The 72,089-nt window shown below is 41.6% G+C and overlaps 1 protein-coding gene across 2 annotated transcripts; it reads left to right on the forward strand.

Moving 5' to 3' along the window:
* Nucleotides 1-16,175: 16,175 nt before the first annotated feature.
* SNAP25 (synaptosome associated protein 25) lies at nt 16,176-52,862 on the forward strand. 2 transcript variants are annotated; one of them, XM_004697832.2, is made up of 7 exons: nt 16,176-16,313; nt 18,160-18,201; nt 27,770-27,818; nt 36,205-36,322; nt 40,331-40,456; nt 44,113-44,257; nt 51,467-52,862. In XM_004697832.2, the coding sequence occupies exons 1-7, from the start codon at nt 16,242-16,244 to the stop codon at nt 51,533-51,535; spliced, it is 621 nt and encodes a 206-aa protein (XP_004697889.1). In that variant the 5' UTR covers nt 16,176-16,241; the 3' UTR covers nt 51,536-52,862. The 2 variants fall into 2 exon arrangements, with proteins under 2 accessions (XP_004697889.1, XP_004697888.1); XM_004697831.2 differs by lacking the exon at nt 36,205-36,322 and adding an exon at nt 36,506-36,623.
* Nucleotides 52,863-72,089: the final 19,227 nt, after the last annotated feature.

The raw sequence follows: 72,089 nt of genomic DNA on the forward strand, positions 1-72,089 counted from the left end.
AGAGATACCCACATTTGTTGAGGCAATGTGCCATCATACGTGAGTCTCCTGGACTGGGTGTCACCAGTCAGCCTGCCTTTCCTTGAAGATTCTAGGTAGAGAGCTCACGTCTTCTAGGCTTTCAACCAGCCATTGGACAGATCTCTTAGAATATTCACCATTGGGTCAAACTATGGTTTTCTGGAACATCCCCTCAGGTACAGGAGTTCTTCAGTTTATCCCAAATTGCCTCTGCCAGCTTGGTAATTCTAAATCATCATCTTAAGATCTCCTAAGCTTTTGACAGAGCAGCCAATGCACACAGAGGACCGTAGGGCCGACCCCAGCTCAAGACATGTCATCCTCTCACTGGCTCACAGCGCTACAGAGGGCAACACCAGAGACACAGTGTGCGGGAAGTGTCCCCCACAGTGGGGTGAATCACCAAAGGGACCATAGCAGAGCAGCAATGGAAGCCAAGTCACAGCAGTACTTGGTACCTTACCTGACCTGGTTGGGGGACATTTACAAAGGTCAGCAGATAGATCTGGAACTATGTATAAGTTTTTCCTTTTTATTTATTTTTTAATCATATGTTTATCTATATAAGATAGGCAGGATAAATAATTCCGAGAAGAAAACAATGGGACCTACAGTTGGTGACGGGGTGGTGGTGGTGGTGGTGGTGTGTTGTGGTCTGGGAGAAGTGGGGGCAGGGGAAAGGGAACATTGAGCCAACAAACTCAGGGACAGGGGCACATCAAAGGATCTAAAATTGAAGGTGAGGAGTGTGTAGAGTGCCTGGTGGTGTTTGATGGATTGTAATGTAGCTGAGAAGAATTACTGAGAGCCGAATGATGGGTAACATGATGGTGGGGCAGGAGGAAAGAAAAAAGAAATAGAGGAAAGAACTAGGAGGTAATAGCTATCTAGAGAGGTATAAATATAAACATGTATATATGTATATATTAATATATAAAAATAGGGGTATTGGTCTATGTATATATTTATATGTTAAAGCACTAAGGTAGCAGATGGACTTTGGGCCTTTACTAAGTCTTCCCTCAGCACAAGAACACCTTGTTCTAATAATGTGACACCCTGTGATACTCACCTTCCCTACACGATCACTAAAGACAAATTGGGCGCATAAACAACTGTGGTGATATTAGTGGCCATCTAGCAGGGAAGCAACAAAGTCCTCATGGAAGAAGCACACCAGCCTGTGTGATCATGAGGTGTTAATGGGATCGCGCATCATGAGATAAAAAACAAATAATCATATCACTGTGGAGGAGAGGGGACAGAGTGGCGACCCAAAGCCCATCTGTTGATAATTGGATATTCCCTCACAGAAGGGACACATGGAAGGGACGACTCATCCAGGGTGCAGCATAGCACTGATGAAACACACAGGGTGCCCTATAGCACTGACAAAACACACAACCTTCCTCTAGTTCTTTAATGCTTCCTCCCCACCACTACCATGGTCCCAGTTCAACCCCACAAATCCTGCTAGGCTGGCATATGTACATTGTTACAGATAAGAGCTTTTGACACGTAGAATCCAGGACAGATAAACCCCTCAGCAACAGTATTGGGAATAATGATACTGTTAGGAGGGTACGGGAAGGGAGGTGGGAGAAGGGGGAACTGATAGCAATGATGGATGTATAACCCCCTTTAAGGGAGATGAATAACAGAACTGTGGGTGAAGGGATACATCAGATGATGTTAAGATATGAAAAAATAATACTACGGATTCACGAGGGTGGTAGAGTGGGTGAGGGAGGGAATAAAGAGGAACTGATATCAAAGGACTCAAGTAGAAAGGAAATGTTTCGAAAATGATGGTGGCAACATCTGTACAAGTTCATTTGATGTAATTGATTCATGGATTGTTATAACATCTGTAAGAGCCCCCAATAATATGATCAATAAAATGAAAAAAGAAAAGCAAGCCCTACAATGTAGAGTTTCCCCCTACATTCAAACATCTAGGGAAAATAGACAATAGGAGTTGGACAATCTGTTCTATGAATACAACAGAGTCCCAATTTTCAGTTCTTTTGAGCATTCCAGCAATCGTCTTGTAAAGAAGGTTTACTTAAGGAAGATGTGGCGGTCTTCCAGTGACAGATGAGGCAAGAGCAGTGATCCCAAAGCTGACCTGTGAGCCAGCAGCAGCAGCTGAGAGTTTCTCACAAATAAATACTTTGGGACCCACCCAAAATCACTTACTCCATCAGCAATTTATGTGAACCCCTAGATGACAATCAATAGGCAAGAGAATCCCTCAACCAAGGCTCAAGAAAGGATTAAACTTAAGCCTTAGGGGGAACAGTGTTCTCCATGTGGTTTTCAATGATGGATTTTTTAGAAGTAGACCCCTCCGGGTCCAGATGTTAGTGCCTGTACCTTATTTCTATCCAATTCACAGATTTTTAACACTCATTTCACCAATGAATAAACATTCCTCATATCAATATGCTAATTAGCAAACTTTCTAGTGTCACCTACAGTTGCCTCAGCAATATGGGCTTTTCCTCAGCACCTTCCAATGTTAACTAGTCAGCCCAAATGTGTGTATTTATACATTTTTTTAAAAAATCAAGTTGAGTCCAACTCATGGCAACTTCACGGTGTGTCAGAGTACATTGTGCTACCTGTTTTTTCAAAAGCAAGCCACCGGGCCTTCTGTTCTGTGGCGCTTCTAAGTGGGTTTGAACTACCAACCTTTTGGCTAATAGTCAAGTACTTACCCATTTGTGCCACCCATAATCCCTAGTCACTATTTACTATGATGGATTGTTAATCTACAGCAAACAATTTAATATCTTTCCCCCAAGGTTTCAGCTTCTATGTATGGCTTGCATTGACCCCTCTTCCCCACCCCACAGCGCCATCGTACAGAACAAAAGCCTCTCTTCAGTTTTACAGCCCCTGACGGGGGATGGCGACCCCATAACCAAGTAAGCACAGGATTACGTGTGCTCCCTTAATAAGCTTACTGAACAGTTTCACATGCTTTTTTAAACCACATCACAAATATGGTGAAACCTTATCAGTATTGTTTGCTACAAATTAATAAGTAAGCACACGTAATCCTGGGCTCACCTTGCCTTTTGCGTCATCCACCCCTGGTTGTGTGGTCTCAAACATCTCACCTCATGTTCCTCAACTTCCCTTTCACCTTTGAAGATGGCCTGTGATCTGTTTGGAAGTGGGGCCTTCAAATCCAAGTCAGTCTGGCAGGCCTGGCCATGTTCTTTGGGCTACACATGGATGCACGAACAGAGAGTTTTTGTTTAATCTTTTCCCCCTCTCCCTGACCTAGTAATCTGTTGTTCCCCTGTTGTTAGGTGCCTTCAAGTAAGTTCCAACAAAACGCAGCACTACCTGGTCGTGTCCCCACTCACAGTTGTTATTTTTGAGCCCGTTGTTGCAGTTGGTGTGTCAATTCATCTCCCTGGTTGTCTTCCTCTTGTTCACTGACCCTCCACTTTGCTAAGCATGATGTCCAGTTCCAGAGACGGTCCCTTCTGATAATATGTCCAAAGTATGTGAGATGAAGTCTCGCCATGCTTGCTTCTAAGGAGCATTTTGACTGTCCTTCTTCAAGACAGAGTTTTTTGTTCTTCTGGAAGTCCACAGTACTTTCAGTATTCCTTGCCAATACTATAATTCAAATGCATGAATCTTTCTCTATCTTCCAGATTTATTGCCCAGCTTTCACATATATATGACACAATTGAAAATACAATAGTTTGGATCAGATGTACCTTAGTCCTCAAAGTAGCATTTTCACTCTTTAACACTTCAAAGAAGTCTTTCACAGTAGATTGAAAATGCAAGACATCATTTGATTTCTTGACTGCTGCTTCCATGAGCATATATAGGAAATGTAGGCTCCTCTAGTTTTTAGAAAGAATTCTACTTTGCCAGCACTAGTATTCTTTGTTAGTTTTTGGTGAGTACAAGAGGCTTTGCCAGTGTAAGTCACACTGCCAGGCACCGTACAGACACTGGTGAATGTTACAAAGAGAACAGACCCCATAAAGCACAGTTTTCCTCTGCAGCTGTGGAGTTGCCATGAATCAGGATCCCCTCCATGTCGACTGGTTTGATTTCACCTCCCGGTGAACATACAGTCCTAGACACTTGAAACTATCTGTGACCCAGGCATGGCAGCCCTAAGGTGCTCTTATCAGGAAGGTATGCAAACATTAATTGATGAGCCCATTCAGCAGTAAGGGAGACTCCACAGAACTGAGTACAGACGCCATCTGCTACTGAAGCCTAACCTATTTATGAGCCTGAATCCTCAGCATCTTACCTCTAACTTCCTGTTTGTTCTTGTGAACACAGAAATAATTTGGCTTGGATATAAATGGGAGTCTTTCTGCTTGGCCACAGTATTCTGTCTGTTCACAATCTCCTGCGTAAAATTATTTTATTTAAGATTTAATGCAACTGGTTTTTTTAGTATGGTCAAGTGTTAGTCCTACAAACAGAGATGGATTCCCAATAAGCCAGGTAAGCAGAGACTTACATATACTTCCAAGACAGACGTGAAAAACCCGAGACTATTCACTACAAATTAGTAAACAAGCACAGGTAAACCCATGCTTATCTTGCTTATTGCACACGTTTTTTTGTCTCTTAGGAACTATATTCCTTGGAATACAACATTTTTATCAGTTTTTCTCTTAGGCAAGATGCGACAAGAGATTCAAAAACAAATGGCTTTGTGCTAGAGCTTTAAGAATTCTCAAAAAGTCCCTGAGAGGCAGCCATTCCACCCCAGCTACCTCTTGGCAACTCAACTATTGGTGAAAAGGATGAACCAATTCTGTCATCTGCTTCGACTCTCATCAGGGTAACTGAGAGGAGATTTGGTTCTATCATTTCCTCTCTCCCGGTCAGCAAGTCCGCCACTCTTCAGCTCCCCAGTAAACAACCAGGAACTGTTCCATAACACAAACGCACAGCTAAGTACCCATTTGGCCTTGTTTGCAAAACAGCATTGGCATTTTTGAAAGGGGGAGATTTAGGCATAATCATCATTCGTGGTGGCTGGCGGCCCCATGGCAATTAAGAGATGCCCAAGCAGGCTGCATCTAAATGCCAAACCACCCCAAACCAGGCCCCTCTGAAGCAAATCCAAGCTGAAAAGACGTCACTAATCCTGAGAGAGCTCGGGAAGGGGACTTGTCAATAAGGCCAGACTTTCCTTCTCTGAAGAAAGCAGATCAGGGTCTTAGCAGTTTATATCGAGGTGTGCAGCTGTAGGGTGTTGTTGTGATTAGCTTAGAGACAGCCCTCAATTCCTGGTGTTCCTATACACAGTGGAACAAAAAGCTGCCCGGTTCTGCAGCATCCCCATGATTGGTTTTGGACTGGACTCTGTGAACAATTGGGTTTTCATTGGCTGACTTTCAGCATGTGGAAGCTCCACGCTGCTCAGCATTCACAGCCACACACAAGCCGACACTAGCAGATGTCATTGGGTAGGGATCTGGAAAACAAATAGCTTCCATTAGAGCTCTGAGAGTTATTGAGGGACTGGGCAAAACTACTCAGAAATTCTTGAAATATGGCCCGGTGAATATTTCTAAGTCAAATGTACCTATAAGGAATGCATTCGGGGGTTCTATCCACCACATGCGAGGCCTACCAAGACGGACAAGAACATGGTGGGGGAGATAGAGCCCATGACTCAGGTCAGATGGATCTGACAATATATATGCGGAGAGAATGAGTTTTGAAAAGAACTGGCTAAAGTAGCAGTTTAGCTGGCACATCTGAAATCTACCAGACTTACCAGTAGAGTGAAAAATTGGGAGAAATTGGTGTTTCCATCTTGAGAATTAAATTGTAGGGTAAGCTGGCAGTCTCCTTCGGGCCACATTTCTATGTTACAACCCCAAGACAGAATCCCTTCTCCTCTATCAACTTCAGTTTTTGCTCCTAATACCATACAACTGATTGGATAAAGCTCTCCACATTATCAAATTACTTTAAGTTGACTGTATGCATTAATCACATCCTCTAAATATTTTCTCAGCAATAGCTAAACATGTGTTTGATGACACAACTGAGTACCCTAGCCTGGTCAAGTTGACATGTAAACAACCCATCACACCCCTAAATGCTTTGCAGATGATGTAATCATGGGTTACTAGAGTTTTTCATTAGACACTTCCAAAGTCATTTAGCCCGAAGAAATGCTACACTTGGATCCTTCACAACAACTTAAGGTGGTTGTTGAAAATGCAAATTCCAACCCAACCTCTGTAGCTCTTTCTGTAAATGATATCATCTGAAATTTATATTTTAACAAGCTAGTAAAAAGGTGTGTTGCATGGAGACCTCAAATCTTGCCACAGAGAAGCCCTCTTGTAAACACATTTAACTTGGCTGTTAACCAGAAAATGAGCATCAAATGGATATAAAATGGCAAGTTAATCCATCATGAATCATTCCCCTTCCCATTTGAAATGGAATCTTTTCATTCAAGTAGGAAATGTATTAAAACCAGCAGTATTCACCAGAGAAGAAGAGGTTGAGTTTTGTGTGCAAGAAGCTTAGAAATGAAACAACAGTGAGCTAGGTATACCCCACACTTAAATAAAACTACAACCAAGGAATTCTTCATTAAACTAAGAAATGGCTATTTTAATGCCAGATGTATAAACAGAATTTTAATGTTCTAGTGCTTGGTTTAGATTGTAGATGTATACTTTAATAATAATCCTTCATGAGGAGGGGTAGACAGTGGAAGAAGAATTTATCATGATCATCAGCAAGTCTTCAATCTTAAAGAGCTTCAATATTTTCTCTCTTCCAATTATTTAAGATAGCACTTAGCCTTCAAACACTCTGTTATTTGGGAAAGATTAAATGCCTCCTATGTGCTATTTATAGAACCATATTCTCTCTGTTTTCTGAATGAAAACCAATGTCAGCCCATTTTTCCACCTGCTACGTGAGACCCTGACAACACACAATTCCAAGGAGGTTTCATCTGCCTGAGAAGCCAATGACTGGGGGAAGGAAATAACGGAGGCCACAGGTACTGAGTTAAGCAAGCTGGGGTGAAAATTCAGCCTCTTGTGCTCACCAGCTCCATGACCTTGGCCTTGGAATCAATCTATATTTTGTTCTTTTCTTGCTTAGTGGAAGAATAGCGCGGTGGGGCTCTCTGAGCCCCTCTAACTCCATGAGAAGGGAAAGAAAAGATTAATCATCAACTTCAACCCCAAGCTGCTATTTCTATGAGGGGGAATTCAAACATCCTGCTACCCTCCATCATTTTTTTTAACCATTTTTGACACCCGCTGTCCCTCTGTAGCACTCTGGACTTGTAGCACTTCCTTGCAGTTGCCACAAAGAGCTCACACACAGTTCTAGTCATGAGGCTTATTAAGGAAGTAGCAGTTACCATTCAGAATACTGTTCTTTGATCAGGACAGTTGCTTTTCTCTCCCTATCAAAAACTTGGCTCCTTTTAGATCCCTGAAGGCAGGTTCCTTTGGCCCCCTGAGGACAGGTTCTTCAGAACATTCTCCCCTTAGCTCATCAGGACAGACATTTCTCAGCGTGGCCTCTGTGTGGCCTCTGCCCTGCTCAGGTAAGTATGATGAATTTGTTAGCTATACCAATAAGTATCTAGAGGCACCCCATTCCCCCAGGAAGCCTCCTGCCTGGAGGTACCTGACTCCCTCATTCTCTTGGCCAGCACGCTACTGTGACCATCTTCCTCCAAGGCTGGGAAGTGTACTGTACTGGGCTGGTCTCCTGCTTCCGCTGTTGCTGTTAGCTCCTTCGCTGGTATTATAATGCTTTTTTGGGGGGTATTATAATTCTTGCTGTCTCCTGAGTTCTTGATAATTTGTCAGCTAAGGTTTTATGGGAACTTGGTTGGGCTGGGATTCTCAGGAGTTTTCAGTTAAAATATAGTAATCCCCATGTTGAGATCTAATATAATTAAATTACTTTCCTGATGAAATCTGCTATGAGCAGCTAATTGAAATAAGTTTACTTGGGAAGGTGACCTCATTGCAATAGATGTGGATGCTGTGGAAAAGCTTGCTTGCTCTTTGCTGAGTCTGGATCCTGCATCTGGCTTGTCATTTCACTTCTAGTTCTTTGGTCTTAGGCTAGTAGCCTGTCATATTGCCACTGATACTGGGCATCAGCAGCCTGACATCTTACTGGTCAACCTTGGGTGCGTTCACCTCTGCAGCCGGAAACTTGCCATCTGACTCGCCACTCCTGGGTTTAACAGCTTATGAAACTCTGTGATCAGGGAAAGCCTCCAGCCTGACATCATGGACTGGAAATTGCTTGCCTCTACAACTACACGAGCCGTTTCCTTGATATAAACTTCTCTGTATATACACAGAAATAAGGTTCACTGGTTTTGCTTCTCTAGAGGAAACAACGTAAGACAAGTCCACATACATTATTTGATTGGACCAATAAACAACATGGTAGATGGAGAAAAATTAAAGTTGTGGAGGATTTCATTTTACTTGGTTCCATAATAAATGTTCATGTTAGCAGCACTCAAGAAACCAAATGATGCATTGTATTGCACTGGGCAAATGTGGTATAAACTATCTCTTTAAAGTACTAAAAACCAGTGGTATCACTTAGGGACTAAGGCCTGACCCGAACCCTGGTATTTTCAATTGCTTTAGATGCACATGAAAGCTGGACAATGAATAATGAAAACTGAAGAAATGTTTACATATTTGAATTGTTGGCAAAGAATATTGACTATACTATGGGCTGCCTGAAAAATGAACAAATCTTTCATGAGAGAAGTAGGCTCAGAATGCTCCTTAGAAGCAAAGATAGGAAGTCTTGGTCTCAGATACTTGGCATGTGCTATCAGGAAGGACCATTCCCAGGAGAAGGATATCGTGCTTGGTAAAGTAGAAGGTCAAAGAAAAAGAGGAAGCCCTTCAGTGAGATTGACTGCCAGAGAGGCAACAATGGGCTCAAACCCTGAAACAATTGTGAGAATGGTGCAGGACAGAGCAATGTTTTGTTTGTGTTCTACAGTCAATTGCAATGAGTTAGAATAGAGTAGAGGACACCCAATAACAACAATCCCTGTAGCAGTCCCATGCACCTTACTTTCAACATTAGCACGCTGTCCAGTCCCCTTGGTGGACCACCAGTATCTTATTTACATAGTCCTACCCAATCATTATGTGAGCCTTCCATGGCTAAAAGGGCCATGAGTAAGTCCCTGTGCCATTCTTACTATGAAGAAAACGTAGCAGCATTTCTTAAACTTTCATTGCTTGGTGGTTTTGTTCAGTAGGTAATCTGTATCAGTAGCTCTTCGTCTCTAACAAGTCCCCAGGTAAGCCAAAACTGCAAGACTTGCAGCTTACCAAATGCAGAGCAGCAAATCTTTGGGAAAGCATATGAGCTAAAAAGCATAAAGTTCCCAGTTTGAATCGTATCGCACAGCGAGTTCTCATTAAATGACTACTCTAGCAGTACTTGGAGAATTAATAGTTATGTGGCATAGGATGTTGTGGTAAGTGCAGCGATTTTGCTTTCGGGAAAGGCAGCTTCAAACCAGGGGTGAAGTATAACTATTTAGGAAAAGTAAGGAAAGCATCTTTCACCTATGTTACTTGCCTGCTTTGATGCACTATTTTGCAGAGTCATTTCAGCAGCCGTCAATAGAATTGACTATTCTCTTGGAATAGGCATTTTGAGTCTTGCCTTAATGTCAAGGGGAAAACTCATCCAGTGAAAACAATAGCACTAGGCCCATTCGTAATCACATCCCCATGTCTTTGCAATTGGGAAAAGGAATGACGTGCTCCTGTCTCAAAACAAATTCAAATACTGATGCTGAGAAAACCAGCCCCACTCTCAGAGCCTGAGTCAGGAGTCGGATGAGAGTTATCAACAGTTAGATCCTTGATGAGGATTTGCTGTTGCTGCTTTGTTTTTAATAAACTTGACAGGGGTAAGGCAAATGAGTTTAACCAAAGTTATGCAACATAAATTCAAAGACCAAACCCGCAGCCGTCGAGTCAATTCTGACTCACAGAGACCCAGCTAAGGATTCCAAGGCTGTCAGGTGGTCCCGGAGCAGACAGCCATGTCGTTCTCCTGAGGGTCAGCTGTGGGGCTTACACTGCTGACCTTGCCATTAGCAGCCGGCACCTAATCCACGGGAACCATGGAGCTCTTTGCTCTAGATCTTGTTCGTTTGGAAGAAGTTATTCAAAGCAGATGACAGTGAAAAGGTGTACAGGTACAGCAACACCCAAATCCGCTGCTGCCAAGTCCACTGCACCTCATCAAGGCACTCACTGTGGGACTGACTAGGACTGGCCTCACAGAGTACGGTGACCAGACATCCCGCTTTTGGCGGGACAGGCCCGATATTTAACAATTTTTCTCGCGTCCCACGGCATTTTTTTAAAGTCCCAATTTTGGAAAGAATGCACAACAAGCTAGGGTATATGGTTTTCAGCTTCCAGGTGCTATTTCGCCAGGATATGAGTTTTATCCATGTTGTCCCGCTTTTGTCCCTCTTTACCAATGTTAAAATCTGGTCACCTTATCATAGAGGCACTATAAGACAGATGAAAACTGGCCGCATAGAGACACGATAGGGCAAACTAGAACTAGAACTAGGATTCCTAGGCTGTAATCTCTATGGAAGCACACGTCTTCTGACCAAAGAGTGACTCTTTGGTTGACATTTGATAACTTATTTAATATTGATCAAAGCTGCAATCAAGAAGAAGAGGGGTCAGTCTTGAATCTATAGACATATGATAGCATAGCTGTCAATGGTAAATAAAAAGCAAAAATGGTTTGAAATATAAGAAGAAATTAGTGAAATTTCAGTCACTGCAGGAGATATGAACATATTCCTTTCAAAATCCATAGATCAAGTTAAATAATGTTTTAAGGGTATTTGAATAGCATAAGCCTTCCTTTTCAACCTGATTTGAGATCAGGAGGTAGATGGAATCAAAGATAGAATGGACTTTGCTTCAAAAGCAAATTGAACATTGTACAGAAATTAGCCATATCTTAGCCTAATACAATCTCAACAATTTCCATAAAGCAAACACCATGCGAGCCACATGCCCCTGAACACAATGAAAATGAAATTAAAACAATAAAGCCTATTATGTAAAGTTTATGCTTTCTGGGGGTGTCGATCATTCAACAGGCCAGGCACTATGAATCGAGCACTTACTGGGGACCCTTTGCTAGACACTGGCTTAAAAATACCCGTGGCCCAATTGGACTTAATGGGCCAGGAGCTAATAAATGCTATTTCACTATTAACATCCTCTTAGCTAGTGAGGACCCTGGAGGTGTAGTGATTACGGGCTGGGCTGCAATCTGCTAGGTCAGCGGTTCAAAACCACTAGCTGCTCTGAGGGAGAAAGACCAGACATGATACTCCTTGGAAACTCACAAGGGTGGTTCTACCCTGTCCTATAGGGTCACTATGAGTCAGTATCGACTTGATGGCAGTGAGCTATTGAAATAACTGTTAACCTTCCACCATGGCTCCTTGGTCACTATCTCCTGTAATACTCACATGCATGAGTTTGAGGTGGTTGCCGGATTCTGGCTCAAAGCCTCTCTATGAGTGAGTGCAATTGTCCCATAGGGTTTCCTAGGCTGTACTCTTTACAGAAGCAGATCGGCAAGATTGTTCTCCCACAGAGCCATCCACTGATGGGTTTAAACTGCCTGCAGCCATGTGCTTACCTCTTGTACCATTGGCGGGAGGTGGGGTGGGGGTTGCAAGCGTTTGGGAGGGACGCCTTTTCAACCAAGTGTAACCGACATATCCAGATGTAACCTTCTCAGCTTTAAAACGCTATGCATTTGAGAACCATTAATTCATCATCGGTCCTCCCCAAACAAAGTCTCAGCATCTTATTGCTGAACAAAAGCCACCCGAAGGTGCAGAGCTCCAAGGGGTCTTGTGAGAGTGATGAGAACAAGGAGCGTATCACAGAGCTTCTCCAAGCTCATAGCGACTGCCCAGCAACCCGTTCGCTTGAAGTCAAGGCCCGACAGCTGTTTTTCAGGTGCTGAGAATAGCACCTTTGAGAGGAGACTGTCAAGGAAATCCATGGTCGCCTTGTGTGTGTGTTCATGAGGCTGTGAGAGGAAGCAAAACCAATTATCTATCAGCAAACTGACCTCAAAGAATGGGAAATATAACAGTTCTGCAGGTCTGAAAGTAAATAAAATCCTGTTTCTTACTAAACGGCTCTCTTAAAGGAAAGGACTAGTGCCTGCTTTAGCTTGGAGGATGAAATTCCCCTAGGAAACCAAGCATCAAAATCTACAGCTAGAGACCCTGGCGCGGAGGTGCTTTTGTTTGTCTCCCACGGTAATCCTGCGAGAGGTGCTGCTAAGAGACTGGAGACTCGTGTGCCAGCTGGGTTTCTGCTACCATGGGTACGCAGCTCCACTGCCACACGCCTCGGGCCCAACCCTCATCATAGGAAGGCTAATTGACATGTACTGCATTTGTTCCACTATCAGCCAAGGGCCAGGCCTCTCCTGAGTGAGCAAGGCTTTCTGCATATTAAACCTCCACATCTTAATGGTAGTGCTCAGAAGTTCCTATAATTTGAATACATTATATTATCCTCAATGAGGAATGAGATGGATATCATTTTCCCTGTTGAGAAATTAAGTCTCAGAAATAATGAGGAACTTACCCAGAGTCTCCAAGGTACTCAGTGTCAGAGCCGAGAGTCCAACCAGGTCATTCGGACATCAACGCTTTTATTTTATCCAGTCCACTGAGCTACTGGACTTCCCATGGGTCTCCTGTTTTACTGTGAAGGGCAGGTCTCCAGTCACTCAGGGGAATATTGGAGTTTTGTTTCTATACATCTCCATAGTCAAAGGTGGCTGGGTACAAATTCTTCTGATTTCTGTTGCCCAAATTTCAGATTTCTATAATGGAGACACTATTATTGACTATGGATGTGAATCTAATATAAACTCACTCCTTTTCTTTTTTTTATAATGACATTAGTAAGGTGTAGCCTTGAAGTTACCATCTTCTTTTCTAACTACAGTTTTGTGTTGGAAACATTGCCCAAGAATTGTTGGGTAGAAAAAGACTGTGAGAGCAATTGTCTCTAGGGAAGTTTCACTTTAGAAGCCCCAATTCTGAGAACTGTAAGCGTCGTGAGTTATTTCACAGAGTGACAACAAGCCTAATAATACATACTAAATTAAAACCCCAGAGAAGTTCAACCTCAGCTATCGAGAAGGCAGTAGAGTAGTAGGTCAGGGAGATGGGATTACAAAGCTCCTTTGTCTCGACTGAAATAGAGGGCCTGCCTCTGTGATCGTTTGTTCTTGTCTCCCAGGCAAGAGTCAAGATGATCCTGAGCTTTTTTTTTCTTTCAATTCTCAGACAAAAGCAAAACAAAAAAAAATAATAATCAAAATAAATGTGACATTGCCCCCAGAGAAACGCGAATTTCTCTTCCCAGCTTCAGTTTTCAAGGGAAAGATAAACACAAATGTTTCTCTGTTAGGAAATCATGCTCATATGTGATGTTTCCATTCCATTACAAATTGCATCAAGCTTTTATTAATGTAACACTAGCTACTATAACAAGCAAGCCTTGCGTTTCAATAGGGTAATGCCATAGAAGTGTATTTTTTCTTTCACATATAACCGTTCAGCATGAGTATTTCTAGCCAGCAGTGGATTCTCCTTCACGCATGGGTCTGGGAGCCCAAATTTCTGCCGCTTAATGACTCAGCTATGCTCTAGGGCCCTGTTTTTTACTGGCATTAGGGAGGGGGTGTAAAAGGAGTGTTTGCTTCTAAACTGCCTTGCTTTGCAGGGGACACACACCATTTCCATAACAATTCATCAGCATCTCCAGCCCCTTTGCCATGGGGCATTTCCCCAGGATGATGCATCCATGGAAAAGGGATGCGCTCTCCTGCACAGTTGGCCATCGAAACCACGAGACAGAACCTGCACCTTCTTCAATTGTGCTACTTATCGAATTTTCATCACATAAATACTTATTCCTCACCTTTCCTCTGGCCCTTTACCCACTTCCTTCAGATGGCCATTCCTGGAGATGACGGCTTCCCCCTGAACAACTGAGCCATTGGGCAGGGAGCCTAGACTATTTCCTATCACACTGAACAATCTCCGTATGTCACGCTCATCGTCCCAGGTAGCCTGCAGACCCTTCCCATCTTGTTCACCACTCGATTCCTAATGTCTACACTTTCTGGGCATAAGTGCTTCGCAAATACATGGGTCTGAAGGAAGAGAGGAAAGAAGGGGAGGAGGTGTAATCTGGTGGCTGGTATTGAAAGAAATTTACTTTTCACTAGACTTTAAAAGGGTATCCAAGAAATAGGCTGTCAGTTCCTGGCCCATCCATCTTTTAGAGAGATAGCGATTTACTCTACACAAGTCCTCTTGGCTATCTCTAATGACAATTAAAACATTAAGAATTTTCTACCTTTTGCCTCTAAACGCCCCCTTTTAAAATTGGCATATACTTCATATATCATATAATTCAATCTGTGCAGTCATCACCACAATCCAATTCAGAACATTTTCTTCTCATATTCATTGTTGGTAGCTCCCCATTTCCTGCTGCCCTCCCCTGCCATGCCCCTCAGTAATTACCAATCTAGCTGCTATCTCTATAGATCTGCCCATCCTGGATTTCATACCCGGAAAATCATACAAAGCACAAACATGAAGCCAGCAAACGAAACCTCCAACACCAATGCCAAGACAAAACACAGAAAAACCTCCATCAAAATGAAAGCAGAAAACATTAAAAACTGAAACAATTTTAAAATGGGTTAAAAGGGAGATTAAATGACAAGGTATCACATTTTAACCTACCTATGTCTGCATCATCAACTTTAAAATGTTCTCTGTCTGATAGGAAGGCTATTCAAATCCCTGTACTATGGTGGGAGGGGATTTACCAGAGCCTGAGTCCATGTGGGGATACCGCAAATGGATTATGGGCTCCTACTGTCATCCATAGCCTTCTACAAAACAGGCGTTCCTAATTTAAGCTCAGATAGCATTCCCTCCTTCACATTTGGATTCCATAATTTACAGTTCTTGGATGACCCAGGCTGGTGTGTTTCTTCCAGGTGAACGTAGCTGACACCTCATTTAGATGGCTGCTTGTTTTAAGACAAGCCTTTAAGACCCCATATGCTATTCTTTCTGATAGTGGACACCATCTGCTTTTTGCACCTCACCTTGCTATAGCACCTACATTTCCAATGAGCTCTTTATGAGGGTGAACATTGAGCAGGGCCACATCATAAGAACTAATTGTTCGTAGATCGGGGATAGAATGGTGAGCCCAAAATCCATTCACATAGCTAAGGTTTATATATGTCTCTGGGTCACTTTAGAGACATCATTATCATTTTATAATAAAGAACATCTAAATGCCTCTTAATGGGATCGAATACTACTCAGCAATAAAAATGAATAAATTATAACAGGCAACAATACACAGTGAATATCAAAATAATTACATTTAGTGAAAGAAGCCAGAAAATACGGGCATATATTATAATGTTCTGTTTACATAAAATTCTGGTAAATGCAAACTAATGTATGACAGAAAACAGATTGGCCGTTGCCTGAGTACTGGTAAGTGTGGGATGGAGTCAGGATTGGTGGGTACGTGTGAATACAAAGGCTATGAGGGCATTTTGGGGGATGATGGATGTGTTCTTTATCTTGATTTAGGTTAAGGTTTCATAGATGCATATCTTTATAAACTTATAAAATGGTACACTTCAAATATGTGTCGTTTATTATATGTCCACTACACCTCAATAAAGCTGTCAAAAAGAGCAAAGATGGATGTGTAGCTAAAGTATGCAAACCCAGAGACACATTTCCATCTCCTTATTTCCAGCCTCTGTGTGGTTTGTGTCTTACAAGATACCTGTCTTGATAGGCATCTATCTCCATGGTGTAAAGCTGGCCAGTGTGAATCCATCCCAGCCGTTAGAGAAATAGCATACTTCTAGGGACCCCTGTCCAAGAGATGCCCCGCCGGAGGAACAGCGAGCAGGCTGCGTAGCCTCCACGCACACATACTAGTATAACCTTTCATCTTTTCTTTCTCATCGGTATCTTTCCAGGTTCAGCAGTCAAGCCCTCCCGATTGCCCAGCCCAGGCTCCCGCCCACCCCCTACCACTACGATGGCTGAAGATGCGGACATGCGCAATGAGCTGGAGGAGATGCAGCGAAGGGCGGACCAGCTGGCTGATGAGGTGAGGCACTGAGATCTGAGAAGCAAGATGAACGATGGGGCGCTGGAATGATTTGTTTTTTAAGGTTCGAGTGGGGAAAGGGCTTCTATGGCCTCAAAAAGAAAAAAAGTATGACTTAGATTTTCAATATGCCTGAGACCCTGGGATAGAAATCGGTTGATTTCAAAACCTGCGTACATATTAGTGTCTTGGTCCAGACTCTCGGCTTCTAGAAATCTTCAGGCGTCAAGGGTCATGAAGGATTCCATTGTCCCTGAGTAACCAGAGGTGTGTTCGCACTGTGATAGCCAACTGCCACATTTTGACGGTACTATTAAAAATGAATTATGTAAACTGACAATTGGATACATTGTACTGAAATCAAAGGTATTACATTTTCAAGACCTCATTCCATAATTATTTTGCTCCATTCTTACTACCCTCTCTGCTCTGACATTTATTGTATCTGTACAGTGGGTATGGTCAGCACTCATTTACTCTATGCTTCGCTATTCAAATTCATGTTCAGTGACGCTATGTTGGTAATGGGAAATAAGACATGATGAAAGTCCTTCTCCCAGGGAAATTTGCAAACACTACATATCTAGGCTTGACTCACTGTTTTGTTGATAGTTTAGATTGTGAGAAATTAGAAAAGATCGTCTGCAGCTCTTACATTCAGAATTTCATAAAACAATTAAGGGAATATTCTTCCAGTATTTAAAAATGCTTATCCCATTTAGCAAAGAAGTCATTTGCATCACATAAATATGTAAAGTTGCGACTTAAGTCTTTATTTTTTCACTTTCACCTTACTCTGTAATACCAATGAAAATCCATCCAACATTCATGTCAAAACTATACTCGTTCATCAAATGTGTGGCTGCAGACACAAGTGTTTAACAAAACTCACCACAAGCATTCTGTGAGAATCAATGGGCTCTGCGGAATTTACAGCCAACATTACTGATGTTTTACCAGTATTGATAAGTCATTTGCTGTTCCCTTTTTATATCAGTGAAATAATACACACACACAGACACACATATTTTTCTGCAGAGACAATTGTGAAGCATTTGCAAGCACACCACTGCTTACAGCCATTCTATTTCAAACACCAGCCTGTGATGGCCCTTAGAGCAAACGGAGCAGTCTTCAGCTTCTTGCAGAGTCTTGTCCAAAATATATTTGTCACTTAAAAGCAATTTTCAGAAATCCCACTGGTTCTTGAATTCTAGTAATTTAAAATTTTTTTAAGTGCCAATATGGTGCCGAAGGGAAAAGCAGCAAGTTCAGACTTTCTGTCTCATTTTCCGCATCTCAGGAGGAAGATAATTATTATAGCTGGCTCCTATAGGCGAGTTATGACAAACATGCTAGCTTTTTTTCCCCCTCAGCCTAAAGCGACAGTTTACTTTTATTGATGAGAACTTCCTATTATGTCTCCAGTGGCTTTCTAAGACAATTGATGTTATATGTATGCTAATTTATGAAAAAGTTTATCTGTGTGTTTAAAACTCAGTGCTCCTATCAAATTAGTTCTCTAGGCTATATTGAATAATTGTCATGGATCCAACACTTGCAAAATTGTCTTTTCATGATTACTATGTCTCTGCTGTCAAGATCAGCTTCGTAGTATTTTGATCTTTATGAAGAAAAGCTGTGATCTAATTGCTTTAGGGAATCGGCCATGTAGAAAGCCTGAGAAGAAAGAGATTTAAATGGAAAGACTTCCTGTGTTTTAGTTGTAAACTTAAAAGGAAACATGTGCAGCCATCCTTTGAGTTTCTCAAGGGAAGAAAATATCCCTGTGGCTTTCCATGCTCCGGGATCCTGCGCTCATAACATTTATGTTCTTTCTTTTCAGTCGCTGGAAAGCACCCGTCGTATGCTGCAGCTGGTCGAAGAGGTAAGGAGCAGCCACATTTAGGGGGTAAAGAAACTAACCCTTTATGCTGACACGTCCTTATCCTAGACCCCACTTTCCCTCCCTGGGATATACTTCCATTCATTCGAATATTAATTTTGCCTGCCAACAAGCCACAAGATGAAGGAGATGCAGTGTTTATTTGAACTGTCAGGTAGCCATCCAATTGTATTCATTCCCTCTCCCTGCTTCAAGCCACCTTTCGCACTGGTATTTCCAAGTAAGTCCTTCTCAGAAATCATAAACACTGAATCACTAGGAAAATCAGGGTGATTCTTAATGTCAAAGAAATTATTTACATAAAACATCCTTGGAATGATTTTGATGCCAATAAGTCAAATCTAGTTCTGACGTTCTGATTTCAACCATAGTAAAAGACTTCAGAAGATCTATCCCCAAGAAGTATCCTATGTTCAGATATAGTTATAGTAAGAGTCAGACCCTGAAATGTATGAAATAATAGAAAGGTGCTTGAAGACTGGGAAATGTCAAGTTCACTGCTGTAAGTGTAGGTGCTGTTCTATGTTCTTGTATCTAGTTTTCTTGTATCTGGTTTGGATATCCATTTCTAACACCTGGTTAATGAATCCCAATCGTCAAATCGGGCAGAGAACAATAAGGAATCAAAAGGGCAGTTGCAATCAGCCTCACTCATTCCAGTTTAGCAGAGCAGCGGTCAACCAGGAAGAATAAATGAATGAATTGAACTTGCCCATTGGGAGAGGCGAGGTGGAAAAAGAATGGAACAGACTATATTTATCTTAGCCTCATGAAACAAGCCTAATCATTCTTTAATTGTGTGTGATGCTGTTTGCACTAGGCTCTGAAACCGGTGATTGATGTGTAAGTTCACGTGCCATGTTCACGTTTGGAGATCTCAGGCAGTCTTTAGCAAATGATGATAGGAGCCTGCCTATTTCATGCTACTGTCAACTGCTTGTGCCGTGCTAGGAAAGGGAAAATAGAAATAAATGTTACAAAAGCTGCTAGGAAAGGAAAAATGGCTCTCTCTCTCACTGAGGAAACCAATGGCTCCCCTTATTTCTGCAGCTTCAGCTTCTCACCTGAGAATGAAATATGACTCCATGTAAATGCATACAGAAGGGCTAGAGAGGATGAAGGGCCCTTGGTGCCCTGGGCAGTCAGGAAAATCTGTTGCCATAAAACACAAAAATGGCAATTTGAGCTTGCAATTTAGCACAAATTGGCCGCAACCCAGCTTGGGGCTGCGCTGCAACAGCAGCCTTCAGTCCCTAAATGGAGCAACTTTTTTCTGCACTCTGTCTTGGGAACACAGCTCATATGCAGAAATGTTAACGATGACTAGGAAAGAGGCAGGTATTCTAAATCAAGGCATGCTGGCAAGCTTTCAGAGTAGACTGTTTTGCCCCCAACTTGCCAAGAGGATATAGGGAAGGGAGGCACCTTGGTAGCATCCCTATTTTGGCTCTGATAGTCACCTGAAGCCTGAAATTCAACTGACTTTGGCAAGTCTTAATGACCTTCAACCATAGTCTCTCATGTCAACTTCCATTTTCTTTTGTGCATATGTAGGTGCAGTGGTTACGAGTTGGGCGCTAACCACAAGGTCATCAGTTTGAAACCACCATCCATTCCATGGAGAAAAATGAGGCTTCCTACTCCCAGAGTTACAGTCTCGGAAACCCACAAGGACAGTTAGTTCTACCCCATTCCGTAGGGCTGCTATGAGTAGGAATCCACTTGGTGGCAATGAGTTGAGACTCACTGTCTCAAAATACATTTCTGAAGTACCAAGAGTACTCTGTGTCTCAAAATAAATCTCTGAAGCATCAGAACGATCATCAATGTGCAATCTTGAAAAGATGCCTAGACTATGGTAGGACGAATGCATCAGGACACATCTTGTCGAGACCCCTCACCTATCCAGACTCTGGGCCTCAAACATTTCCTTTTTATGTGTGTCATCTTAACTGCTGTCAGTGTCAGCCAGTACTGAGAAATGAGTGTCCCTCTAATTTATTCCAGGTGGGGGGGGACATCTCAAAAATAGATTAAAGTGGGATTCTGGAATCCTATGTTCATTTCACCTAAAGTGTTTCTCGATCGAGCCTGAAGTCATATCTTAAAACAAAAAATAAAACAGATGTAAGCTATCTCCCATCTCTAATAAGTGAGGGGAGGCTATTAGACTTTACATCCACAAAAAATTATGAGCAAGGCCCTATTATAATAGATTGATTTGCTTTTCCTTCCTCCTGGGTTATTTTATATTTATGGTCAAACCTCTCTTATGTCTAGGGCATTGACTACTTAGAGGATGTGCTGCTCTTCAATCAAAAAAGGAATTATCTTTAAAAGAGAATCAACATTAAATATTTATCAAGGGAAGAAATCATTTTGAAACTCTGGGCACTGAAATAGCTTACCTATGATCCCCAAGAACCTCAGTGCTATATAATTTGAACTGAGTTGATTTTTTTATTGGAACGTATTCTCAAAGACAAGAAAGGTTGCTGAGTTTATGAAGTCGCTATAAGGCAAAAGAAAATGCTCTTTCACTGGAACAGATGACTTCTGAAACGAAGACTGTGTCTGTTTTATATTGCAGGGTGTAACTGGGTAGCAGGGATGGAGGTTGCTTTTAAGTGAAGGCATCATCACTATTTAAATTAGACAAAGGTCAATTAGAAAATGGTGTAGATTGAATTGTATAGCCTCAAACTAATGTAAATTTGACCTCTGTGCCTGTAGCCAGGGACCCTGCTAGTGTAGTGGGTTAAGCATTAGGCTGTTAAACACAAAGTATTCAACCTCGAGAGCTGCTCCCAGGAAGAAATACAAGGTTGTCTGCTCCCACGAAGATGTACTGCAGTCGCCAAAGGCCTAAGGAACAGTGAGAAGCACTATGAGTCAGAATCAACTCGGTGACATTGGGGTTGGCTTTTATGCCTGTGGCTATGATCCCATTTGGGAATGAGTTGTGCTACTGAGGCAGCACTAGAGGAGGGTAGATTTTCAAGCAATCTCTTTTGAAATATAGAAGAGATTAAATGCAAGTTACCAGGCAGAGATAGAAGAGAAACACCAAGTCACATGGAGATTGCCAAAGAACAGAAGTTCAGAAGAGACAAGAAGCTTCCCCAAGAGCCAGCAGGCAGAGAAAGCCATCCTCAAGGGCTGATGTCCTGAATTCAGACTTTCAACCTCCTAAGCTATGAGAAAATGCATTTCTACTGGTTAAAGCCATCACTTGTGGTATTTCTGCAATAGTACCACTAGATAACAAAGACAGGATTTGGTACCAGAATTCTAGGATTCTCTCCAGCTGATACCTAAAATGTGGAAGCCGTTTGGGAATTGAATAATATGTAAAGGCTGGTGGAGATGCTTAAATGGAAGAGTTAAGGTGCTTAATTGTAAAGCCTATATTGCTTTCAAGAAGTCATTGGTCGACATCAGAGGCAATTCTGGTGAGGGCGCAGCTGAAGTGAGGAGAGCTACAGAGAAAGTCTGTGTTGTCTTAGAGAATACAGATGGTTCCAGAAACAAAATGTGTTGCTAGAAATAGAGATGTTAATTATCCTTCTGGTGAGGCTTCAAAAGAAAGGGATGGACATGTGATTAGACAAAGGAGGAAGGGCAGTGTTTTTTGTGCAATGGCAAAGAACTTGCAGGATTATGTTCAAATAGTTGGTGGAGGGTAGACTTAAAAACAGTGAACTTGGACATCTGGTTAATGAGCTCTCTAAGTAAGATCTCAAAGAGAATACCATATATACTAGTGTATAAGCCGAGTTTTTCAGCAGACTTTAATGCAGTTTTTGTGGTAAAATTAGGTGCCTCTGCTGATATTCGGGTCGGTTTATAATCGAGTATATACAGTATGTGGATTCTCCTTGCTGCTTATAACAAAATGCTAGATGAAAGATAATGACTTAAGCATGAATTGTGCACACTGAAAAGTGAAAGATTTGGAAAACTCTGTTGGATAAACTGAGGACACAGGTCCTAGAATGTTCACCAAGAACTTGGTTACACACATCTTTGTTAAAGAGATTAAGCCTGTGACTGAAGGGTCTAATCAAGTATCACTATAAAAACCCATTAGCTTCCACTGAAGGGGACAGAGGAAGACAGGAATGCATGCTGTCTGCCTCTTGGCGCTAGGTATAAAGGAAGTAGGTATAAAGAGCTTCATCCGCTGTCCTCCAAGAGGGAAAAAAGGACCATTCCCGGAGCAACAGGCAGAGAAGCAGAACTGTTGGCAGGAGCACAGGATGCAGAACCTTCTTCCTTTTGAGAGTGGGAATGTGGTGTCCAGAATTACAGTGTCCTGGATATCAAGCGTGGGACCACAGCCTCTGAGGTGACAAGGAATCGATCTTTGCCGCCCAACCCTGAGGAGGCAAGGCTGTTGTGATCAAGGGTCACAAGGGACCTTGTGGGGTAGACACTCTGATTAGGAGAAAGAGGCTGTCCAATGCTGAGGGAACAAAATGGTCGTCCCAGTGAGGATAAAAAGCAGAGCTGAAGCCCAGGACCAAAGACTCTCCACCCAGAATCTAGAGGATGTGGCCAAAACTTGGCACCCTTGCCCAAGTGGTCTCAGAGAACAGAATTACTTTCAAGCCTTAAGAAAACAAAAAACCAAACTGGGTGCCCTCTCGTCTATTTCAACTCATGGGGACCCTGTAGAACAGGGTAGAAATGCCCCTGCGGGTTTCCAAGGCTGTAACTTTTTGTGGGAGTGGAAAGCCTCATGGTTCGGGGCTTGCTTGGTGATAGTTATCCCTTCTTGCCCTCCAATTTTTCTCATTTGTAATGGAAATATCTACTTGTACCTGGTCCACCATTGTCCTTTGGAAGCAGATAATGTTTAGTCTAGATTTCACAGATTCTCAGATGAAGAAAACAATCGCTCCAAAATGGAATGTGCCTAACATCTCACGCTTATTTGATTGACATGATCCGGAGGTGATATTTTGGACTTGGCGTTGATTTAAGACTTTGGGGTTGATGCGGTGAAGTGAAGGTGCTCTGCATGTGGCAAGGACATGCGTTTTGGGGGACTAAAGATTAGAATATTAAAGATTGTATCTCCCGTAGTACCCTCTGTACTTATGGTTATTATCTCACTTGGGAATGGGTTGTCTTTGTTGTGTTAATGAGGAAGCAGGGGTGTAGAGCTTATCTTGAGAAGTAGCCAACATCCAATAGAAACTAGCAAGCAGGGATGGGGAAGGGCTATGCCTACTCAATGAAGACTATCCAAGAACCGAAGCTCTGAAGAAAAAAGGACCATCCTCCAGAGCTGACAGAGAGAAAGTAGTTTCCTGATGTTGGCACCCTGAATTCAAATATCTAGACGTCCTTAACTACGAGAAATTTAATTTCTGTTTGCTAAAGGCACTCACTTGTATTATTTCTGTTATAGCAGCACTGGAGAACGGAACAGGAAAGTTCAGGAAAGCTGAACACCACAATTAAGAAGCTTAGGAACCATATAGCACCACTTCCTTGCTTCCCTCCCATCATTGGGAATTGTCTCTTTCAGGAGATCCATTTCAACAAGTATTTATGGAATGCCAACTCTGAATGTAGGTCAGGGGTGGTGGTATAAATTGATACGCAGAAACAGACATGTAACTAACTCTCCAAATTCAAGGTCATTGGCTACTGTAGGATCATAGAGGAGGGCACACTGGATTTGGGTAGGAGACTTAGCCCAGCGAGGTCGTCCTGTACTCCAGGAACATTGCTGATGCTAAATGCAGCAAATGAAGTCTGCACATTACTGCCATGGGAGGCCCAGGAAGAGCCCAGTGCTTCAGAGCAGACTGATTCCAAGGATCCAGACTCAGCTTTTAGCAAGTAGTTATTGAGGCCTCTAACATTTTACAGATGACTTAACGTTTTTATTTTAATGCCAGCTATGTTTAAGATACTTGACTATGCAGCTAGAATAAGCATTCGAAATCTATGCATGGACTGTGTGTGCCAGATTTTCAGCTTAAAATGATATGCAGATATGGGGGTCTTTTGGAATGCAAGCAGTTAGGAGATGGCCTGGATTCTTCTATTTTAAACCAGATTCTTCTATTTTAAATCTCCGGCTCGGAAAAGAAAGATCAAAAATGTTCTGTAAATATTGCCCTACTTCATCTGAAAAGTAAAAATAGAGAAAGAAAGAAAACCCCTATATTCCAACTTCTCTGCTTTTGGGTGGACTGCTTTCCCAGAAATCTCAAACAGAAACCATAAATGGAGCTAATCTAAAAGTAGAACCATCTCCTCTCCCTCCTAGCTATTATGACATAATACTCGTCAAAAATAGGAGACAGTACGGATTCTACTTCCACTGCAATGTCATCCCCATGCCTACCCTTCTTCCTTGAGCTTCTTAGTCCCCGCAACGAAGACTCTAGTTATTTTTATTAAAACTTTCAGCCAAACATAACAGGGGCACTTCTACTCTGTCCTGGAGGGTCAATCTGAGTTGGAATTTACTCTGTGGTAGTGAGTTTTATCCTTAGTGCGTGGGGCAGAGTAGACAATAAATATTGAATGCATCAGTCAACTCCTTGATTAATTCATTAATGGATTGCTGGATGAGAGAGAGAGAGAGAGAGAGAGAGAGAGAGACTGAGTGAATGAACCAACCTTATTTTACATATTGGAAAACATCATGAAAGATCAGGTGACTCATCTAAGACCTATAAGCACAGCACAGCATTCCTGCCTCCGAGATCAGTGCTTTCTGCTTCTGTTCTTTCACAATGAGGTAACCTAAACATTAAAAGTTAAATAAAATATTAATAAACCTCTGGCTCCTTCATATTAGGTCTGTAATCATTCCAGTGTTGAAATACCCAGCATCAAATGGAACCAAAGTGAAATTACTCGAGCAGGACTTCCTACCCATACAGGAAATTATGAAAGTGTCAACAGATGAGAGCTAGCCTAACCAGAAGGAAATCACAACCAGTTTTCCATCAGCTACCTCTAAGAGTATGCACCAGGAACCCTAGACTTGGTCTTGAAAGAAGAAATACCCTCTGAGATGCTTCAGGTCTCACTGGAAGTTGCATCCTCATATCCATGTACCTGAGCCAAGTCTGCTACCAAGAGTGGATTCTGACTCACGGCTACCCTATAGGACCGAGTAGAATCGCTTTGTAGGGTTTCTGAGGCTGGAAATCTTTACAAACGCAGGCTGGCTGTGTTTTTCCTGTAGGTTTAAACTCTTTGGTTATCAGTCCAACTACTTAACCCACTGTACCAGCTAGGCTCCTGGCATGTTCAAAATAGTGGCTACAAGATGCCCAAAAGCATAGACTTTATTAAAATAGATGCTAATACAGACGCTCATCCTTTTACATCCTGCTCAATAAAAATAACTTTAAATGGCCTTTGTGGTCTAGAATCCTGCTACGAGATGTGGGTTCCTGAACCAACAGCCTCCTTGGCATCCAGGCGCTTCTTAGAAATGCTGCAGGCCTCACACCAATCCTACTGAATCAGAGTCTGGATTTTAGCAAGACACCCCTGGGATTTTTTTGCATTCTAAAGTGTGAAAGTAGCAATCCAGATGTTTTTATGCCCCACTCCACTGTCATTGACTTGATTCCCATTCACAAAGGCCTGATATACGGTCTCCAAGATTGCAAATTTCTGTAGGAGCTGACAGCCTCATCTTTCTCCCGCACAGCAGCTTGTGGGTTTGAGCTGCCCACCTTATCATTAGCAGCTCAGTGTCTAACCCACAGCATCACCAGGGCTCCTTAAAAGCTTCTATCGTAATTGGTAATGATGGTGTTTTTAGTTTGTCATGATAACCTGCAACCAATTCACTTTCTGGATCTATTTACTTTGTAAGCAGAGTGTGATTACACATATACATTTACTTAATTCACCTAACAACCCACTACTATGAGCCCTTCACTACAAATGAGGTAACTAAGGCTCAGAGCAATTAGCTATGCTTGTCCCAGGTCAGTAAGATGGCAGCCCAGGTCATTTGATTCTGGGGTCCACGCTGACCAATGGCTACCATGGTCATCGGCAACCATCACCCTACAAACCGCATGCTTGATTTGCAACTAAGGCCTAACCAAGTGGGTTCAAAGGCAGATTGGCTTTTGTGTTCAGATGAACTAGCTGCACTATTTTCTGAAGAAGTCAGTTTGTAAAAGCTCACAGAACTCATTCTAATAGAAGTACTATTAGAGTTTAATTTTAAGATACAGTGGGGTTGTTGTTGAAGTGCTGTTGTTGACGTGCTGAAAATGAGAGGGCTAGGATTTTAATATGGTTTCTCTTTTAATTCAAAGTAAGTCCATGGAAAATAAATGGGGGTATGAAAGATATTTTAGAATTTATTGTGATGTCCATCATGAACGTTCCCTGAAAAAACAATCTGAACTATAAACAGTTCCATTTTATATTTAGTAACAAGCACCCTGTAAAATGGAAGGGCTTTCCTTAACCTTAATTTTAATCTGATTTGCATTTGAAGTTAAAAAATTCCTCTATTTGATTATTACAAATGTGCAAATCGAGACATGTGCGAAGACTGATATGCTTATGTCAAAGAAAGGTATGTGTGGAGCTGCTTCCAGCCGCAGGAGAGAGATGAGGCTGTTTCCACCCTTAGAGTTGTATAGCTTCAGAAACCCCATGGCACCGTTCTCTGATTCTTTAAGGCCTCTCTGAGTTGAAATTTACTTGACAGCAGTGAATTTTGACATAAATATAAGCAATGTAGAAATTTCTGCTCGTTCCCTATTGCCCTTTAACTTCTCCCCACCCCACCCCCAAATAAGTCTCTAAGTGTTTGATTGAGTCATAAGGGATGACGTAGGAAATGCCCTTTGAAGAGTTCCCTTACCCCAAACAACAGAAACACAGCTTGTGGAGAAATCATTTTCTTCACGTCCTATCATTTTGCAAAAATTTTAATTTCAGAATAAAGAGCCCCATTTCTCATCTGTCCATCTATTTATTTTCTAAATCTCACCGTCATTTCCATAGAGAGGGAAAATGGGACAATGGGGTAACTCTCAAGCTGTTTCTCTCAGCATTTGTGAAAAGCATGCTCCCTTGTGATAAATCTAAAAACCTTGCCCTCGAAGATCTTCACGTGGCTCCCAGCTCCGTGGGGGAGACTTTCTTGAGAGATTGCCAAGAGGGACGCTACCCTAGAAGACTGAAACAATTGCTTTCTCTGATTTTCGTTAGCAACAATATAGGTAAACCGTTTCCAGCCGTCATTTCACAGTGCCATTTTAAGTGGGTGTTTTCCAATCCCACGTCGGGCCCTGCCTCAGTTCTTCCCCAGGGAAAGCGTGCTCCATCAGCCTGCTTCCACCCACCTCTACGAGTCACCGTTTGAGCATGCGCACCCAGTCCTGAGTCCCGCCCCAGCTCCTCAATGCTCGCACCATATTTCTTCCCTTTGGCCCTTCTTCGGTTTCCATTTCTAGAGCTAAATGTTCTTTTTACTGATGTCTCTTTCTCTCTTTTCTCTCTCTAACTCCTTTTCCACTTTGCTACCATTATTGGGACGTAGAGTAAAGATGCTGGTATCAGGACTTTGGTTATGTTGGATGAACAAGGAGGTAAGTTCAGATTTCCTCAGTAAGAATCATGTCTTGTCTGAATAAAGTGAATTTTTAGAATTATTTTGACATGCGTTAAACATGCATTGGCGTAAAGCTTCCAGAATTCTGATTGTTTCGGTTCTTTCCCTGTTAAAAGATTGGTAAATATATGGAAAATTTGAGGCTTTCTTCATGGGTGAACAAAACCCTACTAGTCCTACTGTATCTATTGAGGTAACACAATATTGAAGGTAACACAATATTGAAGTACTTTTAAAAAATAATAGTACTTTTTATCTGGTTTGAGAATTTTGTTACTCTCCTTGCCCCCAAACTTTTCCATAAAAGTTTGATTTCTTACAAATAACTTCTAGACAGGAGAGTAGGATGCTACAGTGTCTATTTATTTTGACTGTCTTCACAGAGTATCTGGCAGGTAGATTTCCAATTTACTATGAACATACCTGAAGTAACAGAGAGCCATTTTAAGCAGGAAATGACCAGAGGGAGATTATATGGCAAATGGAAAATTGAAATAATTAAAATATGTTGCCAAAAGTATGGTTTATTATTATTCTTATGCCTAGAAGCATATTATTCTAGAAGCAATGAACATTAGAGGGCTAAGATTTTAGTATGGTTTCTCCACACCTAAAGTGGAACCTTAGAAGGGTGATAACACTCTTTTTCTTTGGTCACAATCTATCTATCTATGTGAGGATCTCCAGTGGCATAGTGGTTATGCACTGGGCTGTGATCCACAAGGTCAGGAGTTTGAAACCACCAGTGCTCCTCAGGAGAGAGAGGGGGCGGGGCGCTCTACTTCCATTAACAGTTACAGTCTCGGCAACTCAGGTCTACCCTGTCTTACGGGGTCACCATGAGGCTGCATCTCGTAGATGGCAGTGGGTTTGATTTTTTTTTTTCTATCCATGTGATAGAAAATTCTAGCCACAAAATTTCCCCTAATTCCATTCTGAAGTCTCATCATAATACATAGATTTTTTGATGAAATGCTTCTCTCTGTTCATTGCTCTGTGAAAGTATGAGAAGATTCTTAGAACTATGAGAGATTGTTATGTAAAATATAAAAACATAAAATACATTCACAGCCTGGGATACCATAAGCAAAGTCCAAACATAAACTTCAAACTGAGAGAAAAAATTGTCATATTAGGCACTTTATGACAAACATAAGGCACTTTTTTGAGAGAGAGAGAACTCTTATGTATCAAGGAAAAGGATAGTAGCCCAAAAGAAAAATGGACCTAGGATAAGAATTAATTCTCAGTTTGCAATTAAACATTTCATTAATAAACTGATTATTGTTATTACTATTGGTAAATGTATTATTTCTGAGACAGAAATCCTGATTCTGCCTCATTCAGAATCTAAGAAAGCTTCAAACAACTCTTTAGGTAGCAGGCTGGTAGAAATTTTAAAAACTGATAATAACCAGTGTTGCTGAGCATGTGGGTAAACACAGACTGTCATTCGACAGACGAGTAGTATAGACTAATACAAATAGTCTGAAGAGCAACTTTTTGAAGTGCATGCATCTTTGACCGAGACATCCCCCTTCTAGAATTTAACATTGCACATGTGCATTTCCGAGTACACAAAGAACCATGTCCGTGCCTTCTCTGGAATAGTGTCAAACTGGAAATGACCTAACTATCCATTAGTGAGGAAACTAACCAGATTAATTATGGGGTAGCCATAAAAAAGAATACAGGTGTCTTCAATTGACAATGTATTCAAATTGCAATGAAGAATTACATGTCTGTCCATCCATTTGTTTGGGGGATGGGATGGTTGCTGTACTTCCTATGGTTAGTAATATGGTCTACATGTGATGTTGCAGTGGGTGACTTGCTGATGTTTACATTTTCTTGCCAACCTCACAGACAAATAAAGATGGGATTTATTAAGATACTTATAATAAAAGCAATAATAATGAAAAAATTTAAAGGGAGATATTCTATGATAGAACTGATAGACAGTGGAATTATAGGACAGGAACTCCATCATAAATTGGGGACTACCTGTATTCTGCAACCATTACAATAAATGAGGTAACTTTTTTTAAATGACTTCTAGGGAGTTGGGGGCAGAGGCAGGGGCAGGGCGCTGCATCGATTTGCATTCTCAGGGAAGCAAATGAAAGAAATAATTAGAAGTGCAAGAGATTTATTGAGGGAAACAGTTCTGATAGATCAAGGCGAGAGAGCAAGAGTGGGAGGCAGTTAGAGCCTTCTGATTATGATGTAGGTCTGGCACCTGTGAAATGAGAGGGGGCACAAGATGACTGAATGGGGTGAACGTCACATAACAGCTGGCTAAGTCCATAGGAAAACCCCAGAACAAAGCTAGACAGTAGAGGAGACCTGTGTTGGGCAGAAATGCCCCAGCCCTAGAATTCCTTGGGGAGCTTGGCCTCAGATATAAACAACTCAGAGGATCCCAGAGGTGCCTTACGGGAGACCTCAGCTCTCTACAGTCCACCTCCAAGCAAGCGAAAGGAGTTCTGATGGACAGACCTCCATGGTTGTCCTTTAAGGACTTATATTTTTACTCTGATTTTTGTGTTAAACGTTTCTATAAGTACTCACCAGTCACACAAAATTAAAAAATCAAGAAAAAACTTTATAAAACCCCATTTGTATGGATAGACCACCTTTAATTTATCCAATCATCTGCTAACGGAGATTTGGATTGTCTCTGTCTAGTGACTAATGTGAATAACCCAAAAACAATTCCAATTTTTTTCTATCACTCACTCACAAACTGCCATCTGGTTGAAGCCCACTCATAGCAACCCTAGGACAGGGTAGAACTGCCCCTGTAGGTTTCTCAGACTGTAACTGGGAGTAAAAATCTCCATCTTTCTCCCTATACGTATTGATATAAGGACATGAAAACTAATGGGAAAATAAAACATAAAAACCTGTCATCAAAAACTCCCAGTAACCCACATGGATCAGAGTAGACCTGGGCTCCACTGGTTTTCAACGGCTAATTTTGTTAGCAGTGGATCACCAGGCCTTTCTTCCAGATTCCAACTATCAACTTTCCAGCTCTCAGCCAAGTTTAACCAGGTGCTCCGCCACTGTCAATAATGACGTTTAGATACATGATACAACATGGGCAAACCTTTACAGTTATATGCTGAGTAAAATAAGTCAGACACAACAGGACAAATATTGCACGACCCCAACTATATAAAATAGCAAAAGGCAAATGGATATTGATCAAAATGTTTCAGTGGTTGCCAGGAAGAACTAGAAGGGGGAAATGTAGGAGCATTGTTTTGCGGGAACTCAATTTCTGTTAAGGGTGATCAGAAGTTGGGAAATGAGTAGCTGTGACGGTTGATCAATGTGGTGAGTAGAATTGACGTCACTGAGTTGTACACATACAAGTGGTCCAAGTGCCAACTGTTTTGTTATATGAATTTCATCACGATAAAGGTTCAAAACAAAAACAGCTGGGTATCAATTCCAATTCTTTCTTCTGTATTTTTAGTAGAATTTTCCAAAATAGATAGTCAAAACACAGAGTCTAGTAGGGATGTATTTTAAAGCGATTCCAATCACTGTAACAGTCTTCAGAAGTCCCAAAGTGAATTTGTTATAATTAGGAGACTTGGTGGCTTCGTCTGCACAAAAGTTTCCCACGTTTTCAAACTCAAGATGTTATCGATTGATTGCTTTCCCCCCTGCATAATAGCAGATATAAGTATGGAAGAACGGTAGTTCCTACTCAGAGCAAAATCGACATATTATACACTGAACTAATTAGCAGTTCTACCTAACTCTTTTAGTTAATAATTTTCATGTAAGGCAGGTTTGGAAAAAGTTCAGGATCATGCCCACCCCCCCCCCTAACTATACATATTGATAAAAAGATATGAAAAAATCATGGGGAAAATAAATGTACAAAACTGCAATCAAAAAGAGGAAAAATAAATAGCGCATTTACTTGAGCTGCAAATGTAATTGTACTACTCTGAAAAAAAAGATACAATTTGGCTAAATCCTCATACAAACACACAACTGTAATATTCTCATGCACAAACGATTCTCAGGAATATATATCTATTATTCTCTGAAAAAACAATCGTATATTTGCCAGATTTCCCCACTAGGTAGTTAATGTTATTGGCTAAAACATTTCTACTATGGCAACACTACAGTAAATATTGACTTTCTCAGTTAAACATATGAGGAGTTCATGGAAAAATGGGTTCAAAGATAATGAAAAATTTCAATGAACTTTTTGAAGCCCTCTTATATTTCCTAAAACAGTTATGGTTTCCCTCTGGTCTTTGGTAATATATGTTTCATTTATACCATAGTATGAGATTAGGATCTTTAAAAATAACACATGTGTATAAGTTCACAACTCTCTTGCTATGCTATTGTAAATGCATTTTAGTTCTAATGTCATGTTGAGTTGTCTAGATCAATAATGGCTTCAAAATTTCTTCTCAGTAGATTCGGTTGGTTTTTTTATGCTTCAGCACCAAAAGAATTGACTATTTCTACCCAACAGCTGCAGAGAAGTCTCAAGAAGCAACTATCCTTCTAAAGAATCATTCCAGCCACTCTTTTCAGCCATTCCAGCCCACTTCAATTACCCTGACTACAGAGTTGCACTTGAAAATTGCTTATGGAATTCTTGTTTTATATTCAGTTTTCAGGAGACACTTGAACACACTCAGCAGGACACATGCCCTGGAAGTGTACTGAGCCCTGGGACTTTCATGCCCATAGACAACTTGTCTCCATTTCAAAGCAATTTTGGCACTAATTTGGGATTTTTCAAACTTTTCACCCCTGTGTCCCTGGCTCCTTTCTGCAGTTATATATTTACTTTGATGCTGAACATTCAACTCTACACTCAACACTAAAGTCTTTGACCCCCACCTACCCAGGCAGACTTTCTTAAAAGGCTCTTGGCACTACCAAGCAACATTTAAGAAAACATACTTCTTATCAAAGTCTACTCACCAATATCAATGACCATAACTGCACTGTTCACATGTCCACATGTGCCTATTTAAATTTATTTAAATTTATTTAAATGCATTTCTATATGTTCCTCAGGGCTACAGAAAGCAAACAAGATGTAGGCAACAACTTTTAATTGGATATACTCATGAAGACTTGAACATCCGCTTGATAACACTGTGATTTTGTTTTAAACCAGGTGGAGAATGCCCAGGGCCCAAGTTGCATTTCTTGATAGATATATTAGAAAGGATGTCTAAAATTAGATCCTTGGGCATCATGTGACCCCATCATAAAGGACCAGTCACCCAATCTCTTGATACAACCTGTAGTGGAAGGTACTGGGGAAGGCCCTTCCAATTCTCCTAACCCAAAACATCATTGTTCTGTCTGACTCTAAGAATAAACCGAAAACAATCAGAAAATAAGTGAAGGAGGTAAGGAGCTGTCATCCCGAGCCCCTGCATTGTATTAGCCCCAGAGATGCCATTGTCTACTTCAAACTAGAAAGAAGATATGGGTTGCTTTAAATACTTCCTTAGGGATATTTTCACAGAAGTCATGGAAGTGCTGCAAGTCCCCATAGAGGAAACATGCCCATAAATGTAACCCAGCACTCTTAAAAATCAATAATTTTAAAATACCTATGACAAATTGGTTTCAAGATACTTAAGAATTAGTATTTGACTTATAATGGTGTCTAAAGATCCTTTCAACCAATATTGGTAGGCATAAAATCGTTTTCTGAATTAACTTTTCTGAAATGGCTTCACTGCTTCCTCTAATTCTTGCCAAATAGGCTGACAGCCCATGGCAAAACCTCATTCTCAAAAATATAGCTTTGGATCATCTTTGTTTATTTTTATCTTTTAATTTAAATTCCGTAGCTCCAGGTCCAGTACTTGTGGAGTAGTCCACTTATGCATGTAATCCCTGGAGGAACAGTAGATGAGGCTCCTGAAATGTTGTTACATAGGTTATATTTTGACTGCAAGAATGTCAACTTGATTTGTGATTCATGAGAAACTCCTGGAAGCCTATACAGCTGAATATGCACCCACAATTCACAATAGGTGCTTATTGCAGTTGTATTAGTTGAGAGTCTAAACTCCTCCAATCCATCGCATCCTAGCACTCCTGGAATTAACAATTACTTGACATGGGTTTGCATCCCTATATATTAGTGGTTCAGTGGCAAAATTCTCCCTTCCATGTGGGACATCCTCATTGAATTCTAGCCAGTGCTACTCATGTGCAGCCATCACCTATCTGTCAGTGGAGCTTGAGTGTTGTTAAGACGCTAAACAGGTTTCAATGGTGCTTCCAGACTGACTAAGCAAAAAGACCTGGGTATCTACTTCTAAAAATCCAACCAGTTAATTGAAACCATATGGATCACAAGGATCTGACCTGCAACCCATCAGGGGGATGGTGTAGAGCCAATGGTATTTCATGCCTTGTACATGAGCTTGCCATTACTCAAGGGACAGTGACAGTTCCTGTCTGTGCTTATAATGGTTCTTCATTTGGTGGTGTTGAATTCATCTTTCCTCCATTAATCCTATCATTCAGTTGATTGAGTCTACAGACCAGTTTATTGCATTCTCTAAGGAAACTGGAGGAAAGCCTTTCATGATATCTTGTATCATGTAAAAGCACTTTTCTGAAATGGAAAGAACCATCATGTTAATTTTAGTGTTTAGCCCTTTTAATACATCCCTGGATTTTGCATTTACTCAGCAGAAGTTTGCCGGCATTATAATGAATTTTCTCCAATTACAAAAGAGACTGAAAATTGTGAAGAGTAGAACAAGGATAACAGATTTGCATTAAACCGAATTCTGTTCTGTAGACACTAGAAGGAGGAAACATTAGGTGAACCCATCCTACGTTTAAGAATGACAGTTTCCACGATAAATCTGAAATTACATTCTTTTTAAGTGATTGCTTTTGCCCTTAGGCTAGAAGTTTACATATCAATTTTATTCAAACCATTCCTTTATCTCCAGAGGCAAAAGCATGCATGCATGAAGGTATAAATGAAATGAGGAATAGAAATGTAATTAGGGTTTGTAATTAGTTGGTCCAGATACCCCCATTGCTGCTTTCATTTACTGTTTAAAAGCGGGTTTAAAAAAAATCCTTTCAATGAACTTGTAGTTCCCTCAATTTGTTAACACTACTTGTGAAAAAAATGAGTTAGTACATGTAACCATGGCAATCTAGAAATACAATTCACTTTTATGACTACTATTCTGTCTTTGATATGCTAAGGTCAGCTTTGCCAGCAGTAATGATATGATATCGCTTTATGTTCTAATGCATCACCCCTCCACCAAAGAGATCCATGCATTCATTCGCCCAGCTCTGCCTCTGAGATTGGTATTAACAAAATGGTTTGGTATTTAGCATGGCTTTGTTTCGTGATAAACCATGATAAACCAAACCAAATGAAACTTGTTGTTGAGTTGATTCAGAACTCATAGTGACCCTTTAGAAAACAGTAGACAAATTAGAACTGCCCTGTAGATTTTCTAAGACTTTACATCTTTATGGGAGCAGACAGCAGCATCTTCTCCCGAGGAGTGGCTAGTGGGTTTGACCTCCGACCTTGAGGTTATCTGCCCAGTGCTTAACCCATTGCACTACCAGGATCCTTGCTTTCACAATAGGGGACATCTCGGGACACAGCAGTGACATGCCTTGCAAAGCTCTCATGACAAATAAGCTGTAGGATGAAAAATAACTAAAATGTTCTAGTATTTATTACATTGTCAATATGATTTTATTTATGGCTTCTATGAATTAAGAATTCCCAACCAAGAATGGACCATAGACTGCTGTGACTAGACAGCCACTACTTGGGGAAGAAAAAAGACCTATTTGTAAATCATTGCTGTAAATTCCTGTGCTTGTTGCTTTCCCCAAAGGAGAAACTTGATTCTATTTTTTGCTTACCTGGTTGAGGATGCTTCCGACCCAAACAGGTAGATCTTGTAAAGACAAAGCAGCTAACTTATTCTCCTGGCTGGTATCCGAATGTCAAGCATGAACTAACATCCTGTTTTTCTTTCTCTTGAGTTTCACTGGTGTCGGAGTAAGTGAATATGCTGTGCTATTTCCCTGGACATTGAAAATGAAGCAGGCCTGCCTATCCCATCCCATCACGTTTGAATTACAAACGATTTTGAGCTTTTCTTTGGTTCATTGCCTTCCACTCCCGCCAGTGTAGGGCCCCGGCGGCGGCAGTCTCCAGCAATGCATCCACTTGGACAATGCACTGTAATCTCTCTCTTTCTCTTTCAAACTCCATTTCACATAGTCATTTCTCATGTTCTGTTGGAAACCCCCAAAAAATTCATTCCACACTGTCATCCCTTTGTCCTAACCAGAACAACTCGATCGTGTCGAAGAAGGCATGAACCATATCAACCAAGACATGAAGGAGGCCGAGAAAAATTTAAAAGATTTAGGGAAATGCTGTGGCCTTTTCATATGTCCTTGTAACAAGTAGGTACTGGGTACCAGCTCTAATCTGTGGCGTCCAGTTTTCTTTCTTTCTTTCTTTCTTTTCTCTTTTTTTCTTTTTTCTTCTTTAATGTCGAAGTGAATGTCTGAAGTTTTGTCTTTTTTTTCTTTGTCCTTTTTTCATCTGCTTCATTCTGTGGGGATAAAATACTTGTGTTTAATCAGAACAACTGGAACGCATTGAGGAAGGGATGGACCAAATCAATAAGGACATGAAAGAAGCAGAAAAGAATTTGACGGACCTAGGAAAATTCTGCGGGCTTTGTGTGTGTCCCTGTAACAAGTAGGTGCTGCCTGCCTGCCTGAAGCTTTGGTTTCCTCCAAGGCCCATCTCCAAGCCTTGACCAGCTCATTCCTGCCAGGCCCATGGGCAGGATGAGCATGCGGCATGCAGAACAGATCAATACCGTCTCCAATGCATTCATCTCATAGCATAGATGACCTCAGTAGGAGTTACTGTTGATGCATTAAAAATCAGGCATACTACAGTGAACGCTTCACTGTCGGCAACTTTTATTGATGAACGTTTCAACATTTTCCAGAAAGTGTACCTCAGACAGAGCCCAGCCTCCTGATGGAGGCTCCCAGAGAACTGCATTATCCCCCACCCCGAGAGCCAAAATTGCAGACTTACAAAAGCCTGGAGGTACGTTTGGAAGAAGGTGATCACATATGTCAGGTCTTTCTTTCTTAAACGTAAAAGAATCTGATCATTTGGCCCAAGCAAGCATTTCTCTAAGTGAGAGCGTATGGCACGGATCCTCCCTTTCTACCTGCTAGCCAGCTGCCAAATCTGGTCAGTCATGACTTAGCCTGCAGATGCTGAAGCTGTCCCCAAGCCCAGGGGCAAGGGCCCCCTCAGCAAGAACTGCTCAAGTTGTACCCAAATTCATCCCATTCCCCTCAAATTTGTCCCCTTGGAAGAGCTATCCATCTGTACACTGACCGAAATGTTGAAATGTGTAGATTTTGCATGCACGACATCACAAAACATTCAACTGTTCTCAGAGTTCTGCAACGCTTTTTCTTTGGAATGTAGCAGAAAATGTGACATGTGGTTATAAAATTTTGCAACGGAGGGAACCTGAAACAGGGTTCTGGACGGTAGTTTCCTTTGCCTAGCAGCGAAAAATATATGAATAAATAAATGCATGAGCAGATTGCCCGACATGCATTTGGGAAATTAAACCCGGTACTCAATCCTATGCCCCTCCCACTTCCCGTTTTGAAAAGAGCCTTTTTCCTAAAGCTTTCCTGATCCCAGCTTTTAGAATAGAAATTGACGTCATTTCTAACTGACCATATGACCATTCCTACCCTTTAAACTTTGAGGCTGATTAAAAATATCCCACTTCCTATTTAGGAGGGGGAGGGGCTCAATTTAAAAACAGATAACCTTAAAAAAATGATGATCTACAGTAAACCTTGATCAACTGGAATCTAGCTAACTGGGACCCTCGAGTGCATTTACAGTTTTGCTCTGTCTCACTTTAGCAAATCAAAGATAGTTTGTTTTTTTAAGTCATCACATCAGGGCTTGAAAGTGAGTTTTCATTCCCAGGTTAGTCGGTTACTGCTGTTCTCTCACGTAGCCTCTACCTTCCTCCAACTTCCAGCAAGAGCAAGTGCAGAATAAGAGCTGATCTTTAGATGCATAAAGAGAAACCATACCGAAGAAAGCCTCCGGGGTGTTCACTACTACCCTAAGATCCTAGGGCAGGCAAATGGTGTAAGAGTCTAACAAAGGTGTTCCCTAATCATCCTGGAAACAGTTTTCCTCCCAGACCCACTGCTAATCAAGAAAGTACTGTAATTCACCGAAATAGCCCAGTGCTCAGAATTCCAGTTAATCAAGATTGACTGTATATCCTTTCCAGTGGCAGCTTGCCCCCAGGTGAGATTTCCATCCACTCTGAATTCTCCTGTATTTTTTCCTTCATTCATCAACTTTGTATGGAGAAAGGATGGAAGCAGGGCCCCTTGGGATAGATTCCCATGTGTTTATGAAAGAATGGCCCCTATGAAGTTCACATCTTAGTTGGGACTAATTGCTGTATGCACAAGAGACCCTAACTGAGCTTCAAAGCTTGTCGGCAGTGTGCCCTATCACATGTCAATATTGCTTAAAAAACCATGTGTCACAACGCAGTTGTTGGTGGTGCCCTGGACTCTCTGAGGGCTTTGCCCTGTCTCGGCATGTGTCAAAGGACTATGATAGATGTACGGCAGTTATGTGAGTCTATGTGCAGCATTGTGGGTGCAGTGATTTGCCTTCTTTCAGAAACGCATAATTCCCCACCCCCTGGAATTTGCCAAAGATGGTATCCAAGACATTTTACATAGCAGAAAATATCACAAAGTCCGTGTGATTCCTTTTCATGTGAGGCTGGATGGGATAGAGAGTTGGAAGAAGTTAAACCAGACTATCAATTCCATTAAATGAGTTTTTAGATCCTGTCCCACTGAGTGGGCGCGTGGCCCTTTAGCCCACCAAATTCTTACCACTATAAGGACTTGGACTTATACAAGGGGATTTCAAAAAGTTCATGGAGAAATTCCATTATCTTGTAATTCAGTTTTTCCATGGAACCTTTGAAGCTCCCTTGTACACTGGATCAGAGGCATTGCTGAAGTTCCATATGTACAGTTTTCCAAATTGTCTCCAGCTTTGCTTCATTCCCAATCTACAAGCGCCAGAGCTGTTTTTAACAGATTGCTCTAGCCCTTTAGTGGGAAGGGGGAGAGGGGGAGTCAAATTCTGGTGTCTCCTAGTAGATCATGTGAAATGGAACCAAAGGAAGTTGCTATTGGACTAACAATCTTGTGGTTTCTACTATGCAAAGAACCTAAAAACATCTTTGATTGCTTTCAATTACAACACACCCACCAAAATGTGCTGCACATGTTTCTATTGGGCACAATAGGTATGCCTGGATTTTAAGTTTCTCTCCAAGGCAGCTCAGTGAAATATGGCCTGGAGACCACACCATTTCCAAACCACTCCCCCACCACAACCCCAGGATAGACTAAAGTAGGAGGTTGTAAGCACTCCCCCGCCTGCCCCTCAACCCAACAAAGAAGCCATTGAACCTGCGTTTCCAATCCTCATGAAGGCTGTTACTGCCCTGCTAGTGCCTTTCGAGAATGGTCAACTTCTGGAGTAGTTTGGCTTAAGAGAATGCTTCACTTTCTACTCATGCCTGTAGCTGGTGCACGTAGAAGACATAGAAGGGTCTCCCTTTCTGGTGCTAGATGGCTTGTTTTCTATTTTCCTGCCTTCATTTCACTACGCCTCTTTTACTTTTTGTCTCTGTGGACAAAGGTTTGTACATCAACTCTGGATGTATGGTGACTGTTAGGAAGTACCGATATATTATCCTCTAATTCAAATTCCTCTAGCTGTAACTCAGAGACCATCACCCTTGGCCAAGCACCAATCCTTTATGTCCTTCATGCAGAGTTGGAAACCTGAGTTTCCTACATGCTTTCAAAAAGACTCAAACAGGCAATCTTTGCATGATGGTGTGTAGCAACCTGTTCAATTCCGTTTGTCTTGGTAACAGTGTGTTGCTGTGGTGTGATGAACACAAATGTCCTTGGCGGTCTTGTTTTGTGTGTGTCTGCCAGTACGCTTTTCTGTGTGTGTTGTGTCTCCAAAATGTAAACGTGTCACTGAAATAGAACTCATTGTCCTCCAGCTACCTTCAATGGTGTATTAAATCCAACTCAACCCTAAAAACAAACTAAAACTAGAATCACCTGTGGACAAAGGTTATAGTCCTGACCACTGCAATTGAGTTAACTGGAAATGAAATGCTGAGTAGCTGAGGCATGGTGGTGGCCAACCGTTGGGGTCCAGTTTATGATATATCGGTATTCTCTAATGCCCTAAGTTAAAACTCATTCGCTTGATTCTTCTCAAGAAGAGGTACCAATGATGTGCTTGCTACTCCTCCCCGGGCCTTGTCACTCACCCTCTTTTTTGCATAGGCTTAAATCCAGCGATGCTTACAAAAAAGCCTGGGGCAATAATCAGGATGGTGTGGTGGCCAGCCAACCTGCCCGTGTGGTGGATGAACGGGAGCAGATGGCCATCAGTGGTGGCTTCATTCGCAGGTGAGCCTCATGCAACCAGCCCAGTCACGGTGATCTGTCGTCAAGGAAAACCCACTCAGACAAGTATAACAACTATTTTATTACTTGTGAATCTGTAAGTTCTTGATCTAGCCTCTCCTGGCTAACTCTTGCAGTGAAGTGTAACTAGTGGTCATCCAGTGGAAGATGGCCTCACTTTGTGTCAGTTGGTTGACTGGAGCTGTCAGCCAGGAGCCTCCATTCTCACCGCGGTCTCCCCAGCCAAGTAACACAAGTTGCTTACAGTGAAAGTCACATGACCATGCCCGGCATTAATGAGACAGGAAGCACGCATCTCGTTTTGTGAGTTGAATTGATTAGCACTTACTACAGCGATTTTTACAGATGTGTGGACAGAGTTAACAACGTGAAGTACTTAAAAAGATGAGCCATAGTGGGAAGTAGGTACTATTGAATGGAAAAGGAAATACGTTTTTACCAGGTCCTTGCAGTAGTTACAGCCCAGGACAACTGGCTATAGGTAGAACAAGGCAGTCACTTCCAAATTTCACAGGGAATGAAGTGTTACATGAATATTCTTGTATGTATCTGCTTTTATTCTCTAATCTCTCATTGGCTAAGCCCTAATGGAAGCCGGGAGTATAAGACCCCAGCAGAGAGAATTCAGTGTCTCTGGCCAGAGTCAAAAAAGGTCAGAGAATGGATTTGGAGGTACAAATAGAATAATGAGCATATGTGGCTTCTTACAAATAATTTCTTTTCAGGCCTAGAAGCAAAAGCACTGTAAATGTCTATAAAAGTGTAAGATATGACAAATAATAATTTATAAATTATCAAGGGTTCATGAGGGAGGGGGAACAGGGAGGGGGGGAAATGAGGAGCTGATGCCAGGGGCTTACGTGGAGAGCAAATATTTTGAGAATGATGAGGGTAATGAGTATACAAATGTGCTTTATACAATTGATGTATGTATGCATTATGATGAGTTGTATGAGCCCCCAATAAAATGATTTTTTTAAATCTCAAATTATATGGATCAGTCAGCTCATAAAAGTTCAGAAACCAGTATAATAACAATTAAATATTCCTGTAGCAAAAAAAAAAATCCCTTTTTACATGAAGCGGCAACAAAACTGGGCAGTGATTAGGGTAGTTCTTTGTACAGCCAGACCATTGTCATTGTCGTTGACGAACAGACAACCCAGATTCAAAGGAGAATCGCTGTCACATAGCATAATGTCTAGCTATATACGTAGAGCCTCACAGATGAAAATGTTGTTCCCGTGTCTATCGGTTCCCAGGGAAACGACACCAAGGGTGCTCAACATTGCCTGCTCATTAAAATCACCTGAGGAGAGTTTTGTTGCGCGTGCGTGCGGGTGTTTAAGCTCCTTGGGTGATTTTTTTAAATCATTTTATTAGGGGCTCATACAACTCTTATCACAATCCATACATACATCGATTGTGTAAAGCACATTTGTACATTCATTGCCCTCGTCATTCTCACATTTGCACTCCACTTTAGCCCTTTGCATCAGCTCCTCATTTTTCCCCTTCCCTCCCCACTCTCCCACCCTTCATGAACCCTTGATAATTTATAAATTATTATTTTTTAATATCTTGCACTGTCCGAAGTCTCCCTTCACCCACTTTTCTGTTGTCTGTCCCCCAGGGAGGAGGTAATATGTAGATCCTTGTAATCGGTTCTCCCTTTCCACCTTACCCTCCCAGTATCGCCACTCTCACCACTGGCCTGACGGGATCATCGGCCCTGGATTCCCTGTGTTTCCAGTTCCTTTCTGTACCAGTGTACATCCTATGGTCTAGCTGGATTTGTAGCTCCTTGGGTGATTCTAATGTGCAACCTACATTGAAAATCATTGAACTAGGAGGATGTTTTAGCTGCTATGATCATTTAAATAAGCTTCTCTGTATGATAAAGTTGGGAAGTTGCTTTAAAATTTTTTATTTCTCTGGTCTAGGCTTTTAAAATCTTCAGTGGACTGGTCTACAGTGGACTTTAACATGAGGGAAGGGATTTTAACCCTTCTGAATATATTGTAGCCCATATGTATCTTCGGTGAGAAATGTTAGTTAGCCACAAGATTCTACAATAAGTACTTAATGTTTTCAATCAAGAGTTAGTACCTTTTTCATAACTTCCACGCTGGACTGTGAAAGATAGCAGGATGGTAAAAGACACTTTGATAACCAGCTCCTTCCTCTCCACTTGTTGCCACTTAAACTGGAACGACGAACTTTTAACACGGCTTTTCTCCTCTGAAATCCCCTCTTCACAAACTACTAAATGCTCCATGGCATTAAAATAGTAGCAAATGAAAATCGTCCTGAACAAGTAGCTCCATTTGGCATTCTTGGGAGCATGCAGGATGAAAGGGTGGGCTCAAATGAGCATTACTCCTTTCGTTGACATTGGTCTCGACAGGGAAAGAAATGTGCAGAGATTCTGTGTGAGCACAAAGAGCCTTTCTCTCATTCTGAATTTAAGTCGTGGAGACTTCAATCGGCATTCTAGAAAAAAATATATAGTTTCTATCTAGTTCCATTTTCATGCTCCGTCCTTGAGTTCTCCCAAATAAATTGTTACCCTTTGTATTAGTCTGGGTATTTTGGAGAAACAAATCCACAGCAACTCATATATAAGAGAGAATTTTATGTAAAGAAAAGGTGCATCACGAAAACATCCCAACCCAATGCTGCCCAAGCCCACAAGTCCAACATTAACCCATACCCAACACCAGTCCACAAAGTCCTCCACCTCACAAAACAGAGGCAATGATGCCGACTGCAGGAGGGAAGCTGAGTCCGTGAATGAACAAGCATCTCAGCACTAGCAGGGGTCTCCACAGCTGCTCCAGCACCCAGGGCTGCATCAGGATAGGTCCATGTAGCTTCTCCTTGGTGATGTCTTGTAGGAAGTCAATCTTGCAAGCTGAAGCAGGGAACTGCTAAGGCAGCTGCACCCGGTGCAACCATCACAAAACAAGAGACCCGAGACCTAGAAGGGCGAAGCTTCACCACCCATTTATCCCTCCGCCTTTCAACCAGCACCACATGCGATTATATGCCAGGCTGGCTGTGGTTTTTTGCCTGGTGGGTTGACCCAGACCTTCATTCCTGAGGGGTCTGGATCATTATAAGTCCTGTCCGGATTGGGTTGCTGTACTTTACCATTTACTTTAATCACAGGGCATGGTAGCACTAAGAGTCGGCCTATGGGATCTCCTGGATTCCAGACATATTCTTCTTTACCTCCATTATGTATCACAAAACAAGAGACCCGAGAACTAGAAAGGCGAGGCTTCACCACCCATTTATCCCTCCGCCTTTCAACCAGCACCACATGTGATTATCGGCCAGGCTGGCACAATTAACTAACTCACCCTTGAAAAAGAAAGACCTAGATAAAAATGTGAGGAGGAGTGAGGGAAGTAGATAAACCCATCTCTTTCACATGCTTTCTTTAAAAATAGAAACTCAAGAGTTCAGAGATACAATTTTTAATGTACAGAAGTTAAAATATGTTCTTGAATTAAATAGATGTTAAAAATATAAATATTGAGAGTAATGAGATCTATGTTTCCTCCGTTTGGGACCCTTGGTACCTGAGTATTTTCCTACCTTCTATCTTCTAAAAATTGCTCTTTGGCCCCCAGAGTAACAAATGATGCCCGAGAAAATGAAATGGATGAGAACCTGGAGCAGGTGAGCGGCATCATTGGAAACCTTCGTCACATGGCCCTGGATATGGGCAATGAGATTGATACACAGAATCGCCAGATTGACAGGATCATGGAGAAGGTGAGTCTCAGGGGGGGGGGCCAGCAAGTTGCTGCTGTGTCCCTTTCTCTGAAATGATCACTCAGAAAGCACGAAGGGCCCAACACAGCCCCGAAACCAGGACGTTAGATTCAGTTTACTTTGATACCCGGAAAATTTTACCATAACTTTTCAAGACAGAAACATAAGATTCAATGATAGAATCAATGTAAAGATAAGATGGTAGAATTTCATCTAGAAAATATTACTTGGGGACCCTTTATGCCAGGCATTGTGCTAGGCTAGGAATGATGGGACATAGAATGCTGGTGAGAAGGAGATCATCATGACCACCAAGCACCGGACAGCCTAGGAGAGGCACTGACCCACCAGATAAAGTTATGACGACTCAAAAAAAGATGACTGCCCAAGGGAGCCACAGAGAGAACCCTAACCAGGGAAGATTTCAAGGGGCAAGAGTGGGGGAATCTCAGAAAAGAACAAATCTACATTGAGTCTCGAAGGACGGCAAGGAGTTTGTCAAGTGGATGTGGTGTGATAAGTCAGAAAATCATTGGAGAAAGAATTACTACTGTCACATAGCAAGAAAAAGAGTAGCTCAACCAGGGTTCTCTAGAGAAACCGAACCAAATGTAGATCTGAATGCAGGTTTAGCTGTTTATATCTTTATGTGTTTAGACATAGGTCACAAAACTTATTTGGCCTACCACCCCTTTTTCTGAAAAAAAAAAAAAAATTAGTACCCTCTTGGCAATTAAAAACTTTTGTACTATATGTAGCCCATAATCTAGGATAAAATGTAGGTATCTGCTAGCACCTCCCCAGTAAGTGCTACCGCCCACTATGAGAACCACTGATTTAGATATAAATTTATTTTAAGGAATTGGCTCACACAGTTGTAGGGTCTGGCAAGCCTGAAATCTGTAGAAGATTTAGGAATCTGGAGATTCCTACAGTCTCGGGTCCCAGAATCCATAAGTCAGGTAAAGGGGAAGAGTGAAGAGTGGAGGAATACTGCAAGATGAATATTCATGGTCTGTAGAACAAGTACCTCCTAGGGAAAATGCCTTTTTGCTCTTTAGACCTTCAACTGATTGGATAAGGCTCACCCCCATGATGAAAGCTACATCTACTTAAGGGCAACTGATTTAATTGTATGTAAATGCTTCATGTGATTGGCTACTGGCTGAAAAGTTGTCAGTACAGGTCCACTCAGAAACATCTTTCAAAAGATCACACGGAGCACAGTTCTGTGAAACACATGAGGCCACCGCGAGTCAGAATGGATATTTTGGGTTTCACTACTTTAAACAATAACTAGAGTAGTGTTTGATCAAATAACTGGGCAGAATAGCCTACTCAAGTTGACATATAAAATGAACTTTGAAAATGAGAATGAATTTTGCTTTTTATAAGTGCATTATAAAGCTTTAGTGATAGTGCAAAAAAGACCCAATTTCATTTCAAATCCAGCAGTACATATCCCCATATGGCAAAGTAGAGAACTCATTCATATCTGATGAGGTTTAATTCATATAGTAACTTGGCTCTAGAGGACTAAGACCACAAGTGCTAATGTGTAGCATCAGGAAGCTTGAAGAGAATGACATGGGAACGAGCAGGTTTGGGGGGGCTTAAGATTACAAGGGGAGTGAAAAATTACAGAAGTTTCTATAAATTTGGGGGTACCAAATTCTGATACTTGACACTACACAAATCTAACAGAGTTTCGATGACCTTGTGTTTTACCAGCTCCCCAATTTGTGTGATCTATAATTTTGCTTATTCCTTCAAATGTTCAAATGCCAAAAGCGAGAAATAGACACATTGTAGGTTTCATAGTAATTGTGCATGAATAATCCACTTTATGTCGTTGCTCTTACATGAATCTCCTAGGAGTTCATTTCCTGGGTATTCATTCCAGTCAACACTTTACATAACTCCTATTTCAAAAATAATAATCAGGACTTGTCTTAGACCTCATGTATTTCCTGGAAGTTCTGAATACTTGTGTTTTGAGCCTGCGACTCTGGTTTTCTTTGTAACAATCCATTCCACTCTGGAAAAAGCAAAGAAAATGCTTTTGAGATTTCTCAAAGGCTAACTAGTCAGTGTTTTGGTGCGCAAGCAGCCTCCACTAACTGGAAAAAGGAATGAGCAAAACATAAAGGGAACACTTTGCCCTGTTGTGTTCTAGATGCTGTGTCCTGAAAGTATTTGATGGTAGGGTGTTGTATTAGTCTAGGTACTTTGGAAAAACAAAACCACAGCAACTCACGTATAAGAGAGAGTTTTATGCAAAGAAAATGTGCATCACGAAAACATTCCAACCCAATGCTGCCCAAGCCCACAAGTCCAACATTAACCCATACCCAACACCAGTCCACAAAGTCCTTCACCTCACAAAACAGAGGCAATGATGCCGACTGCAGGAGGAAAGCTGAGTCAGTGAACGTGTAAGCATCTCAGCACTGGCAGGGGTCTCCACATGGCTGCTCCAGCACCCAGGGCTGCATGGGGATAGATCCATGTGGCTTCTCCTTGGGGATGTCTTGTAGGAAATCCATCTTGCAAGCTGAAGCAGGGAACTGCTAAGGCAGCTGCACCCGATGCAACCATCACAAGAGACCCGAGAACTAGAAAGGCGAGGCTTCACCACCCATTTATCCCTCCGCCTTTCAACCAGCACCACATGTGATTATCGGCCAGGCTGGCACAATTAACTAACTCAGGTGTTTTGCCTGATTGGTATTGGATTGCACAAATATCAGTGTTGGCTGGCAAATGCCTGTGCTCTGCTGATTTCCTCAAGTCGTGACATGCATATTATTGTTGAGAGATCTTTGATATACTAAACCTTTTAAAACCATGCAAGTCGGTGATTTTGTTTTCTTAAATGAACGATACTGAGAGTTTCAAAAAGCCCTGGAGCCAACACAATCTGACTTAATCATTTATGGCCCTGAAAGATGACCTAAGCATTGTTGAACTGCTTTCCACTGAGAAAATCAGTCTTCCAAAGCTCAGGACATATTCATATGCTATCAATGCATCCAGCTTATTCACCGAGGAAGGTAGATAATGCATCAAAGCCCATTAGTTCTAAAAGAGATTTTACTAATGGAGAGATCAAACCTTTATTGATCCAGTGGACCTTAAGCATGAAAAATTGCTCCTGGAAAGGCAAGTGGCAAATTAATTTCTGTCCCTGTGCATTTCTGTTTCTCGTCTTTATTGAAAATCTTTCATTTTGACCCCAATATACTGCAAAGGCAGAAACATAGGCAACCTCAAAAGGCTTAATCGAAAGCACAGATGGATGAGAAATGGCCACTCTTGTTTGTGTAATTCCTTGAGTGCTCAGTGGAGGAGGGACTAGTTGACTTAGAATAATTAATTCATTCCAGTCAACAATTAACCTCTATTTGAAAAATCATAATCTGGACATGCGTTAGAGGTCATTTCAACCTAGTATTGCTCCAAATGATACATGTTATGTGGACTGCATAATTATTAACAGATATCCTCACTTCTGGTAACAGGAAACAGAGTGCAAAAATCTCCTGCACATTGAAGATGTAATTAAAATCATAGTGTAGAAGTAGGGAGAGTTTTTCACTCTTTCTGTACTCCCTCGACCCCAACACCATCATGATGATCCTTCCCCATCACTTGGGTTAATAAATACTGAGAATGTTTAAACATTTATTAAAAAATTAATAAATGTTGAGAGTCCAGAACAGTGAGATCTATCATACAGTCATGTGGGCTGCCAAGAAATTACTTGGGTCTATTTACAAACCTTGTTTGCTGCTAATGACGATTACAAAGGTACACTTCTTTTAGAAAAGCACTAACTCGGAGTCAGGACTATGCCGTATGCTTTCTGGGAATGATTGCTAAGGCAATAACCTGGTGAGCGTCAGATTTCATTTCACACAGCCAGCAGTAGCTGTCACGGACAGAGAGTGATGTTGTGAAGCCACAGTTTCTGCATGGCTCTCTTTCTTCCATTGATGAAAAATCCCTGAGAACTAAGCCCTGGGCTCTAGAAGCATTTTGCACTCATCAGCTCTATCGTCTTGTTGCCTCTGTCAACATTGCCTCTTCTGATGGGGAGACTAAGAGAAGAGTTTGGACCTAGGCTTGAATGGCTGCCATGTAGGGGAGGGGCATCCGTTTCTGGCAGTCTGAGCTGGAGCCCAGTGTGAGCGCCAGTTTGTGAAGTTGCAGAGGTGGGGACTGAATAGGTTCTTCTATTTCTCTCACTGCGTCATTCTTACTTTCTTTTTTTTTCTGTGTATTTTTAAAATCATTTTATTGGGGGCACATACAACTCTTATCACAATCCATACATACATCAATTGGGTAAAGCACATTTGTACATCCTTTGCCCTCATCATTCACAAAACATTTGCTCTCCACTTAAGCCTCTGGCATCAACATCTCATTTTCCCCCTCCCACCCTGCTCCTCCCCCCCTCGTGAACCCTTGATAATTTATAAATAATTATTTTATCATATCTTACACTGTCCGATGTCTCACTTCACCCACTTTTCTGTTGTCCATCCCCCAGGGAGGAGATTATATGTAGTTCCCTGTACAGGAGCAAATCATGGCCTAGGTGAGGTAGACCAGCAAGTTTAGGTTACTCTAAACAGTAGACGAAATCTTGATGAAATGAGATGGGATGTCTTCTATAAATAAAGTCTTAAAGCACACAATTAAGACAAAAGCGGAGCTATTCGGAATCAGGAGGATACCGAAAAGGAGATTCTTTAAGGATTTAAAACAAAAAGGTTTTCATAGACTGTAAAAAAGATGTGATATGTTTTATGTTGGGTATTGTGTGGGCTGAAATTCTTGAGGTGCTTCAGAAACAATCCAGGTGGCATCCACAGATGCTCAGTCACTGTAGATCTGTTCCAAACCCGCATTTTTCTAGAACACCTGCAAAGTAATTCTCCTGCTCTCCTTAAAAGCTCACTTGTTCCCCGTCTGAAAGGCTCAGCAGTACATTTCTGATCCAACAAATCCTAGAAATTTTACTTCCAGAAAGGATAATAAAATATTTTGGCTTTTTAAAATAGACAGCTTTCCTTGTCTAGGTTTTTTTCAGAGTACAGTTTTGGGGGGAGGGGGAATCAGCATAATTTTATCTTCAGGAAATTTCATATTGGTCTGAGCTCATGGTTTTCCTTTAGACCAGTGGTTCTCAACCTTCCTAATGCCTCGACCCTTTAATACAGTTCCTCATGTGGTGGTGACCCCCCCAACCATAACATTATTTTCATTGCTACTTCATAACTGTAATTTTGCTACTGTTATGAATCAGGCAACCCCTGTGAAAGGGTCATTCAACCCCCAAAAGGGTTGCAACCCACAGGTTGAGAACCACTGCTTTTATACCAACGTTTCATTGTTTCTAATGGGATTTGTAGTTTATAAAGGAGGATTCAGGAGCCAGAGAAAATTGGAGGGATTAGTCATTTTCTAAAAGCGGTGACTAAGGTCCAAAACATGATTCTACCTATAGGTCAAAACAACGAAAATCACAATGCAAATACTTGTTCTGGAAGAAAATGGTTGAGTTATGAATAATCTGGAACCATTTCTATCTTAACTTTGTCAATTTTCATTTGAAAATGGGTAGCTTTAATGTTCTAAAAATCCACACTTTAATCTGAATAAAAAACACTCAACTCAGTAGCGATTGGAAAGCATGACGAATTAATTGTGAGCAAAGTTAACTTGAAGCGTTAGCACTCACAACAGGCCAAAGCAACAACCTCAACGGACGCTTTAACTTCCTCTACTTACTACTTTCTTATGATAACAGGAAAAATGAACTTTCTAGGATTTAATGGCCTTTCCTGGTAGCAGCCCTGGATTTTAGGCTGCATATACAATAGTAAATCTAATAGTAGTGAGATCAAACAGGAGTCTAAGTGAGCAAGGCAGAAAATTATGGTAAATGCACCTCTATGAAAAATAAATCAGTTATCCAAACCATGGGTCTAAGTCTTTAGAAACATAGTTTCAAAACTCAACATTCTAAAAGCAATAGCCATAACTTCAAGACAATATGCCTTAATTTTTTTAAAATATTGCTCTAAGCCCTTCATGTATATAAACTCACTTAGTCTTTACAACAAATCTAAGTGGTGTGGTGATTAACACTGTGATTAATACAAAAACAAAAACCCACCTGACTGCTATTGAGTTGCTGCCGACTCATAGTGACCCTAGAGGGCAAGGTGTGTTTCGGGGACTCTCCAGAGGAATAGAAACCCCGCCCTGAGGACTGGTGATTTTCAATTGTCGACCTTGTGGAGAGCAGCCCCATGTGTAACCGCTTTGCTGCCAGGGCTCTCTGGTGATTCATAGGCCACTTGAATGCTGACCCCAGCCGTCTTCCAGGATGCTTGTGTTCTGATCCTGGTTCGCCCTCCTTTTAGAGCTAAGACTTCAGAGAAATTGCAAAACTTATATCGGACTGGTTTGTTCACTTGGGAAAAGGGACTAAACTAGTTGATGTTGTCCATCTTCAGGTCAAAATAGAACAAGCAGGACATTAGGTGTCCATAGTAACATTGTTCTTTATTGTCTCTGGCTATCAATGAGAAAACAGCCCCCAGGAGATGTTAATTTTCTCAAAGTGACACAGCTCAAAAGTTAGCCATGATTTGAACTCAACTGCACAAGTGGTAGTAAATACATACCCACTGCCATTGTCAATTCCCAGTCACTGCGGCCCTGTAGGACAGAGGAGATGTGCCTCGCAGGTTTCCAAGGCTTTAGAACGATGGAAGAAGAGTGCAGCAGCTTCTTCAAGCAGAGTGCTTCAAACCAGCGGCCTTCTGGTTAGCAGCCCAATGCTTAATCAGCTGTGCCCCTAGGGCTCCTTTAAGTAGTAATTCAGCTCAATCCAGTAAATATGAAGGTTTGCTAGAGAAAGCCCTGGGTATTACTCCAGGGACAGAAAGAGAAATGATACAGCCCTCCTCTCAAAAGGACGTTACATGGTGGGCAAAATAGCCATGAGAACAAAGATCAAGCTTCGATGGTCACATCTAGTGTAGCACTAAGCAATGGTTCTGGAAACGCAGTACTGACTGAGGGATTTTCAAGCTGGCTTCCCACAAGTGATGGCAGTTGGACTGGGCCAAAAAGGGTGAATGGAATATTACGGGCTAACCTATGTTCTTCTCGCTTCCCCCCCCTTTCCAGGCTGATTCCAACAAAACCAGAATTGATGAGGCCAACCAGCGTGCAACGAAGATGCTGGGGAGTGGTTAAATGAACCCATCTGAATTCTCTTCTAATGCTGTCAAGCAAGATAGCAACTTCATGCTTTTCTCATGGTATTACATAGTAGGTCTGCACATACCCATCTGCCCGTCCTCCTTGTGAATGTTGTCCTGTGTTATCCATCAGCTCCCAACAACACTATGTGTCTTTTGTTCTCTCTGGGTCTCTTTCTTTCCAAAGGTTATAGAGAGTGGACATTTGGTGGCTCGAGTTCCCTACGTTACAAAATCTTTGATTTTATTTTTCCTTTAGTCCCCTCAGTGGCGTTTGCTGAGTGACAACAATTTAGGAATGCTCAGTGTGCTGTTGATTCCCTCAATACACAGTATTGTTCGTGTAAAACTGTGACATTCCACAGAGCGACTGCCCCAGTCCTTCCTTTGGTGTCAGGCTCTGCCACACTAAATGTGCTGCCCTTGCTTCCTCCTGGCAAACATCTGTCTTTATGAGTTCATGATTAGACAATGTGGAATTACATAACCGACACTGCACTAAAAGTTATGTGATTGATGCATTTATGCATGAGAACTAAATAGGATTTTAGATTCCTCCTTAAACAAAAAACTTTCCACGACAGTAGCTTCCTGAGGAGACAATGTACTCACACAATAGCAGCAACAACAGCAAAGCAACAACAACGCATGCTCAGTATTGAGACACTGTCAAGATTAAGTTTTACCAGCAAAACTGCAGTCGTGTCCCTTTCTGTTACTGTATAGACGTATTCATCATAATCATCCTTTTTTTAAAAAAAAATGAATTTTAAAAAAAGATGGATTTCACATACCATTTAATCACTTCCAGAAACATTTACCGTATATACTCGAGTATAAGCTGACCTGAATATCAGCCGAGGCACCTAATTTTACCACAAAAACTGCATTTAAAAATGTGCTGAAGAACTCGGCTTATACACGAGTATATACAGTACTTTGGCTGAAACTATGTCAAATGGATGTAATATAAGGTTTGTTTCCTGCTTTTGAAGGCTCTGTTTGAAAGAGGCAATCTTGCTATGGAGCAGTGTGGAGATGTAAATTTTATCAGGCTGACTCTTATTAATTGCCATTTCCCCTGTGGTTTGTTATCAGTACAATTCTCTGTTGCTTAATCTAGAGCTATGCACACCAAATTGCTGAGATGTTTAGTCGCTGATAAAGAAACCTAAAAAAAATAATATAATGAATGAAATATAGATAAACTGTGAGATGAATATCATTACAGCATGTGATATTAAATTCCTCCTGTCTCCTCTGTCTGTGAAGTGATTGACATTTTGTAGCTAGTTTAAAATTATTAAAAATTATAGACCCCAGATGTCTGCTTCCATTTCTTCGTGGACCTTGTCTGATTTTGCACTCGCACAAGAAGAAGGAGCCAGATGTCTTAAGCTAGTGCGGCAATGACAGAAATACCACTAGAATTTGTAGTTTTAACAAACAGATCTATTTCTTACAGTTTGGAAGACGAGAAGTCTGATTCAGGGTGTCAGTGCAGAGGGGAAGATGGCTCTGTCAGCTGGAGAAAGGCCCTGTCTCCTTAAGCTTCTACTTCTGGAGGTCTTCAAGCAGCTTGGCATCCCGGGCACCACCCTCATCCCTTGTATCTCTCAAGAGAGTGACTCCAGAAATGCCCCACACTAACTGTGCCTCATTAACATAACAAAGCCAGCCCCCTCCCAAGTGGGATTATAATCACAGGCAATAGAGGTTAGGATGTATAGCATATTCTTCGAAGGGGACAAAATTCAGTGCATAACATCAGATACATAACTCCTCCTTGTTCTTAAAAGGCAGTTCTTTGTGCTCAGGATGCTGTGTGGAAAAATCATATCCCTCTTAGACATGAAGCTAATGGTTGTGAAGAGTTGTGTCCTTGATTTCCATAACATGTTTTTGAAATATTTTATTGTGGCTACCGTGTTGGCTATGGAAGAAAGAATCATTTTCTAGTTGTCATAGAAAACAAAATTCAAATCTGGTTGACCCCTGTGCTACTCAGACTTGGCCCTGCATAGAGTCAGGGATAAAGTCATCGTTTCAGGAGCCCTGGTGGCACAGGGCTTAAGCAAGCGTCAGTTCTACTCAATCCTAAAGGGCCACTATGAGTCAGAATTTGGTTTCAGTGGGCAGCACAATTATTAAACACTTGATTTCTACCCTGAAAGACTGGAAGTTCAAAGTCACCAGTCACTCTGTATGGGAAAGACCTGGCCATCTGGGCTCTTCGTTAAAGATAAACATTTAGGAACCCTTTGGGGACAGTTCTAATCTGTTCCATAGGGTCACTTTGAGGAGAATCAACTCCGTGACACCCAATAGGCACCCTTTCTCTTCTCTCCTCTTCCCAGCGTCTCCACCACGGAGCCTTCATTCTCATGACCGGCCATGGCCAACTCACCACCCTGCCCTCAAGTTCATTCCGACTCATAACCACCCCCAGTTTCTTCTGTAAAACATTTTTTTCTTGATATACCTTCAGATCCATGCATTTAAAATGTCCAATGTAAGAGGTTTTAGTATAGTCCCCAAATTGTACAATCTAGTTTTAGACTATTTTATCACCCATAAAAGAAAAACTGCACCTGTGAAGGCAAGCACTTTCCCCGCTCTCCCAGCTCTAGGAGACCTTGAATTATTTCCTGTCTCTAGGCATTCACCCCGGAGCCCTGGTACCATGGTGGGTTATGGGTTGGCCTGCTAACCACAAGGTCAGAAATCTTGAATGCACCCGGTGCTCAAGCTTTCTGCTTCCATCAAGATTTACAGCCTTAGGAGCACACAAGAGTATGTTGTACTTTGTCCTATAGATTTGCTATGAATTAGAATCGATGCCATAGAAAAAGGGGTTGGTGTTTGGTTTACACGTTTACCTATTCTGAACTTTAAAAAATATATGTTTGGATGATCAGTACCACCTATAGCACCGCCTCCTCCAGTGCCATCGTCTAAGCACCCATTTCATGGCCTGCCCGGTCACAGTCATCACCTTTACCACTTCAATTTGCTACCTGTTCACATTTTGCTTATCTTCACATCTTTAATTATCTCTCTTGGAACCTTTTGAAAAGTTGTTGTAGACATCATAGCAACTTCACCCCTAAATACTCCAGAAGAGACTTCCTCAGTGAGTAAGGAGGCAGATTCAGAGAATGCAACAAGGTCCAAGAATGAGTGCCAGCTCAAATGTCTTCAGAAAAGTCGAAGGTGCTGAATCTCTGGTCCAAGTTTAGAGCACCATCTTAACTGGTCCCCTACAATCACTGGTCTATTAACTCACCTTACAGCAGGTCAGCTGTGTACTTCCGGTTCTCCATCTAGGCTTTGTGAGTTCAAATCGATCCCCTGGATTATAAGGAGCTTTGAAGAACAGGAAGCTAAGAAAAAATAAAGCATTAAATTATGTCACCCTGTTGTGTGCATTGAATTAATTCTAACTCATAACAGTCTTACAGATTAGAATGCCTCACAGGTGGTCATCTTTATGGGGGCAAATTGCCAGGTGGTTTCCGCTACAGAGCAGCTGGTGGATTCAAACCACAACTTTTGGGGTTAGAAGTCAAGTGCTTAACTGTGGAGCCACTAAAACAAAGCAGTAGCACAAGAAAGAAACAATTCCTGTTGCTATCAAGTCAATGCCAATTAATAACAACCTGGTAAGACTTCCATGGCTGTAATCTTTACAGAAGCATGCTACCACATCTTCCTCCCATGGTTCAGGGGCTGGGTACAAACCGAACAGTTAGCAGCTGTCCGGTTTACTTAACCACTGAGCCACCAGAGCTTCTTCACTTAACCCTTCCAGAATCTCTGTGTGGAGAAAACAGTTAATATGGCTGGCTGATAGCTGGAATATTAGAGGTTCCAATCAATCCGGAGGAGCCTTGGAAGAATGATGGGATGATCTACTTCCAGAAAAGTCCTAGGGAGCAACTTTGCCACACAGGGGCTCACCATGAGTCAGAGCCAGCTCAATGGCAACTAGTGGTAGTATTAACCCTCATAAAATCCAGTCCAATTCCCATCGAGTGCATTGTCTCCTGGCAACCCTGTGTGTCACAGAACGTATCCTACAGAACATATGTTTATGGGAGCAGATCACCAGACCTTTCTTCCGTGGAGCTGCTGATTGAGCTTGAACTCCCAAACTTTCAGATTAGTATTAGTCAAGTACAAACTCCTTAGACTACCCAGGAACTTTCTTAGTAACCAGAGGACCCACAACCATTTCTTGGGTGAGGTGCCAGAGCACCAGTCCCATGCAGAATGCTGCCAGCTGATGTCCACACGCAGCCATTAGACACAACCTTTGGCTCCTCTAAATTCTTTCCATTCTGCAGCTCCAAAACCATTCGGTTACATAAGAGATTTGCTGCAAGGAGTTCACAAACCTCTTTCCATAGGAGTTAAAAAAGATTTGGCTCAAGACTCTTCTGGCAGAATTTGCTGGTACCTTGTGCACATCCCTCTGACACGAACCTTTACTCAATATTGTCTCTTTGCATTGAAGAGCCCTGTAATCCTCTGTGTTAGGGCAGGGAAAGTCAGAGGTATGCAGTTTTAATGCCTCTGAAACAGCCTTCAACCAAGAATGGATGGTGATAGGAGACTGACGACACCAACTTCCTTGACCCCAAGCCAGGGTCTTTCTAAGGTGTCTCTGAATGTTCCCCAAAAGAATCCATCTCCAGCACATGATATGTTGTCTGGTAATGATCGCACTGTTGGCTGCCTCCTCTTCTTTCTCACTCTCCCACACTTCAACTTGTGCTTCCTGGAATTCCGTCTCCAATAAACTATTCCTAAAATCTTTGTCTCTGAGTCTGTTTCTGGAGGATCCCTAACAACCCTTCTCATGTGACTCATGGCAGTTCCTGAGCACCGTCCCCAAAACACTGTAGAGAAATGTGGTCCACCTACTTCCCAGCTCACTTTGGACCCACCCTTCTTCAACAACATTCCTTCAATTCTTAGCGCCTGTGTTTAAAAACTCCTGCCTTTGTGTTGAGTAAGGAAGTGCATGCAATACAACACCAACTATTGCCTGAGCCAGACCCCTACATTCTCTGCTCTGTAATCACCCCCACACCCTCCCCAAATGAGTTGTTGGGATGCAAGCGTATCGGAAAAGGCAGTGTTCTGCCATGCACGACGTTATAAACTAAAGAGTAACATGAAGGTGATTTGGAAGAAGATCCAACCTTAATAAGCCTTCCTTGAGCCTTAATTTACTTATTGGCAAAGTGTGTCTAATGATGCCTATCTATTTTATGAGCTACTTGGGAAGATCCACTGGGACAATATTCATCAAAAGGCATTGTAAAGTCTTAGAGTAGGAAAAAAATGTGGAGCAAAATGCAAATCATTAAAAAAAGGGACCAGGCCTCCTATCAGAGGGGAACCTGGGGGAACTACCAAGTCATGCTTCAAATCTGGAACTCAACTCACCCCTGTGGCTCAGTTTTTAGCCAAACAATAGGGCTGTCTGGGGAACAATGAGTCAGGTATGCGTACCGTAGAATAATAAACTCCTTAAGGTCAAAATGGTAGCCTTTAGGCAAGTACGGCATTCAGAAGGCTTGGGAAAGGAGCAATGGAAGCAGAAAACAGGGAGGAAGTGGGACTCGTGATGTTACAACAAAGGAATTGCCATCAATGAGATGAAACAAATATGTTTGAATTGTCAAATATAAAATGAACAATCTGTAAATTTTCACTCAATTCACATAAGGATTTTTTTAAGTCGTGAAAATGAAAGTTTTATAAATCTAAAAGTCTTAGAGGTGGCCCAGATGCTGGCTAAAGTGAAAGAAAGCCCTATCAGAGATAAAAATAACAGTCCCTTGCCCTCTCCTCAGTGCACAGTCACTGTAGATGCACATCAGATATATTCACTAGACTTTAGCTTAGGTTTTCCAATCAAAGACGTTTCAAACCTTTGTCAGATCTAGCATTCATTGGCAAATGTCTCCATCTTCCTAGCTGTAGTAGTTGAGACACTGTTTTCTACCATTAAAGTTCTGTTGGTCTCTCTCTTCTTCACCCCAAGCTCATAAATGTCAAGGATATTTGCATCTCTTTCTCCATTGCGTATGGCTAAATTGGGAATCATTTCCTAGATGCTGCTATATGAACCAACTGAATGGTATATTTAAGATAAGTATACACTCAAAATTTCTATCCTAATATCTTTTGTTATTAGCATAACAATGTCATTATTGATAATAGGGAAAACAGGCAACGGATTCCAGGAATGCAGTAGAAGTTTGTAAACCTATATAACAGTGAGCTATTAAATCATCAAATGTGTTATTTAGTTCTCAATTCTGTAGGTCACCATCTGGGGGTAGACTTGACTGAATGTTGTTCTTATATTGGCTGGGCTCCTTTATGGAGCTGCAGTCAACTGTGAGTCAGCCAGGCAGCTCAGCTTCTGAAGGTTGGCCAGCTGTTGGCTAGAGCTCCGCACCTTCCTGCATGTGGTCTCTCAGTCTCTGACGGGCCAACCCCAGTTTGATCTTGTGCCAGAGTCGAGTCTGGCATGAGAGAAGTGTGCAAAGGTTCATGCGGCCTACGCTAATCATTTCTACCAAATCCTGTTGGCCAAAGCAAGATAATTTAGCAATGAAGAGAACTAGAAAGAGACTGATTCTTGTTGGCAAAAAGCTTCAAAGTCATGTTGCAAAGGGTATGGATACAGAGAGGGGTGAATAATCATGGCGCTGTGCTTAAGCACTTGACTGTTAACCAAAAGGTCGTTGGTTCAGACCCAGCAGTCCCTCTGTGGGAGAAAGATGTGGCAGTCTGTTTCCATAAATATTACAGCCTTGAGACCCTATTGAACAGTTCTACTCTGTTCTATGACATCTCTATTATCAGAACTGACTCGAAGACAATGAGTTGATCTTTGCCATCAATCCTCTGCAGCAGCATGGACATGTGGAACACTCCCAAAAACCAGACCCATCGCCACCAAGTCAATTACTACGCATGGCAACCTTGTAGGACAGGGCAGAACTTCCCCTGGGTTTCTGAGACTGGAACTCTTGATGTTAGTAGAAAGCCTTGTCTTTCACATAGCGAGTAGTTTCAAACTGCTGACCTTGCGCTTAGCAGACCAACGTGTAACCACTATGCCACCAGGGTCCCTCTCTGTGCCCTTAAAATCACTGGGAAACAAAATTGGGGTGGATCCTCTGTGCATTTAGAAAGGCATGTACTAATAGTCCTTCCTGGTAGTAATACTCAGGAGTCTCAGAGTGGCACACACAGGTAAACCCTTGACCACGAACCAATAGGTAGGTGGTTCAAATCCACCCAGAGGCCCCATAGAAGAAAGGTCCAGCAATCTATTTCCAAAAGGTCACAGCATTGAATAATCCATGGATGTCTGCTCTATTCTTCACCGTAGGTTAGCATTGGTAGGAATTGGCCCAATGACAGCTGGTTTGACGGTGGTGGTTCTTTTTAGTAGTGTCCTACAAAAAAAATTGTAGGGTTCAGTGGGCCAGCAATCCAGGAGGATTGGAAAACCATGAGCAGAACAGCTGTAGGGTTAAGAGCTGCTGACAGGATAAGGCAGCCAGTTGATAAGACTGACCTTAATCCTGAAATAAAGAAACTAATCCCTCTTATTCAATGTGGTAGAGTTCCAGCCACCATCATTAACCCCTAAACACCCAGAATGTTAAAAAAAATCACTTTAAAATATAAAAAAATAGAACTGAATCTTCAATCAGCACTCAATAAATAATATTCTGGGAACTACCTATGAATTTTCTCATCTTTGTTCCTCTGTTATGAGAATTTACACTGATTTTTTTTAAAGGGGGACTTTTAATTTCCATTCCTCCCAATCATTCCTATACAAAAATACTTTGTTATCTTAGCTAAGAGAACACTAAAAAAGACTGATTAGGCAGGAATTTAAAAAAATTATGTGTGTCAGAGACAGGTTGAGTATACACAAGCTGCACCCTGGGTTTCTGGGGGAGTGGGGATGTGGGAGGTGACTGCTATCTTCCCAGGCCCTGACTATAAAGGAACTGTGATAACCACCAGTTTAGGAAAGATGAGGCAAGTGCTAATGGGTATGTTTTTAAACATTCAGAGGCTGTGCAGACAGAGAGCCCTAGAGAACTTGATCCATATTCTCATTTGCTATTAAAGGCAAAACTCCAAACTAGGTCAAGCAGATTTTCCAAGGGGTTGGAGAGCTCATACATCATCAGAAAACCACTTGATTTTCCCTGGGCATGGATGTGGTTATGAAAATGGCCCAGCTGAGGGAATGTCCTCTGAACTTTCATTTATGCACTTTCGTTTTCAAATAGCCTGCCCAGCTCAGTAGATCTTTGGTCTTTATTGATCTAACAATTAGCTCAATATGATTTTTTCCCAGAGCATTTATTTCAAACTAATATGAAACTCTGTGATGCCTAGAAAGTGTTTTATCTACTCCTTGGGGGGCTGAACTAAGGGGTGGAGCAGGCTAGTTCCTGCAGCAAAACTTGACCAGGCGTGTCAGGAGTTTGTCTAGAAAGTGATTGTCGGGATCAGAAGTGAAGAATGAGGCAGTGAACTGGTACAGGAAGGAAATCCAACACAATAATGCAGTATGAGGTTACCCAATGCTACAGGCACTTGAGGGCTGAAACACTTGGGCATAACTGAGAAGCCTTATGAAATGCCTATTGGAACCAACTTCCCAGCACAAGGAGAAGTGTTTACCTATTGGTTCCCATCTCTCTTTGGTCAAAGATGATCAGACAGAACATTAATTCTCCCATATTTCTGATTCATATACATGAATACCAAGGGAGTCACAAGGATGCCCTGTACCAAAGCATCAGAGAAGCTCCAGGGCAGGAAGTGAAAGATGGGGCTGAGGTGAGACTGCTTGCCCATGGCTGGAATCAAGAAAATGTGAAGGCATGTTTAAGAAGTATCCAATTATGTAGGGGAATATGGGAGAGAGACCATGTAACAAAGGACGATATTCTTGCTTAGAGCAGCCGATACACGGAGAGGACCATAGGGCCAGCCCCACCACAAGACACAATATCCCTCACTGACCCATAACGCTAGGGGGACAACACTGGAGACACAGTTCAGGAATTGTGCCCAATCTGACCTCACCACACCGGGGAAAAATGCTAAGGGTGTGCAACAGAGCAGCAAGGGGAGCACAGCAATGAAGTCCCTGGAGAATACCAAAAATAGATTTGGGGGTCAGGGTGTGGCACCCCATCAGACTCAACCTGAAAACACTCCTAAAGGTCAATAAACAAACTACTTATAGGCTTTTCTTTTTTTGGTCATTTTTGTTTTTGTTGATGTTTTGTTTTGTTTTTGTGATTATTGTCTCTGCATGTCTAGCTAGATAAGACAGGGAGGATAAACAATCCATAGGAGAAAACAACAGGATCAACAGTTCCAGAGGGACATGGACATGGGAAAGGAGAAGGTGGGGGCGGGGAGGAAAGGGATTGTCAACAAACCCAGGGACAAGGGAACAACAAGTGAACTAAAACTGATGGAGAGAAGGGCGGAGGATGCCTGGTGGGGCTTAAGCAAGGGCAATGTAATTGAGAGGAATTAGTGATTCCGAATGAAGGCCAAACCTGATAGTGGGACAAGAGGAAAGTAAAAGGTAATAGAAGAGCTAGGAAGCAAAGGACATTTACAGAGGTCTAAATACAGGTATGTTTTGTGCTTGGTGATGATGTGGGGCAGAAATGAAGACACGGACATGGGAAATTTGGTTTAACACCAGCAAAGGGTTGACAACTCTGTGCTGACTGTAGCACAGATGGCTGCCCTGCACGGTCTTTCATTTTTCAGCTAGCTAAGGCCTGGGTTAGTACGCATATAGACACTTTCTCAAAGTAAACAAGAAATAAGAGAGCAGACTAAGCACTAGGTTCTCATAACAAACTGCCTTATCAGGAGACTCGAGGATTTTGTCCTGGGGAAGGAGCACAGTCCCCTTGGACAGGTCCTGTTCCCAGAATTGCATCCAAGCCATTTGCAGCCCAGGTGCCCAGATCTTCCCTCATGTGTACAGGATATCTGGTATCTATGGAAACAGTCCACTGCCTCCAGTCTCTGTTAACTCATTCAATGCCAACATGCATGTACATATGTAAATATATTGATAAATAACGATGGGGACATTGATCTATGTACATATATTTATATGTTAAGGATTAAGGTAGCAGATGGATATTGGTCCTCTACTCAAGTCCTCCCTCAATTCAAGAACACTTTGTTCTAATAACCTGGCATTCTGTGATGGTCACCTTCTCAACACTATTGCTAAACACAAAATGGATGCATAAGTAAAAATGGTGAAAAAACTGATGGTGCCCAGCTATCAAGGGATATAGCATCTTGGGTCTTAAAGGCTTGAAGATAAACAAGTGGCCATCTAGGTGAGAAGCAACAAAGTCCACATGGAAGAAGCACACCACCCTGTGTGATCTTGAGGTATCAATGGGATCAGGTATCAAGCATCAAAGACCCATAGCCAAAAATCACATCAATGTGAAAGAGGGGGAGTATGGAGTGGAGACCCAAAGCCTATCTGTAGACAATTGGTCACAAGAGAAGAACCAGTCAGGGTGTAGTAGAGAACCGATGAAACATACATCTTTCCCCTCTTTTATTTTTTTAATCATTTTATTAGGGGCCCATACAACTCTTATCACAATCCACACACACATCAATTGCATAAAGCATATTTGTACATTCATTACTCTCATCATTCTGAAAACCTTTGCTCTCCACTTAAGCCCCTGGCATCAGCTCCTCGTTTTTCCCTTCTCCCCCCTCCCTCATGAACCCTTGATAATTTATAAATTATTATTTTGTCATATCTTACACTATCCGACGTCTCCCTTCACCCACTTTTCTGTTGTCCGTCCCCCAAGGAGGAGGTTATATGTAGATCCTTGTAATCTGTTTCCCCTTTCCACCCTACCCTTCCCCCACCCTTCCAGTATCACCACTGTCACCACTGGTCCTGAAGGGATCATCCTCCCTGGATTCCCTGTGTTTCCAGTTCCTATCTGTACCAGTGCACATCCTATGGTCTAGCCAGATTTGTAAGATAGAACTGGGATCATGATAGTAGGGGAGAGGGGGGTGGGAAGCATTTAGGAACTAGAGGAAAATTGTATGTTTCAATCGCTGCTACACTGCACCATGACTGGCTTGTCTCCTCCCCATGACCTTTTTGTAAGGAGATGTCTAATTGCCTACAGATGGGCTTTGAGTCTCCACTCCACACTCCCCCTTATTCACAGTGATATGATTTTTTGCTCTGATGATGGCTGATACCTGATCCCTTTGACATCTCATAATTGCAGAGGCTGGTGTGCTTCTTCACTGTGGCTTTTGTTACTTCTCAGCTAGATGGCCGCTTGTTTACCTTCAGGCCTTTAAGACCCCAGACACTATATCTTTTGATAGCTGGGCACCATCAGCTTTCTTCACCACATTTGCTTATGCACCTCCTTTGTCTTCAGCAATTATGTTGGGAAGGTGAGCATCGTGGAATGCCAATTTAATAGAACAAAGTATTCCTGCATTGAGAGAGTACTTGAGTGGAGGCCCAATGTCCTTCTGCTACCTTAATACTAAACCTATAAATATATGCACATAGATCTATTTCCCCATCCTCATATATAAATACATTTACATATGTAATTGCCTTTATTTAGACCTCTATAAATGCCCTTTGCCTACTAGCTCTTTCCTCTATTCCCTTTTACTTTCCTCTTGTCCCACTATCATGTTCACCCTTCATTTGGGTTTCTGTAATTCCTCTCGGTTACATTGCCCTTGAACAAGCCCTACCAGGCCTCCCACACCCTCCTCACCACTGATTTGGATCACTTGTTGTTCCCTTGTCCCTGGGTTTGTTAACACCACTTCCTTTCCTCCCACCTCCCCATTTCCCATGTCTCTCTGGAACTGCCGGTCCGTTGTTTTCTCCTCCAGTTTGTTCATCCAGCCTATCTTATTTAGACAGACCTGTGGAGATAATAACATGCACAAAAACAAGACAGAGCAAAACCAATGAATGAAACAATAACACCAACAAGCCAATGACGGGGAAAAAAACACAACAAGAAAGAAAAGCTTGTAGTTCAAAGACTGTTTGTTGGCCTTTAGGAGTGTTTTCCAGTCGAGTCTGATGGGGCACCAAGCCTTAACCCCAAAGTCTATTTTTGGTATTCCCTGGGGACTTCATTGCTCTGTTCCCTTTGCTGTTCTGTTGCACGCCCTTAGTATTTTGCCTCGGTGTGGTAGGATCAGATCAGGTGCAATTCCCACACTTTCTCCAGTGTTGTCCCCTGTAGGGCTATGGGTCAGTGAGGGATGTTGTGTCGCATAGTGGGGCCAGCAATATGGTCTTCTCTGTGGATTGGCTGCTCTGAGTGGGAATATCATCGTTAAGGCCTTGTGGGCCAGGGTGTGCTCCACTCTCTCTTCTTCCCATTTCATTTGCTCCCGTGTGCTCTGATCAGACATGTCCCTCTCCCAGAGCTGCAGATTCAGTGTTGTCCTCTAAAATAAATTCTTCTGGGGGGAGGGGCAGGTGTCCACATAGTTGGGATTGGGTTCCTCTAGCTCTTTAATGCTTCCCCCCACTATCATGACCCCAATTCTACCTTACAAATCCAGCTAGACCAGAGCATGTACACTGGTTAAGATAAGAGCTGGAAACACAGGGAGTCCAGGACAGATAAACCCTTCAGGACCAATAATGAGGGCAGTGATACCAAGAGGATCAGGAAAGGTGGGGGGATAATGGGGGAACCAATCACAATGATCTACAAATAACCCCCTCCCAGGGGATGGGCAAAAGAAAAATGGGTGAAGGGAGACAGTGGTAGGTGTAAGACATAAAAAAAAGTTTGTTTTACAAATGATCAAGGGTTCATGAAGGAGGGAAGGGAAGGGGAAAATGAGCCAATACCAAGGGCTCAAGTAGAAAGAAAATGTTTTGAGAATGATGATGGCAACAAATGCACAAATGCACTTGACACAATGGATATATGTATGAATTGTGATAAGAGCTGTGAGGGCCCCAATAAAATGATTTTATAAAAAAAGAAAAGCCCCTACACAAAGCACTGATACATGCGTGTAGCTTGTATATTCCTCTACCTACATGTCACCGCACATAGCATAACAGTTGCTCCACATTTGCCTGCTCCGTTAGTTGTGGTGGTGGTGATCAGCTGTGGTTGAGGAGTCCCCTAATTGAGAGAAATCTCATACACAACAGGACAAAATACTACCCGGTCCTGAGTCGTCCCCGTCATCAGCTGTGGGTCAGACTGTTGTGATCTATAGAATTTTCAGATTTTCAGAAGCAGATCACCCACCAGGCTTTCCAATTACCCCTTGGCGTGGAAGCCCCACTGGAATTGGTTCCGCCTCACAGCTACGCAGACAGGTGGGTGGTGACTGTGCCTGTGGAACATGGAAGGTGAGAAATCGACTTTCTGTACACAACGGTCCTCTTCCTGTCCCACTTACTGGGTCTCCACCAATATTTTGTGTAAAATAGCTGTGTCATGCAAGAACAAAAAAGGAAGGGAGGAGGCAATAAGTATAAGACACATCTTGTTTTTGAAGGCAAGGGAAAAGGAGAGAATGAAAGTACATATGCTGAAAAAAAAAGAGTTAAACAAAAACGAGTGAAATATTTTAAATAATAGCATAAAATGTGAGGAAAATTACTATTTTTAAATTCTTCAGAAGTCACACAACAGACTAGCAAGTTTAGCACAAGAAAGACAATGAGGAAAATAGATGAACCAAAAGACGATGTTGTTGTTAGGTGTCCTTGAGTTAGTTGTAATTCATAGCATCACTACGTACAACCAAATGAAACCCTGGCCAGCCCTGCATCATCCTCCCAACTATTGTTATGTTTGACCAATTATTGCATCTGGGTCAACCCAGCTTGTCCCAGGTCTTCCTCTTTTTTGCTGCACCTATATTTTGCCAAGCCTGATGTCCTTCTCCAGGGACTGGTCTCTCCTAACAACATGTTCAAAGTATGTGAGATGAAGCATTCTGGCTGTACTTCTTCCAAGACAGATTTGTCTGTTCTTTGGCCAAACCAAAACTCAAACTCACTGCCCTGGCTTTGATGCTGACCCTAGCAACTCTACAGGACAAGGTAGACAAGCCCTGGAAGTGTCTGAGACTGTAACTCTTTATGGGAGTAGAAAGTCTGGCCTTTCTCCATGGAGTAGCTCACCAGCTGCAGACCATGAGGTTAGCAGCCCAGTGCGAACTATGATGCCACAGTTCATGGTAAGTTTAACATTGTTCAGCAGGACCATAATTCAAAAGCTAACTTCTTCTTTAGTTTTTGTATTCCACTTCAGCTTTCGCACGCATACAAAACTATTGAAAATACCATGATTTGGATCAAACACTCCTTAGTCCTAAAAGTAACATCCTTGCTTTTCAACACTTTAAAGAGGTCTTGTGCAGCTGATGAACAGAATAACTGTCTTTTGATCTCTTGACTGTTGCTTCCATTAGCATTGATTGTGGATCCAACCAAGACAATATCCTTGACATTTTCAATTTTTTCTTAATTTGTCGTGATGTTACCTCTTGGTCCAGTTGTGAGGGTTTGTGTTTTCTTTACAATGTATGCAATCCATATTGAATGCTGTAGTCCTTGGTCTTCCTCAGCAAGTGCTTCAAGTCCTCCTCACTTTAAGCAAGCATGTCATCTGCCTGTCAAGGTGGTTAATAAGCCATCCTTCAAACCTGATGCCACATTCTTCAAATAGTCCAGTTCCGCAGATTATTTGCTCAGCATACAGATTGAATCAATATGGCGAAATGACACAGCCCTGATGCACATCTTTCCTGATTTTAAACCATTCAGCATTCCTTTGTTCTGTTTGCACAGCTGCCTTTTGGTCCATGCACAGGTTTCACATGAACACAATAAAGTGTTTTGGAATGCCCATTTTCCTCAATGCTTCTCATAATTTGCCATGACCCACACAGTCCAGAGCCTTTGTGTAGTCAATAAAACACAAACATTTTTCTGGTATTTTCTACTTTCCATCTGACATCAGCAAGGACATCTCATGTTCTACATCCTCTTCTGAATCCAGCTTGAATTTCTGGCAGCTCCTTGTCGATGTATTGCTGCAACTGTTGTTAGATGATCTCCAGTAAGATTTTACTTGCATATGATTCTATTGACATTATTCTCTAATTTGCACATTTTGTTGGTTCACTTTTATTTGGAATGGGTACAAATATAGATATCTTTCAGTCATTTGGCCAGGTAGCCGTTTCCCAAATTTCTTGGCATAGTTAAGTGATTATTTCCAGTGTTTCATCAGCTTGTTGAAGTATTTTGATTGGGATTCCATCCATTTCTGGAACCTTGTTTTTGGCAAATGCTTTCAGTATGTCTTGGACTTCTTCCTTCAATACCAATGGTTCTTGATCATATGCTACTTCTTGGAATGGTTGGATATTGACCAGTTCTTTTTGATAGAGTGTGCCTATATTCCTTCCATCTTATTTTGATGCTTCCTGCATTGTTCAATCTTTAATGCATAGAACCTTTAAATATTGCAACTCAGGCTTGACGTTTTCTTCAGTTCTTTCAGATTAAGATATGCTGAGCCTGTTCTTCCCTTTTGATTTTCTAATTCCAGGTCATTGTACATTTAATTAAAATACTTTATTTAGTCTTCTTGGGCTGCCCTTTAAAATTTCTATTCAACTCTTTTACTTCATCGTTTCTTCATCTGCTTTATCTTCCCTTTATCTTCATAGTCTCTTTTGACATCTACTTTTTCTCTTTTCTTTCGTTCCTCACTTTTTAATGACCTTTTGCTTTCTTCATGTCCTCCCAGAGCTCATCATGCTATTCATAAGACTTTCCGTGGTGAATCCCTCAGATACGGACAACCTACTCCTTCTTTGTAGGTCACTCTGGGAGATCTGTTAAAACCTGTTCACCTGGCGTGACCCTAGTGGCATTGAAATGCAGGTCAGATAGCTTCAGGCATCACTGCAACACACATGCCATCATAGGATGGCAGACTGACTGACAAGCTGAGAAAAGTGGCCACTCAAAGAAGAGAGGTTTGAACAAGTGTGGTAAATGATAACATAGAAAAAGAATAGGAAATAAGAGTCAAATTAATTTAAAAGGAACAGAGAAAAATACAAAAATAACGTTTTAAATAAAAAATAGACTTTTAAGAATTGGAGGTGGCTCGCAAAAGGTATAGGGTCTGGGGTCCTAAAGGATTGAAGTTAAACAAGCAGCCATCCAGCAGGGAAGCAAATAAGCCCACATGGAAGAAGCATATCAGATATCAAAAGATCCAAAACAACTAAATCAATGCAAGTGAGGGGGTTAGAGTAGAGACCCAAAGCCCATCTGTAGACAATTGGATATCCCCCCACAGAAGGGTTCTAAGGAAGGGAGGATTCAACCAAGGTGCAGTACAGCACTGACGAACACACATCATTCCTCTAATTCTCGAATGTTTCCCTGCCCCTCAGTACCATAACCCAGTTCTACCTTACAGATCAGGCTGAGAACACACATCAGTACAGATAGGAGTTCTCGACACATGTAATTCAGGACAGATAAACCCCTCAGGAACAGTAATGGGAGTAGTGATATCATGGGGGGAGGGGGGTTGTCGAGGAAGGGGAAGGGGGAGAAAGGGGGAACCCATTACAAGGTTGGATATATAGCCCCTTCCCAATGGGATGAATAACAGAAATGTGGACAAAGGGAAACAACGGACAGTGTAAGATATGAAATAATAACAATATATAATTGATCAAGGATTCACAAGGATGGGAGACTGGGGAAGGAAGGGAAAAAAAGAGGGTCTTATGCTAAGGACTCAAGTAGAAAATGTTTTGAAAATGTTGATTGAAACAAACCTGCTTGATAAAATTGATGTATGAACTATTATAAGAACTGTAAGAGCCCCCAATAAAATGATTTTAAAAAGAAAAAGAAAAAAGTGGACTTTTTTGTTGGTTCAAGATTCAATTTTTGATTAGCACTTCCAGGCTATTGATTGTTATTTTGCTTCCTGAAAACATTGCCTGTCTTCCTTGGTCCACCTCCTCCTCTCTTATCCTCATGATAGTCATCAAAATGGTTAAAGTACATTATAGGAATGTGTATGTCTGTGTTCCTACGCTTGGAAATTCTCTATTTTTAACTTCACATTCTAAATTACTTTTTGAGATATGCAAATGTATTATAAAAACATCCTAGCAGCATAAAAGCACATGTATAATAATAAAGTGATTTGAGGACATTACAAAAGGCTTTATAAGAATAGGTAGCTCATCCTTCTCTTAAGGAGTGGCTAGTACATTTGAACTGCTGACCTTGTGGTTATCATCCCATCACTTTAACCCACAGCATCTGTGATATCGATATAGGTCTCCTGCCAATCTGTCATACTTGGTTGTTTTCATGTTGTTATGATTCTAGAAATTATGCCACCAATATTTCAAATACTAGCAGAATCACCAATGGCGGGGGGGTATATTTCAGTAGAACTTCCAGTATAAAAAAGTCTAGGAAGAAAGGCACAACCAAAAGTAGCCAATGAAAATTCTATAGATCACAAAAGATTGATATAATGCTGGAAGGCAAGTTGCCAAATTGGTTCTTAAAATGGAGTGACCACAATAATGGATCCAAACATACCAATGATCATGAGGATGGCATAAAACCAGGCAACTTTTCATTCAACTGTATATGAGGTCTCCGTGGGTTAGAGCTGATTCAATAACTAAAACACCATAAATATATGTATAGACATGTCCAGTTACCCTGGGAGGGAAATTGACAAAGCAATCATCTAACTTTCTTTGAGTCTGATAGAAAGTTGTCATATCTGAAAAGAAAATGTTGAATCAGACTGCAAATGTTGGCCTGCAAAAATCTGGATTGGAAGTCAATTGGTAGAAGAATTGAAAAAGCACCATCCTTTTGAGTTAATTCCAAGTCCAAACTTTCAAATGGTGGGTTTAATTGCTACCTCTTCAGAGAAATTAGGTTACTAAAACACTAAGATGACACTCGGTTTACTGAAATCTCTTTAGTTTGTTCTGCCAAGGTTGCCCCTGTGAAAGAAAAACACTGCTGGCCAACTCCTGGTCTAGCTCAAAGGTGATAATGAGGAACATCATGTGGCTCCTAAAAATAATGAAGAAGGAGGCAGCGTTTGAGGTTGTGAGTCACTGTTGTTTGGGAGACAAAGGAGAGACAGTGAAGAGAAAAGAAGAATATAAAAAGATCTGAGCACAAAATAAACACCATCTGAGGATGCAAAGCCAGAGGGAGTCCCAGCTCTCAAGCATTGGATTGCCTCTGAGCAGCCAGGTCCAAGGGAGGAAGGCTACTCTTGCAGACTTCTAATGTGGAGGCTGGCCCAGGAACACTCATACACAAAACAACAGGGAAAGGGTAACTTTAGAAATTGGCTCAAGGAATTATTGGGGGAGGGGGACAGTAGAGAGGGCTTATTAAGATGACAGTCTAGAGGCAGTGAGGGAATAGATCTAGGAAGCCAACTGCAGGAGTTACGTGAACTGATGAAGTATGCATTGTAAAGAGGATGTATGGGGAGATAATTACCAAAAAGGGGTAATATCACAATTGTATTGGTTTCCTATAATAAGCCTAGTGGAACGAAAGAACAAAAAATGCATTCTCTTGAATGCTGTACAAAATAAAATAGAGGAAGAAGATTTTACCAGAAAAAAATTATATTCAATAAATAGCTGCCAAAAAGACAAGGGCCTAGAAGCCAAAAATTCAAAATCAGTTTCAATGAGCCAGAAATCAAGGCAAAATCAAACCAAATCAGTAGAATTGTACTCTCTCAATTCTTTACCTCTTTGAACTCTGGGTGGATTCCACCATTCTGTGGTTTATGGCTTTACCATGCCTTTGTCTTCACATCCCCTTCTCCTCTATGTGTCAAATCTCCCTTATAAGGGAGCTTGTGGTTGTAGTGTGGGTCTGCCAGGTTACTCTCCCCATTCAAGATTTTTAACTCAATTACATTGGCAAAGATCATTTTTCCTTATTATAGGCAAAAAAGAAATCCAAGTGAAACATGATGAAGGTGTGCATAGGGGTAGAATGAAAGTGGATTAACTTTGGAATTCTATTGTAAATTAAGCCAGAATTGATCATGGATTTGGAAGGCAAAGGATTGGTCTGGGGTCAGTTGACTATTAATTGATTTAGATTAGGAGTGAGTCATCCTTCTTTCATGTGTCTCCTGTGCTCCAGCATGATAGTCAAGCATGTGTTCATGGTAGTTGAAAAGGAGTCACATCTACTAACATCCCATTGGCCAAAGCCAGTGACATGGATGAACTCAGAATCAAAGTGAAAAAAACAGGGCTGTTCTACAATACTGGTGGGCAACAGGAGCTAACAGAAATCAACAGAGCTGCAGAGTGTTGAGAATGACAAGGGCCTGTCAGTGAGTTTGCGGCTCCCAGAATTAAAATGATAAATAAAGACTAAACTTAAAAATGCCTTCGAGCTGTAGGGTATGTAGTATTAGGGATTCTGCAGTTCCTGAGCCAGAACATGTTCTGATTTGTTATATCGCGATGAAACAGGAATTGCAGGGCAGCATGAAGAGGATTGATAAACATTTTTTCTCCCTTTGTGGTTGCTGTTAGTTGCCATCAAATTGGCTGTGATTCCTGAGGACCTTATCATAGAAGAATAAAATGCTGCCTGATCCCAGGCCAGCTTCACAATCACTGGTATGCTGGAGGCCGTTGCTGCGGTGACTGTTCTTTCAGTGCCTTTCAACTAGAGCACTCATCTTCCAGCGATATGTCAGACAATATTCTGTAGGGAACAATAGGATTTTCATTGACCAGTTTTTGGAATTGGGGCCTTCCTTCCTAATTTTTCTTAGTGGGAAATTTCCTTTGAAATCTGTATTCCCTGGGTGACCCTGCTGGAAATCAAATTACTAGTGGCACAGTGTCTTTGCATCATAGCAACGTGCAAGCCATATAAGCTACAAACTGACCGACAGGTAGTGAATTCTCCCTTCAACCCAATGGTAAGTGCTTTCTAGTTATTCGTTACTTAATGCCTCTCCGTGACGGAAATCTCCAGTTGCCTAAATAGTCATGGTCCCCTGAACTGATACGCTATATTCAGAAGACCTTAGAAACTTCCTAAAAAGAAGGACTGCTCCTGCTGCTATCACTAGGGAATCATTTCAACTATTAGGGGGAGGGCAATGGGAGTAGTGGTGAAAGTGGTGTTTCCATAGTTAATATTTTAATTTTTGTTATTATTTTTTTATATTTAGGACAGAAAGTGTGGAAACCTGATGGCATCTTATAATTTTACACCTTATTTGAGGCAACAAAGAACAAGCATATCCCTAATTTACAGAAACATAAATAGCAAGAAAATAAAATGTTTAAACAAATTTAAGTTCTATCAGAAGGTC

This window comes from Echinops telfairi, unplaced genomic scaffold (assembly GCF_000313985.2).
Source record: "Echinops telfairi isolate 266 unplaced genomic scaffold, ASM31398v2 ScPeMD7_5592;HRSCAF=6446, whole genome shotgun sequence".
NCBI classification, from domain to species: domain Eukaryota; kingdom Metazoa; phylum Chordata; class Mammalia; order Afrosoricida; family Tenrecidae; genus Echinops; species Echinops telfairi.

What these genes read in the sequence shown, in the direction of transcription:
- SNAP25 (XM_004697832.2), top strand. Translation starts at nt 16,242, where the DNA reads ATGGCTGAAGATGCGGACATGCGCAATGAGCTGGAGGAGATGCAGCGA. An exon ending in CGGACCAGCTGGCTGATGAG is followed by an intron (nt 16,314 to 18,159) that starts GTGAGGCACTGA and finishes CTTTCTTTTCAG; the next exon opens with TCGCTGGAAAGCACCCGTCG. An exon ending in TTGACAGGATCATGGAGAAG is followed by an intron (nt 44,258 to 51,466) that starts GTGAGTCTCAGG and finishes CCCCCTTTCCAG; the next exon opens with GCTGATTCCAACAAAACCAG.